The 72,089-nt window shown below is 35.2% G+C and overlaps 1 protein-coding gene across 1 annotated transcript; it reads right to left on the reverse strand.

Annotated features, from left to right (window-relative positions):
- Positions 1-9,380: 9,380 nt before the first annotated feature.
- On the reverse strand, positions 9,381-57,062 carry ANKRD50 (ankyrin repeat domain containing 50). The gene is made up of 5 exons (XM_054485666.2): positions 56,744-57,062; positions 54,282-55,556; positions 23,520-23,749; positions 13,845-17,395; positions 9,381-12,372 (listed from the first exon to the last, which is right to left on the reverse strand). The coding sequence occupies exons 2-4, from the start codon at positions 54,791-54,793 to the stop codon at positions 13,848-13,850; spliced, it is 4,290 nt and encodes a 1,429-aa protein (XP_054341641.1). The 5' UTR covers positions 54,794-55,556; positions 56,744-57,062; the 3' UTR covers positions 9,381-12,372; positions 13,845-13,847.
- Positions 57,063-72,089: the final 15,027 nt, after the last annotated feature.

Consider the following 72,089-nt stretch of genomic DNA (forward strand, 5'->3'; position numbering starts at 1 on the left):
GATTATGTCATATGTTTATTTAACACACTATTATTTAACAGATGAAAGACCAAATGCCAATTACTGTATGGAAGGTGAAGTTGAATGGATATTGCCTCCCAGATACAATATTAAAGCTAGGGTAATTTTGAAATAAAAAATGTTTACTCCATCCAAATTATCTCTAAATTAAAATATACAACACCATCTTGAAAGGCAATAGAGTATAGAATTTAAGAGCATAGGTTCTGGTGCTCCTTTTGGTAGTAGATACACTACAAGAGAGTGCAGGTTCTAGAATCAGACTGATTTAATTCAATCTCCACTTCACCATTTGCCTTTTAAAGTTGAATTAGTTCGCTCAACTCTCTATGCCCATTCAACATTCATTCAGGATGAAAAATTCTTCACAAACTAGAAATAGAAATACACTCTACATAATTAAGGGTATCTATAAAAGATCTACAACTAATGGTGAAAGACTACTTTCCCCCTAAATTTGGAAATAAGACAAAAATATCCATTCCCAAAACATATTCACCGTTATACTCAGGGATCTAGACAATGTAGTAAGGCTATGAAAAGGAGTAAAAGGCATGTAGATTGGAAAAGAAAACACACAAGTGCTTTTATTCACAGATTACATAATCACCTATGCAGACAATCTCTAAGAAATTACTGCATATCTATACACATATACACAAATTGTATTTCTGTATAATAGCAACAAAAATTGGAAAATAAAATTAAAAATACCATTTGCAAAAGCATCAGATAAAAACTTGAAATACTTAAGAATAAATTTAAAAAATATGTTCAAGAACTATACACTGACAACTATAAAACATTGCTGAGAGAAATAGAGATATATTGTTTTCATGGATCAGAAGATACAACATTCTTAAGAAGTCAAGTCTCCGCAGTTTATCTGTAGATTCAGTGAAATCTCAATCAAGATCCAAGGAGGCTATTTTTTTGTGTGGATATTAACAAAGTGCCTGACAATTTACATAGAAGTGTAATGAATAGGAAAACCAAAATTGCTTTGAAAAAAAAATGTTGAAGGCTCATCTACTTGATATAAAAACTTACTGGAAAAGTAATCAAGATAGTGTGGTATGGACATAAGGATAGACATATAGACCAATGAAACAGAATATTGTCCATAAACAGATTTACATGTATGTGTTCAACTGATTTCCAACAAAAATGCCAAAGTAATTCAATGGGAAAAGGATAGTCTTTTTATCAAATGATCATTATATCTAAAATATATAATGATATTGTCATATTTACTAATAAGAAAATAGAATTTTGACCTAATTGAAAAATGGACAAAATGTTCAAACAGACTCTTTATCAAGTGTATAGATGGCAAATAAGCATGTGAAAAGAGGCTCAGCATCATTACAAAGTAGGAAGAAAAACAATTAAAAATCACAATAAGATTCAATTACATATTCACTAGAATGGTTAAAATTAAAAAAAGACTGAGAAGGAACTTTTGAACCAAACAAAGTTGTGTAGACTCATTTCTCCAGCCTCCTCTCCACTAAGAATGACTGTAAACTATTTACATCAGGTAAGATGCAGCCAAAGCAGAACTTTGAGATATGGTGAGAGGAAGGCAAACTAGTTTAGCAGCCTATGACTACAGAAACAACACAGAAGCAGGATGTCTTATGACCCCCACCCAACTGACAGAGGTGACCCATGTCTTGCTTTTACCAACCCCAACCTAGTAAGAGACAGCAGGTGGGCACCACCAGCAAGGGAGATTCATCCCCAGCTCCACTAACAAGAAGCAATCTGAAGAAGAGCTCTCCAAAAACAAAGCAAAGCAAGCAGAAAGAAGAAAATAATGAAAATAATAAATAGTAAAGATAAAAACAGAAATCAATGAAGTTGAAAGTAACAAATGAGGAAGTCAATAAAATAATGCTGTATCAGATATTCTGAAGGTCCTATTATAATCATTAAAAATTTGAATTCATGATTAAAAGTCTCCTAAAGAAAATATTGTCAAGCCCAGATGGTTTAGCTGAAGAATGCTACCAATCATTCAAAGAGGAATTAACATCAATTTTATAAGATCTCCTGAAGAAAATATGAGAGGAGGGAACACAGCTCAACTCATTTCATAAGGACATTAGTACCTTGATACCAAAACCAAAGATAGTACAAACAAAGAAAACTACATAACAATATATCTCATGAACTTAGATGAAATTCCTCAACAAAAGATTAGCAAACCAAGTCTAACAATGTATTAAAAAATGTACATCATGACAAAGTGGGATTCATTCTAGATATACAAAGCACTGGACAAAACCCAACACCCATTCATAAAAAAACTCTTCAGTAAATTAGAAGGAGAGGGATATTACCTCAACCTGATGAAGAACATCTATAGAAAACCTACAGTCAACATCATACTTAATGGTGAAAGACTAAATATTTTTCCCTGAAAATTGGGAATTTTTAGACAAGAATGTCCATCCCCATTGCTCTTATTTAATGTGGCACTGTAACAATTAGCCACTGCAGTGAGGTAAGAAAAAAAGATGAAAGACATACAGAGAGAAAAGGAATAAATAATGTGACTCCTATTTTCAGATGGAATGATTGTCTACACAGAAAATCCCCAAAAATCTAGCAAAAAATAAAATGGAAACATTTAATGTTTAAAATCAAAACAAAAAATACTAAAAATGACTGTGAAAATTTAATTAAAACAAATTTAAAATTGCTACAACAAAAGTTAAATATTTAGATATACATATAACATTACAGGATCCATATATAAAAAATTATAAAATGGTAATAAAAGGAATCAAAGACCTAAATAAATGGAGATACATATTGTATTCCTGGGTTGAGAACATCAACAAAATCTTTACTATGCTAGTTCTCTTTAAGTTGATCTACATGTTTATGCAATTTCTATCAAAATCTCAGAAAAGTTTTGAATAAACTTAGAAAAGCCTATTTTAAAGGCACATGACCTAGAATAGCTGAAACAATCTTGGAAACAAAATGGAAAGGTTCACCCCTGCTCCATATTAAAGCTTACTGCATAGCTACTCTATCAAGACAGGGTGGTACTGATAGAGGGATAGACACACAGATCAATGGAACAAAATAGAGAACTCAGAAATAGACCCACAAAAATACGCTCAACTGATTTTTGACAAAGGTGCAAAAACAAATTAGTGAAGGATTGACTTTTCACCAAATGGTGCTAGAGCAATTGAACACCCATCATATTTCATATTTTAGCAAAAATATGAACTCAGCCTAAACCTCATACCTTATACAAAAAGTAATTCAAAATGGATCATGGACTTAAATGTAAGGTGTAAAAACTGTAAAACATTTGGAAAAAAAGGGTAAAAATCTTTGGGGTCCTGGACTAGGCAAAGAGTTCTTATATATGACACAAAAAACATAAGCCATTATAGAAAAAATGATAAATTGAACCACATCTTTTTGCTCTGCAAAAGACTAGGTGAAGTAAATAAAAAGACGAGAGACAAAATAAAAAGACAAAACAAAATATTTGCAAACTATGCATTTGATGAACTAGTATCTATAATATATAAAGAACTTTCAAAACTTAACAGTATAAACAAACCAACAAAACAACCCAATTGCAAAGTGAAAAAGATACAAACATTTCACTGAGGAGCATACATAGATGGCAAATAGACTTATGAAGAAGTGTTCAATACCATTAATCATTAGGAAAATACAAATTAAAACTATAACAAGATATCACTATACACTTATGAGAATGGCAGAAATAGAATATTATGACAGCACTAAATGCTGGCAAGGATATGAAGAAACTGGAGCACTTACAGATTGCCAGTGAAAATATAAAGTGGTACAGCCACTCGTGAAAAGTTCATTTCTTATTTTCTTTTCTTTCTCCCTTCCCTTCCCTTCTCTTCCCTTCCATTCCCTTCCCTTCCCTTTCCTTCCCTTCCCTTCCCTTTCTCCCTCCCCTCCCCTCCCCTTCCTTTCCTTTCCTTCTCTTTCTTTCTCTATTTTTTTTTTTTTCGAGATCGAGTCTTCTTCTGTCGCCCACGCTGGAGTGCAATGGTGCAATCTCGGCTTGCTGCAACCTCTGCCTCCCGGGTTCAAGTAATTGTCCTGCCTCAGCCTCCTGAGTAGCTGGGATTACAGGCATGTGCCACCAAGCCCGGCTAATTTTTGTATTTATATTTTCGCCATGTTGGCCAGGGCAGGAGGTGTCAAAATCTTGACCTCAAGTGACCCACCCTCCTTGGCCTCCCAAATTGCTGGGATTACAGGTGTGAGCCACTGTGCCCAGCCACATTTCTTGTTTTCTTAAATAGTCAGTATCCTGTTCCATTAAAGTAGCTCAATAGGCCAGGTGTAGTGGCTCATGTCTGTAATCCTAGCACTTTGGGAGGCGAGGAAGGAGGATCACTTGAGTGCAAGAGTTCAAGAGCAGCCCAGGCAACATAGCGAGCCCTATCTCTCTTAAAAAAAAAAAAAAAAAAAAAAAAGTCCAAAAAAAGAAAAACAGTAAAAGCAAAATTGAAAAGTTCATTTCTTATAAAACTAAACATGCAATTATCATGTGACCCAATATTTACACTCTTGAACGTTTGTCCCAGAAAAGTAACTTACGTTCACATAAAAACTTACATGCAAATGTTGATAGCAGCTTTATTCATAATAGCTCAAAACTGGAAACAGATCACATGTCCATCAATGGTGACAACCATTGATTTCATTTAATAGATTTATCTTTTAAGAGATGTCATATAAGTGAAATGATACAATAAATAGGCGATTGTGCCTGGCTTATTTTACTTAGCGTCATGCTTTTGGGATGCATCCATGTTGTAGCATGTATGAGTAGCATGGCTTTTCAATCCTGAGTAGTATTCTGCATTCCACTGTAAGCTTATACCACAATTTGTTCATCCATTCACAAGTTCATAGCTGTGATACATACATACTGTGGAATACTACTCAGCAACATAAAAATACACCACCATTGATACAGAAAACTTGGGTAAATCTCAAGGGAGTTCAGGGTAAAAAAGTCAATCTCAAAAGGTTACATACTCTGTTATTCCACTTATGTAACTTTTTTAAATGATAAAATTATAAAAATAGAGACTAGATTAGTGGTTGCCAGGAGAAAGGAATGAAGGGGTTGGGTAGGAAGGTGGGTGAGGTTATAAAAAGGGCAACAAGAAGGCTCCTTGTAGTTAAGGAACTGTTTTTATTTCGACTATTGTGTAGAGACAGGAACCTACATATGTGATAACATTTAATAGAACTATGTATTAGTTATACAAACACACACACACTTCACAAATGAGTACAAGTAAAACTGGGGAAATCTAAATAAGATGAGTGGATATTCTCAATGTTAACATACTGGCTATGATGTTCTATAGTTTTGCAAGTTGTCACCACGGGAGAAAACTAGATAAAGGGTATATAGGATCTATGGGATCTCTTTGTATTATTTCTTATGATTGCATGTGAATCTATGATCATCTAAATTAAAATTTCAACTAAAAAGACTGACAATATCAAGTGTGTGTGAAAATGTGGAGAAACAAAAAATCTCGGGCATTCCTGGTGAGAATGCAAAATGGTACACCCATTTTTGAAAAGGTTTTGTTAGTTTCTTATGAATTTTAACTATACACCTAGCAACTCAGGAATCCCCCTCCTAGATATTACTCAAGACAAATGAAATCACATATTGATATAAATATCTAAACGCAAATGCTTACAGAAGCTTCTTTCATACTAGCCAACAACTGGAAACAACTCAAATGCTATGAACTTGTGAATGGATAAACAAATTGTGGTATAAGCTTACAGTGGAATACAGAATACTACTCAGGATTAAAAAGCTATGCTACTCATACATACTAAAAGATGGATGCATTCCAAAAGCATTATGCTAAGTAAAATAAGCCAGGCATAATCAACTACTTATTATATCATTTCACTTATATGACATCTCTAAAAAAATAAAACTATTAAGAAATGAAACCAATGGTTGTCAGAGGCTGGGGATAAGAGGAGAAAATTGATTAGGTTGGCACAAAAAGTAACTGCGGTTTTTTTTACTTTTAATGGAAAGAACTGCAATTACTTTTGCACCAACCTAATGAGAACCATTACTTAAGGTAAAGAGGATCTAAATCAATGAAGGATTTAACAACTTCATTGATTGGAAGAGTAAAGATATTAATAGAAACAAATCAATTCACCCAACACCACATTTATCTGTAGATTCAGTGCAATCCTAATCAAAATTTCAGATTAAAAAAATAATTAAGAAGACTATTATAAAGTTTTATGGAAAGCAGAAGGCCAAAAGAAAAAAAAAAAGCCAAGGCAACCTTGAGGGAAAAAGTGGGAGAATTTATACTATCAGATATTAAACTTATTATAAAGCTACAGTGATTAAGTGGATATAATATTGGCTCAAGGAAGGACAAAAAGACTGACCTATATAAGAGTACCTGATTTATAACAAAGTTACCACTAAAATACAGTGACAGATAACTGCTCAATAAATAATGCTGGATTAACTTGATAATTAAGAAAAGTATAACTATTTGAACAGAAAAGAATATCATCATGACCTTGGGATAGGCAATTTTTATACAATAGGACACAAAAAGCATAACTACTAAAAAATACCAGATTAAATAAGAATCTTTGTTTATAAAAATGCGTCATTATGAGAGTGAAATGGCAAAGCACAGAATCTAAGAAGACATTTGCATTGCATACGCTGTAAAATGACTTAAATCCAAAATATAAAAGAATTTCCACAAGCCAAGAAACTCAAGGGGAAAAAAATGTGCAAACTTCTCGACAAGATAGGATATCCAAATGGACAAAAATCATATGTAACAGTGGCTGATTCATTAGTCATCTGGGAAATGCAAATTCAAACCTCAATGTAATGCTAGTATAGAACCAAACAGAATTAAGAGAAGAAAAAGAGGAAAATGAAATACCAAATGTTGGTAAAGATGTAGAGCAATAGAGAGTAAAAATTAATAAAACCACTTGAGAAAACTGCTGGGCACTAGCTATTAAAGCTCATCATACACATACCCTAAAATCCAGTAATTTTGTTCATATTATTAAAAAGAAATGTATGCACACGGATACCAAATATATGTACAAAACTATTAATTGCAGTATTCTTAAGACCCCCAAACTGGAAAGAATCCAAATGTCCATAGTAGTAAAATGTATTTTAAAAAGTATGGTATATCCACCCAGTGGAATACTGTGCAACAATTCAAAACGGACAAACAAAACAGTATAAATGAATTTCACAAACATAATGTTAAGGGAAAGAAACAAGCACAGAAAGGACATATTGTTTGATTCAATTTATGTAAAGTTAAAAAAAAAACAGTTAATACTAATGGTAATGAAAGTCAGAAGAGTGGTTTTATTTCTTGGGGGTAATGTCTGGAAATGGCAAGGTAGGTTTCTGAGATTATAGTTATAGCCAACATCTTGATCCAGGTGATAAATAGGTTTGTTCAATTTGTAAAAATTTATAGCATAGCAACTTAGGATTTGTGTATTTTCCTAAATATCCATGTTAGAGTTCAACGTAAGTTTACAAATGAAATGGGAGTAACAGACATACCCGTTAAAATGTAACATCAATTCTACCAGGATATACCATTATCAGTGTTCACACATATAGAACAATAATGAGTAAAAAATATAGGCACAGAGGGGTCTTCTAAACATTACAAATATATTCTTCTAATACAGCCCTCAGAACTTAGCTAAATTTTGCCAGTGTGGCAATAATGGTGTGAATTTAAGAGTAGAAATGTAAACATGCAGTAAATTTCAAATAATTTTATTTTAAAATTGGCTAATTATAATTTTACTATAACAGCAAGACTGGTAAGCAGAGGCTATATCTGGAAAATAAGATTAGCACAAATATTTGCACAATAAATGAATTTTTCCCAGAAATTCTACAACATAATCCTCAGGGTGTATCTCATCACTACTACATTCAGCTCTTCCTATCTGTGGATTCCGCATCTACAGATTCTCCCAATCACGGATGGAAAATACAATATTGGAGAGATGCAGAATCTGTAAATACAAGAGGCCAACTGTGGGACTTGAGCATACAAAGATTTTAGTACCCACCTGGGTTCCTGGAACCAATCCACCCAGGATACAGTGGGACGACTGTAGTTGTAATCCTTCCAACTGCTAGGGCAAAGGAGTGAAAACATTAATTATCACCAAGTTCTCACAGTGTATTTCCTTGGACCATTAGCTAGAAAACTCCATGTAAGTTTATTTAGCTACCGGTCTGTTTTTAAATTCTTCTATGTATACCATACATTTGTGTTTAAACACATTGTTATATTATTAATTTTTTAGAATAAGATTTATATTAATTCAACAAATTTATAAAAAATATAACTGCAGAACACTACAATTTTCATGAAATTACAGAACAGAAGATACCTTGTTGGACTTTTTAGAAACCTCTCTTTGGAGTAATAGGATAGTCATTCATTGGTAAACATAGGGAGATTGTTTCCAGGACTCCTCTTGGATACCAAAATCCTCAGACACTCCTGTCCCTTACGAAATGGCACAGCACTTATATATAACCTACGCATATGCTCTGTATACTTTAAATCATCTCTAGATTACTTACAATACCTAATACAATGCCTACACGTCACTTCATTCAGGTGGACACAGGTAGTACTTGGCACATAGCAAATTTGTTTTTCAGAACTTTAGAATTTTTTTTCCGAATATTTTATCTGAGATTGGTTGCATCCAGGGATGTGGAACCCACAGATTCAAAAAGCCATTTGTGTGTGTGTATACATACAGCATGTGTATGCTGTGTTCTGGTGGGCAAAGAGGTCATGAAGAAGTGACGCAAGTTTACTGAGTGAAGAAACACAAATTTTATTTAGAAAATGAATGACCATGTTTGCAATAAACTCCCAAAATATCCACCATAAGATGGCCATAATATTCTGATGATCAAGGAGCACACATATACAAAATTTATTGGATTACTGCAATTCTCAGAGGCACAAAACCTGACATGGTATGATATAGTATATAATCAGTCACAGGGGGGAGAAAGAACATTAAGTCCTTAAAAAGGCTTAGGAAGACATAAACACTAAATCTTTCTGTTTTTCTACCTTCCTTTGGACAGTGTTATATTTCACTTTCTTCTTTGCAAAATGTTTCCAAATTCATTCGCTCAGGATTTATTTAAGATAATAACTTAAAACAACTAACAGTTGTTTATATATATGCATATCATGCATGTTCTACTGGTTCAAGGACAAAATTAAAACAAGATCTTCTCTGTAAAGCAAATATATTTATTATGCACTTTCATATACATAGGGATTTTTTGAGTAATATCATACAAGGGATAAAATAAAACTTTTACAATGTGAAATTCAACGTACATTTTAGGCTATTTACATACCTCAAACCAAGGGAAAAATAAAAAGAAAGCATTTGCTTGCAACTACATTTGCTGAGAAGTGTAAATGGAGGACATTAAGCAAAACAAATATTTGCATAGCCAAAACAATATTGAGAAAAGTATTCCAGTGAGGGTGGGGGTGAAAACAAAGAACAAAAATTATTGGCTGTACTTTGCAGTATGCACTGATTTCAGGTCATTTTTCCTTCCAAAACCTTTCTTAGAAACATTCAGACTTTTATTTCATTACTGTATTTTTATCACTTTCCTTATTATAAACTCATGATATTTAGGGAATAGACACAGACGGAATGTTATAAAAATGTTATAAGCACATGCCATCATAGTTGTGTAGTGGCAACAGCTGATTTATAAAATTTAAAGATTTTAATTTCAAAAATATCTATTGAGTTTTATATTTGGAGGACAATTTTTACTTTTTAATGAAGCAGAAGCCATTTTCATTTATAGTATTAAATCCCCCACAGAAACAAATAAGCAAGGCAGGGCATCTCCAGCACCCATCCTATCATCCTTATCCTAACTCAAAGTCATTTATGTTCTATTCCAAAACATAATTTATATAAAAACATCCCGAGGAATACTTACTTTTGAAAATCGTATTTTTCCAATAGGTTCTCTTCCTACCAATTGCTTCAAGTGTATATAGTATGGATATGAAAACAGTTAGCTCTTTGAAAAACATAAATCCCTTATGCAATGTCATATCTTCGCCCTTAGGACACAAGGTGCAATTTTGTAAAAACAATAAAATTAAATAAATACAATTTCAATAATTCAAAGTTAATAGAAAAACTGGCAGCTTTCAGGGTTCTCTTTCTAAAGAAAAATACATGTAATAGAAATTAGAGCTTCATCCTCTACAGTAATGTAAATGTACTGTATTTGAGATATGAGTAAAGTTGGTTCTAATAATATTATGTGTTCATATTTATTAATAGACTCATTAACACTTTTAAGGCTACTTTGCAAGAGTCCTATTAAGTGTATTTAATAAATGTCCCATAGGGACAAGAATTCAATACTTGAAACATTCACATTTGAGTTATTAATATTGCCATGTCACCTTAATATCAATTGAACTTATCAACTTATCTCGTAGTCCTCACTATGACTTATAGATGACAGACAAAATGAGTTTTGCTGACTTTAAAAAATAAAAGCAAGAAAAGCCTTACAATAAGATTCAAGTGAAACATTTATCATAATTATACATTTATATTTCCACGAACAATGTATCACATGTGTCCTTCATATATGAAGATGACATTACTGACCTTTGTTATTAGGACATATTCTAAAGATTTTGTTCTAGAAGTAGCAATGGTTTTGTGCTGAATCTCCAAATTCTCTTTCCTCATTCCTCCTTATCAACAATACATGAAAAGAACAGAATTTCTGGGTTCTATAAGATTAACAGGCCCATTCTAAGATCAAATCCACAACCTTGGCTTCTAAACTGTTATGACAACTTTTCCAGACATATAAACGACCCATCTAAGCTACAGCTCCACTGATCTAAGAGTAAGGAAACTAAGACTGTGGGTCACATGCTCATTTCAACCAATTTTACCTTCCTTGTCATGAATTTCTCTCTTAACCCTGGCATCCAGCCCTCCTGCATGCAATTGTACAAAGAAGAAAACAGGAAAGAGTATGAGGATAGAAAAGTGCAAATCCATCACTATCAAGTAACAATAAAAAGTACACATGTGCTATGATTGACAGGTGAGTGGTGTCATCTGTGAAGGACAGCACATTTTATATTCATCCAGAATATTCATCCAACCAAACCATTAAAATTAATCCAATTGATTTTGAGTGGGGCTATTTTGGTCATGCAGCAATTTACAAAATAGAAACCGCTGAGAGAGAAGCCAGCAAAATTAATTTATTTAGCCAGGAGGAAGAGGTCAGTTTAGTCAATGAATTATTCAGGGATCAAAAATCTACCCTTAGATAGACAGGTGCATTTCCCTCTGCACACACATGTGACTGAGGCATGGCTTTGTCCCTGAGAATTTTCATGCCTCAGGAATGATAGTCTGTCTTCTTAGAGGTGGAATGACAAAGTGAATGGAAGGTGAAATTGTATCCCAGCGGATGAAATAGGACTTTGTTCTGCCTACAGACCGGTTGGTTGATTGTTCTGACATGTTTAGCGAGAGATGAGAAGAATCCTACTGGGAAAATCCAGATTTAAACTACTTAAAGCAGCTCCCTAAACTACTATAGAATATTTTTTTTTTAACTGCCAAGAAATCATTTTTTCATTTCAATGTGATATTTATACAGAAACTGATTTTTATCCAATGCTGAAGGTGTAGTGAACATAGAACAGTTGCAAGATTTGTTTTATTGAGCAACATCTTTAAAGATACAAGAAACAGGCCATACACTACAATGCAATGTGACTGAAACAGTATGTTTAAGTTTCTTTTGCCACAAAAAGAAAAAAAAATAAATACAAGGAACACTGCCTTTTCATATATATTTGATTATGGCACATGCACTTTTTAAAATCAAATCTTAACTTAAAATACTCAAATTTTCTTTTCAGCTTTTATCAGGGAACTGCAGTATGTATCTGCATTTTTAAAAAGTGCTTATTCCTGTGTAGTGAATACAAAGCACACAAAATGAAATTTTTTAAGCACAGAGGGTTACATTGAGAAGGCAGCCTTACTATTTAGGCACATTACAGTAATTAAGGTAACTGTACTGCAGAGATCACATTCTTCATTTTTATTGTTTTTTCAGCAAATCAACAGGCATATGCTTCCATTCAGTAGCTGAAGAACCACTCCATCACAATGTCTTCTGTTTCACAGAATACGAAACTAATGCAAAAGTTAAAAAAAATAATTAATTTCTACATTGTATTATATAGCTACATATCATTTTAAAACTTTATATAATACATTTACCTCTATATATCTTTATCTATATATTTACCATGCAAAGCACAAAGCAGACTTAACTATTATTTAACTTATAAGCCACTTTTTAAATTCCACAAAATGTTTACCTTAATTCTGGTGTTTCATTTTTAATATGTATTTATACTTTGCCTTTTAAACAGATATCATGAGAGTTGAAAGGGTGCACCATCAGAACTAATTATTCTAAAAACAAATTGCATTTGAGGACTGAATTAACTACTTTATTCAAATTATTTTTGAATGACATTTGACTGGTCACCCCTAGATTCACATTGAAGGCTGTTTATTATTAGAAGATATGAGGAATTTATCTATAATAGTGTTTCACCTATTATATCCCTAAAATATATTTACAAAGACAGAAGCAGCAAAAAGGAAAGAGTATATATAATTTTGTTAGAGGAAGAAAAATCATTAAGCAAAGTGGGATAAATATAGCTGCAGTGTAAGCTAGGAAAGACCCCTAATAAAATCTTCAGATTTATCTCCAATATAGGAAATGTGCTTCTGAAAAACTATCTAAAATATAAAACTTACATACCTATTTTCCCACTAACATCCCCTATATCATTAATGAAGTATCCTTTGTCACAGGGAGGAGAAAAAAATATTTTTATTTAACAAATATGACTATTTTATCTAGGTATAAAGTGCCCTAAATACCAATATTGCAAAAACATCTATTTACCATTTTTCATGTCTATGCCTTATGTGTGAAAACATTACTTGGAAGAGTCTCAAGAGATCTGTCATCATAAAACTACCTTCTACTAAGTTTTTGACTTCTTTCTGAGTGAAAAGGAATGAAATTAATATTTACTATCCACTATGTGCTACAGACATTATTGCACTCAAACCAAAAAGATGAGTTTGAAACAGCCTCTCCGTCTGACACCACCAAAATTCTTTTAAAAGGAGGACACAACTGAATAGGAAAGAATTCTTAATCTGGAATCCATAAGTAGTATATTCATTCATTCATTAGTACATTCACTTATTCAACAAATTTTTACTGGGAAACTACCAAAGGTCCAAGCACTATTCCAAGTACATGAAATACAGTAGTGAACAGATAGAAAACCCTACCCTCACAAAGGTTGTATTTTTACTTCAGAGGAGAAAAATAATAAAGAAAACATCTGAAGTATTTTAAATAGTAAGTGCTTTGGATAACATACTGCAGGCAACGGGGAAAGGAGTGCTAGAGGCAGGAGAATTCTGATGTAAAGGGGTGATGAGGCAGGTCTGGCCCAGATGACATCTGAGTAGAGATTAACTGAGGGAATTGGCCTTGTGATCAGGGAAAAGAGCATTCCAAGTAGAGGGAACTATACTTTTGTTTTTTACTCTTTATGTTGACAAAATATTACCTTTTATAATGGTGTTTCCTTTTTATAGTTGAAGCTAGGGTCAGAACCTTCAATCTGAAGCTTCAGAGCTTGTTTAAGGCTTAATTCTGTCTCTGAGGAAGGGTATCCCTCCAACACTTCCTGATGCCCTCTATCTTGCATTGTTCGTGGGACTGAAACCCTACCAAGAAAAACCTGGTTGCTCTGAAGATGGTAATTTGGATTTGTCATTATTCCATTTCTCTTCTTCTGTTCCCCACTTTGTTGGTGAATAAGAAACTGCTGTTGAGATCGACCAATTTCCTGCTGAGCTGAAGGTATCACAATTTTGCATTGAGATTCTGCTGGCATTTGTTTAGGTGGTGCAGCAGTCCCGGATTTGGCTATAGGTCCTCTTCTATCAAACTGAGTCATTTCATATTCTAAAACCTTTGGCTGTGAAGAATTACTTTGTTTCACTTTTTTCCCAGCTGATCCAGACTTGGCAGAATTTTCTGATTTCCCCCCTTTATTTGCTTTAGTTGACTTCAAACTGGGCTTTACTTGACTCCACTCAAATTCACTACTTGGTGAATTATGACTCTGTCCTAAGGACTGTGTTGTGGAAGATGGGGAAACAATTGACTGTCGACTTCTACTGCGTGGCAATGAATGCTGCTGAATTTGTTCTGTAAATGACAAGTTATGAAAGCTATCAATTGGCACTGTTTGAGCCGTTGCTGTAGATGAAGTAGTTCTCAAAGATGAATTTTTTGAGCTTTTCAGGGAATTATTTGACAGTGATGACTTCTGCCGGTCAACTGTAGAATCTGGAGATTCTGAAGGAGAACTAAAAGCATGAGCAGGCCCATTAGGTAAACCACGTAACGAAGGCTGCATATCCCCTCCACCAGTACTACCAGAGCTATTTGATTTAATTGTTAATGACTGCATTTTTGAAGACACTGACTGTAGAGGTTTTTGCTCCATTGTGTGAACAGGAGATGGGGAACAGCCATTCAAACTAGATGCACCATATTTTTCTAATAATTTAATTATCTGAGAATGTCCATTTTTGGCTGCAACACGCATAGCAGTGCGTCCAAATTGATCAGCATGGTTTGGATCAGCACCATGCTCTAATAAGACCTGCACAACATCAATGTGCCCTTCCTGGGCTGCAATACAGAGTGCAGTTGCACCTTGGTTACATGTATGGTCAACTACAGCACCATGCTCAATCAGAAGCTGAACCACTTTTACATGGCCCTGCCAGGCTGCAGACTGCAAAGCAGAGCGCTTTTCATTGTCTCCAGCATTGACGTCAGCATGATATGCTATCAGGACTTGCACCATTTCCATATGGCCTTGCCAACAAGACACATGAAGTGCTGTCCTTCCTTCAGCATCACTTGCTTCTACGTTTGCACCATTTTCTAAAAAATATTCGGCCATTGTAAGCTGATTTTCTAAGGCCAAGATATAAAGTGTGGGCCGACCATCAGCATCTTTGCAGTTAACATCAGCACCATGGCTAAAAAGCAATTCAACAATGTCCCTGTGCCCTTCTAATGCAGCAACCCGCAGTGCGTTTCTTCCATCATAACCTCTTTGATCAATGTTCGATTTGTTTTCCAGTAATATTTGAACACAATCATAATGACCCTCTTGTGAAGCTAATATGAAAGGGATTCGTCCATCATTGTCAATCTCATTTGTTCTAGCACCTTGTTCAATAAGTGCTTCACATATTAATCTGTGCCCTTCAAAAGCTGCCATGTGCAAAGGTGTCCATCCAGCATCATCTCTGTGATTTTCATCTAACCCTCTATCCAGTAGAGTACGTACCACCTCAACATTTCCTTGTGCTGAAGCTATACTGAGGACTGTCCTACCTTCACTATCAATACTATCCACAGCTGCACCCCAAAACAAAAGTGTATTTACAACTGATGCATGACCCATAGAAGCTGCTGCTAAGAGGGGTGTACGACCATTGTTATCTGTGTGATCTACATCTGCCCCCCCTTCTAGAAGCAAGTCAACCACATCAACATGTCCTTCATAGGCAGCTACCAGCAGTGGAGTCATGCCATCTTTATCACAATGATCTACTTCAGCACCTCGATCAATTAAAAGGCTAACAACTGATGCGTGCCCTTTACTTGCAGGCACACAAAGTGCAGCTACAGAGAGTGCAGTCCTGCCATCAACATCCTCATGATTTACTTCTGCTCCATGGTCCAGCAGGTGTTCCACAATCTCTCTATGTCCCATGTATGCTGCTGCTATCAAAGCAGTTCTACCTTCATTATCAGCTTTGTTCACCTCAGCGCCATGTTGTAGCAAATTCAGTACAATATCCTCGTGTCCTCCCCATGCTGCTGCTCTCAAAGCTGTTCGGCTATCAGCATCTGCACAATCCACTTTTACGCCAGCATAAAGTAGTGCAGAAACTACCTCAGTATGGCCACCCCAAGCAGCAGATCTTAATGCTGTCCAACCATCTTGATCAGTATGATTAATATTTGCTCCACACCCAATCAAACAATTAACCACCTTGGTATGTCCTTGTCTAGCCGCTAGGGTAAGTGGTGTATGTCCATGAGCATCTTCTATCTCTAAATCTGCTCCCCTAGAGACAAGTAAATTGACTACATCAAGACTGCCACTATATGCGGCATTAGCCAATAATGTTCTCCCATTTGAATCACACTGATTTACTGAGGCTCCATTATCTAATAATGTCCGAATGGAATCCTCTCTTTCTAAGGCCTGTCGAACTATGCATGATGTGCGATCGTCTTCACTGTTGACATGAGCCCCAGCTTTAACCAATAACTGTAGCACTTCTTGTTCCTTTGGTATTAAAGTAGAAAGGGAATCTCTGACAGGTGTACCATTCCATATCATCCACAGAGCTAACTCCGCTGTCTCTAACTGTAAGTTTGAGTTAATTAAGTGCAATGCAAATTCTTGTGCTTCCAATGGTGTTAAATTCTTGGCTTGACAGGTATAACTCATAGCCAACATTCTGTGTCCTTCTGCTGCATTACATAAATACTTCTGAGTACAGTGTTTCACATCCAGAAGCCACTCTGCAAAACTATAATGAAACAGTATTTTTGTATTTCCTAGTCCATCAACAAGAAGTTTGGAGAGGACATCTAACTTGCGTTGAAAATCTTCCAAAGTTAACGACATGTTTTTGGTCCATACTGCATGGTATAATTCCGTTATGGTCAAAGGTCGGCAGGCTGCAAGAATCACATTCAAAATAGGCTGAACCTTTGCAAACTGTTTTCTTACAAAAAGTCTTTGGCACAGCCAGAGATATAAACCATTTAGAGTTCCTGGGATGTCACGAATTTCTCTTAACATAATAAAATTTTCTACAACTCCATCTAAAACTCGTTCTAGGTAAAGAAAGCATCCACTGCTTTTAATGTGCAGTTGATTTAACATCTCTGCAGTTTCTTTTGTGAGGTGTTGTCGCAAAGCTTCTTCTTGATCTAAACGATGAAGAATGTACTGCTGAACATCCTTGACAATATATGCCTTCCGAAGGTCATCTAAACTTATTTTTCGAAAACCTAAAGAAGAGATAAAAAAGTAGATGTCATCAGTTGAAAAGGATTATAGAAGTTACCATATCTTCAAAGAGAATGTCTTCAACATATAATAAACAAATCAATTAATAAATTAATACTAATAAGCAGATCAATTAATACCTATTAGTATGTAAATCAGTTTTCTTTTCTTTCTGCAAAAACACACTGATGGCAGAAAAATTTCATTTTCCTACCTACAAATTGAACTACTTATTCCTTTAGTAGCTTGGTGCCTCTCTCAACTCCACTGTAATAGATACTAATTAAGAAGCAGACAGTCTTACATAACCATAAAAGTACCCAGTTAACATCATCTGAACTCCCAAGTGATCAGGAAAAAAAAGTTGCAGGAGACATAACAAGTAAGGTTTCTTTTTACAAAATCTTTTCCATATAAATAATTTATATATTTTCACCTATACACTTGAATATACTCTAGCCTTAATTATGTGACTGAATATTTACATCCAATTAGAATATCCAGTCATTGTCTTTAAACTACATTACTGTACATTTTATCAAATTAAAATAACTAAATCTCAGACCATCAATAAATAGCTTGAACCAATTAAGATCCAACTTTTTGGCTAAATTATGGTCAAAAAACTTCAGCACTGTAAAATAAATAATAAGATTTAAACCAACCTAAAAATATACTAGCTATAGCTATTTTAAACACATTTTAAGTTCTTTAAAGGAAGGCATAATTTCACTATCTAAAGGCAGATGACATCATGATATACAGATACGAACTTATTAGACAACTGTGTATTCATCTTACAGAACAAAAAACTGCTAAGTGAATGAACTTACCAAGTCTCTAACATGACCAGATTTGCATTTTGAAGGAATATTCTAACATCTAAAGAAGAACTGGAGCAAGTCAAGACTAAAGGAAAAACGATTTTTAAAGAGGCTGTGATACACTCTAGATGAAAATCACTATGAGCCTGAACAGCCATGGTGGTGGCAGCAGTTGCAGCAGCAGCAAAAATAATGTGATGGACTTGGGAATTTTTAATAAGAGCTAGATTATATAGTGTTTGGTGAATGTGGAGGAGTAAAGAGAGAAGGACGAGTCAAAGCTGACATTAACTTGTGGCTCTGCCAACAGGACTGAAAAAGAGACCACTGAAGGACAAATAATAGGTTTGGAGAAAAAGCTGATGAACTCAATTTTGTAATACTAAGCTTTAAGTATGTAGACAAAATGGACAGTTATTGAAAAATTAAAAACAACCTACCAAGAATAAAATATGAATAACAGTTGTCCTAATATAGCCCTTTGTATATAGATTTATATAGCCCTAAATCTATATAAAAATAGAATCTAATTTTACATATATATGTATACACATACAATTGATTATTAAATCCTCAACAGAAATAATTTCAAAAGATAAATTTCAATTGTGAAAAAGTCACTGCTCATCTAAGAAGGGTTTAAAACATACCTAGAAATTTACAGCAATCTATATTTACCAGTGATGTGAGATGATTTGCCTCCAAATCTTTTTCTGTGTGTCCATTTGCTTTTGGCTTTATCAATTCACTTTAAAATTAAAGTTAGATAAGGGAAATACCTAGTACATTGCTAATAAAATAAGTTACTTAAGAAATAATACTATTTTACATTATATAGGGTTTTAAAGTTTCTGAAGCAATGTAATACTTTACATTACTTTAATGTAATACTTTATATTACATTACTTGATTTACATGAAAGATCATATAATACATTATGAATAAATATCTAAAATTTAAACCTAATTAACTAAGATGTCATGATTGGAACTTGAGATTATTAAGACAGAAACTCCACAGTAACAGGTAGGGTTCTACAGAAAGGAATAAAGGAGAGCAACATTTATTGAGAGTCAACTAAGGCAGCAGTTTAAGTACTCATTATATATAAAACTTTCTTGTCTGTTAAGCCTGGGAGATAAATATTTCTATTTTAAAAAATGAGGAACCTAAAGCTCAGAAAGGTTAAATAAATTGCTCACAGTAACACAGCTAGAAAGTGATAAATTTTGATTGTTTTGTTTGACTTTGAAGTTTGCTCTTTTCATTAAGATAGGAACAGGAATAGAAAGCTGTGAAAGAAAACTCAAGTGTTTGACAGGGGAATAAAGAGGAGGGAGTAGGGACATAGGATTAATTCTATAAGAAAGTATAGAATTTCATAAAGAAAACTTACAGAGAATTTATAATTTAAAGAATAAATCTCCCCCCAATCTAAATATTTAATAATATGGATTTTAGATAGAAGAAATTATGTTTATTACCAATGATAGTTATAATAGTTATCTGTTCATTAAAACAGAACTAAGAATATCTATTAATCAACAACTTAAATATCTTGAGTTACGGTACTGAAAATAATTACTTTTAAAAATTATAACTTCTGACTAATACACATGTAATCCTCTTATTATGAACACACACAATATATAGCTATCAAAGCACTTTTAAACATAAGATAGGGCTGAAAAATAATCAAAACTTCTAGGGGAATAAAAACATGACTTACTGAAATGATGGACCACCTACCTCCCTATTTCTTTTCTATTCTTACTTGAATAGAAGTATTTTTCTATTCTTTTCTATTCTTACTTGAACTTTTCTATTCTTACTTGAAACATTTCTATTATTTTCTATTCTTGCTTCAATTATTTCTCAGGGTACCGCATTACGCAGTACTGGTGAAAACAGAGTGAAAGAGAAGACCTGTGCCAATATTTATAAATTGATGCTTACTGAAATTACTTATTATCATGAAGGACATATGAGGATAAGCAATACGAAAATAAAACCTAAAAATATAACAAGAAGTTTAAGCAAATGCCAGCATATTAATATACAAATAAAATATGTAGGCATTAAAATAGTCATTAAAAAGACAATATGGTGACACTGAAAGGTTTGTCAATGTTAAATTTAAAAAGCAGAAAATCAAATTGATATATAGCATGATCTCAACTAGGAAGGGAAACATATACAGAATTTAACACAACGTGTTAATAATAATTAAGCACTCTTATTATTATCTGGTATAATATTTGTGTATGTTGTCATTTAAAATATGTTCTAAATGGAGCCTGTATTACTTTCATAATCAGATAAAATAAACACATAAATAATCTTTTAAAAATCTGGGAGGGTTAATTTTTTGTGCACAAAATGTTTTGAAATAGGCTGCTATTTCTTTCAGTCCCATAACAAGGCCTAACAACGATCAGCCTATGAGAATACCCTAGTTGTAGTCAAAATTCTGCTTAGTGCCAAAGTCATTTTCATTAGATTAATCTGAAGCCCTTAATGAAAATGCTACTGGTCAGTATAGTGAATACATCAGAAAAGTTATAAAAACTGTCTTTCCAAAGGCTTAATCCTCAGATATGAGTAGGTGAAGCCAATTTAGACATAGTAAAGATCTTAATGTTACTGGCTATGATGATACACTTCCAACTTTAATTTCAAATGCATACAACTCAAAACACATACATTTCAACTTAAAACATAAGCAAAGACCAGAAAGATATGTGTAGGACATATAGAAGGAAAACTGGAAAATCTAAGGAGAAACTTGAATAAATGCACAGATATGCTATGTTTATGAGTAGAAAGAAAACATATTTTAAACAGCAAATTCTTTCTTATTTAAATTGCAATTTTATCAAAATCTTAATAATTTTTTGGTTTATATCACTGACAGTTATAATTTAAAATATGCTATTACAACCTAGAGGAACACAGGTAAAAATATATAATTTAAAATAATAATAATGATGGCAGAGAGCTGGGAAGTAATTGTGCAAGAAAATTACAAAAATTAAGCCGACATTTTATCTGCATAATAATGCTGACAGATAGTTTAGAAGAGCAGATGAATAGTTTAGAAATAGAGTAATAGTACACAGACATATCTATATGTACACACACCCAAACTTAATGTATGATGAAAAAAAATCACCAAGTAATTGTAAAGGAAGTCAATAAATTGCTGAGAAAATTTATAGTTTTACTTATTCAAGTTAGAGCTTTATTTCATACCTTTCAATAAAAAATAGTGTATATGGGCAAAATCATTAAAGGTAAAACTAAGAATACAGAATAGTAAAGGACAATATATTAGAGGTTACATATAATATACTTCAAAATAATTATTACAATTTTAAAAAGCTGAAGAAAATAGTTGCAAAGAATTAAAAAAATATCAAATAAAAGCCCTGAAAATCAGTAAGAAAATAACTTTGACTTCCCAATAAAAACATAAAGGTCAGATAGCAGAATTTCATGGAAAAAAGGCAAATTGATGAAATAGGCATAATTTCTTGTTTACAACAGTAAACAAGAAGTACAAATAAACATAATAGAGTATTTTTCACATACCACATTGACAAATTAAAGAAAGACATAATTCAATACTGGTACAAGTAAAAAGAAACCACCCAACACTTTCAGGTAGGAATATAATGATATATATCCTTTTGGAAAGCAATTTGACAATATGTATTAATAACTAGCAATATCCTTAAATTTTTACCTCAAAATTCCACATCCACCATGAACAGAGAGGTGGTCACATGTTTATATACAGCCCAACAATTTAAATAATTAATATCCCAAAAAAAGAAGTAAAATTAACTGGAGTTCAAAATGTACATACTCTATAATCCAGCAATTACAAGTCTAGATTTATAACGTAAACCTTCAGCACATGTGCACAAGAATACGTGAACAAATATGTTCATGAAGCATTTTTTGTAACAGCAAAAAACTGAAAATGATCTAAATGTCCATGAACAGGATAATGGAAAAATAAAAAGAGATTTATTGATGGGAAGGAGTACTATCTACCAATTAAAACCAATGAAATGGATTTATAATGAATATGGCTCAAAAATATTGTTGGCTAAAAAAAGAGAATCAAATAATAAGAATAATAGCAATTATATATTTCTGAAGCACTTACTATGTATTAGGCATTGTCCTAAGTGCTTCATATGTAATTTGTCATTTAACCTTACAAAAATCCTATAAGAAAAGTAATATTATAATCCCCATTTCATAGATAAGGAAACAGAGGCACAGAGAATATAAATTGTGTAAAGTCACATGGCTAGTGAGTGGTAAAAGCTCAGATGGCGTACGGAGTGTTTCATTTCTGTAAACTATAAACATACATAATATAAAATATGAGCTGAAAGCATATAAAGTAAGTCAATAATACTGGTTTTCTCTAATGAGGAAAAGAAAGCAACGGTGACACAGACCAAAAGGGGCTTCTACTGTATCTATGCCTGTCATACTAAATGCTATGTTAAGTGTTAGCTACTGTCATTTAAATTACTAAACTTTTACCAACTATATTTTTATCAATAACAACAAGAAAGAATGCCATATGTGGAAACCAAAAGTGCTGCCTTTAGTAACAAGGGAATTGAAGAGAGACAACCTGATAGAAGGAATAAAGCCGCTTACAGAAAATTATTTTAACAAACTAACAAGAGTTCAACATACTGTAAAATGTACAGAAGTACTCAAAAGTTATATGGCTAATTAACCATTAATTTAATTAATATCTCTCCAATTACACTATATATCCTGTGATAGGTAATTGTTTTACACTTCTTTTATTTCCCACAAGACAAAGAGGAGTGTGTTAATCTAATAGGAGTAACCACAACTTTATTATGGTAGTAAATAAAGAAAAGTAAAAAAAGTAAGAGAAAGAAAAAAAAAAACTCTGACAGTGTGCTTTTATATATTATATAGACTGTAATCTCAAACATCAGAAAAAAGTTTAAATTGATCATGATACAACAACATAATAAATGCAGCTCCAAGATGTATAGCAGCAAATATGGCAGAGATACTCCTGTTACTAAAGCACTTAGGAAAAGAATCTTGAAAAAAAGGTAATGTTTAAATGATCTTAAAAACATGCTAAGGCTTTTTTATATAAATTTCAAAAGGCACAGTTGAGAATAGCTGATGGAGCAAATGCAACATGCAGATCTTCAACTGCATACTTTTTCCTCTAAGAAACTAGTTCATTAATGAAAAGCATTTGAGGATGGCAATAAGTAATTATGCTTACCAGTAAACATTTTAGTAACAGCCTTACTCTGCTTTCGGGCAGAACAGAGAAGCAATAGCCATGGTGGAAAGAACTCATGGTGACCAGCTAAAAGTGCTGCAACAGTCCCAGATAAGCTGGTAGACGTTTGTTCACCTTCAGTAATGTTACACCCTTCATCAACAGAATCAACAAGCAGGTATAGGCTTTGCTGGGGAGGCTTCATTCCCAGAAGAGGGAGTAGAACACACCTGTAAAACACATACACATGAGCATTTTGAATGTTAAGTGGCTATGATGTTAAGATTTATTATTCAAACATTAGAGTATTAATTATAAATTAATAATAAAATAAGGTATTAGAACAAAAAATATTATACAAGTTTCAATTCCTTACTTTAAGTACAACACTGGTCCCAAATAGTTTGTATTTCCAATTACAGCATGTTGAACAATCAAGAGTATGTGGGTGTGTGGGTGTGTATAATTCAGCATAATTAACAAAGGCATTCAGAACTGAAGAAAACTATATTTCAATATTCCCTTTCTGATTGTTTTGAGTCAGTGATAAAAAGTGTGATTTCCTTATGACAAAGCTAAAATGTGTTGCAGAGTGGAAAACAAAACAAACTCTGGGGATCACCTTAATAAAAAGCAAAATATCAAGAATTCTGTAGCAGAAGTATTTTATCACCATTTTTCCCACAAAATTACTGCAGTTTATACAAGCTTGTCTTCCACAAATTTTATTTTAAAAGACTGTACAAAGATGAACTATATTCTAGGTCCCATTTGACATATTTTCAAACTTCAAAGTAAAGAATGAAGTATTAGGCTTTACTCCATTAATTAATGTATTTCCTATGCATGTAACTTATATTGCAGTTGAATATAACTTTTTCATAAATACAACAATGCTCATTCATTTTCAACAAATATTTACTTGATGTGTGCTGTGGGGTCAATAAGGTGCTGAGCAGATACAACAGTGAAGAGGACATAATCCATCCAGTTATGCACACCAGAAACTTACAAATAATGTGTTCTAAAAGTGTGTTTTCTTAGTCTTTCAATATAATAGCTACCAAGATCTAATTTATCACCATGCAAGAATCAATATTTCTTTTTAAAAAATCTCAAATATCCTGTAACATCATCACTGTAGGCCAACCTACCTCAATTATTCATCTCTTTTACCTGGGCTACCCTAACAATCTACATGCCTCCAACAGCTTGCCTCCTGTGAGTTTCTACGGCAGCCAGGGTCACTTCAAATGTTATTCCAGCCAGACTAGCCTTCTTTCAATGACTTCATGAGACACAATTACACATGGGCCTTTTCATTTGCAGTTTCCTCTGCCTGGCATGCACTTCCCATCTCTCTTCATGTAGTTTATCTTCAATTTTAAGTTGAGAGTAACCTTCTTAAGGTCAAATCCCTATTACATGCTTCCATAACGTCAAATACAGTAGTTCTTTTCCACTCCACTAACAAATTTGCAATTTTATATTTAATTATGTAGTGTCTTTTTAAAATTTCTCTTTAGCTGTAAGCATCAAGAGAAGAGAGACTAAATTGGTTTTACTCATCAGTATACCCCTAGAACCTAGCATAGTGCCCACAGTAGAACCTGAAGACGACATTGTTGCAAGCTAGAATGGAAAATGAATTAACTTCAATGTACTGTTCTCAGTGCTGTAAGAAAAAGCAGTAAAATTACTAACAAGATAAGAAGAAATGACCAACTCAAGTGCAGTAGGTAGGGAAGGAAGAGAATGTCAGAATAATATTCATGTATTAGGTGCTCAAGATGAACTAAGTTTTGAGGAACCAATCATACTGCTACAGGAGGGTAGAGGGAAGGTGGAGTAATCCTGGCAAGGAACATGCTGAGTTTGGGAAAACCTACTCTATTGTATCTTACACATATATTTTGTCCATTATGAACACAAAGATGGCTGATGAAAAATCAGTAACGTAGTCATATAGTACAATATATAGAGAACACGATATACTAGAATAATGTACATAATAAGTACCACTTCAGATATAGCACACAGGAAGCCATCTTAAGTTACTTTTGACAGGGAAAGTGTGGGGGCGACGTCAGGGAAATCGGGAATTGAGGTTGGTAAGGTAATGAGCCAGGAGAAGGAGTTTAGTCAGGAGAAATAGCTGGGGATAGGGGAGGACACACAGGAAAGAAAATCTAGTTGAGGCAACAGCACATGCAAAAGCTTAAAGAAGAGAAAAACCAGTGAAGTATGGAAGAAAGAATTATGAGAAGCATGAAAATGAGTAAATGCTGGGTATTATAAATTGTGGGCTTTGCTCTAAGGGTATTAAGGAGCCACTGAAATATTTTAAGCAGGAAATTGATATGTTTATATTGGAGTTTAGAAAGGTAACTCTGGTATATGTGAAGGAAAATCTGATGTAGGGTAAGTCTAGAAGGAAAGAGTGAGATATGAGGCCAATGCTTAGAACTTAGAAAAAAAATATCCATCCAGAACTACCACTATGACCAAGGCCATCACTGCCAACTTTAATTCAGTACTCTATATGCTTTAAGTACTTCACACATATATTAACTCATCTGATTCTCACCTTAATTCTTTAAGGTGGGTACTATTATAATACTAATTTCCAGGAAAGGTAATCAAGGCACAAGAGGATCAGTCACTTGTTACTTTATAAGTGGTAAGAAAGGGATTCAAGTCCAAGGTCTGGTTCCAGAACCTACACAAGGGGGACCATCCATCCTGGTTTGCCTGGGACATTCCCAATTTCAAGTACTGTGTCTCAGGACCCAGCCCCACCTCTTCCCAATCTCCTTCTCCCCTAGTCCTGGGCACATCATAGTGGGGGTCACCCTAGTCTCCACTCTTACCCACTATGGTCCACTGACTAGCCATAACCAATACGAGAAAGTAAATTATAAATTAGTAGCAGTGAGGATAGCAAAAAGTAGACAGATGTGAAAGAAATTTGGTGAGTAATATTAATAGGATTTAGTGATTATCTCCTTTCTTTTGCCTATTCCAGGATATTTGCTCTTCTTTACCTAGTTTCTTATAGTGGAAATTGAAGTCATTTTTCATACTTTCCTTCTCTTCTAATATAATCCTTTAATGCTGTTAATTTCCCTCTAAGCATTTTCAGTATCATCCACTTAAAAATAATTTCCTTTTGATTTCTTCTTTAAAACATCCGTTATTTAGAAGTGAGTTATATAGCTTTCAAATAATTGAGAATGTCCCAGTTATCTTTATCTGTATTATCACAGTTTAATACAACTGTATCAGATAACATGTTTTGTGTAACTTCCATAACTTCAAATTGATTGTGACTTATTTTATGGCCCAGAGTATATCTATCCTAGCAAATGCTGTGTATGCACTTAAAAAGAATGCATATACTGTTGTTGCTGGGCAGACTGTTCTGTAATTGGCAATTAGGTTCATTCGGTAACAGTATTGTCCAAGGGTCCTATGTACTTACTGATTTTTGGTTTATTTACTCTATCAGTTGTTAAAAAGGGAGTGTTAAAATATTTGAATATAAGTGTCTACTTCTTAAAATAGTGTTAATTTTGCTTCCTATATTTTGAAGTTCTGTTTTAAAGGCTACAAATGTTATGACTATTATATCTTCTTAAGTAACTGGCCCCTGTATCATTAGAAAAGGACTCTATATCTAGTAATAGTCTTTTCTCCAAAATCTACTTTGTCTGATATTAACGTAGGCACACCACCTTTCTTTTAATTAGGGTTAGCATGGCATATACTTTTTTATTTTTTTATATTTAAGCTATTTGCCTCTTTATATGTGAAGTGAAATTTTTATAGGCAACATAAAATTAAATCTTGTATTTTTACCCAGTCAAATTCTATCCTTTAATTAAGATATTTATCACTTACACTTAATGTAGTTGTTACTAGGGTACAGTTTAAATCTATCATGTTTTTGTCCACATAATTTTGTAGCACACATGTATGTCAGTAGGATATATTACTAGGAATAGAATTGTTAGATTAAAGGACACCTTTATGTATATTTTGATAGATATTGCCAAAGTGATGCTGTCCTTATAAATTTTATATATATATACACACATATATACATATATACACACACACATAACGTACATATATACTCATATATGTAATGTGTGTGTACATATTTATCACACACATATATATGTATATATTTATACACACACAGGCAACAGTTGTGTAACAGTAGGTGTTTTCCTAGCCCCTCCATAATAGTGATTAATGTTATTTACTTTTTCTACAGCTAGGTGAAAAATGGCATCCTCATTATAGTTAAAAAAACTATATAATACATATATTAATATTAAATACTATACAATATATAATAGTTGTACATATTTTGGGGGTACAAAATATGTGATATTTTGATACCTACATGCAATGTGTAATGATCAAATCAGGGTAATCGTGGTACCTATCACCTCAAACATTTATATCTTCTGTGTATTAAGAATATTACCATTCTTCTTTTCTAGCTATTTTGAAATGTAATAAATTATTGTTAACTAGTATTATTGAATACTAGAACATATCCCTTCGATTTATGTACCCCATTCATGCTTTTAATTTATATTCCTTACCATAAGGGCAATTATATTCACATGTGCCTAGGAATCATATTTCTTTTTCTTTAAATTGTGTTTTCATACACTTTACCCATTTCCCTAAACACTGCTAATTTTTCTCTTATTGGCACTCTTTAAGTGTTAAGAAATTGAGATAGTGCCACTCCACTCCAGCCTGGGTGACAGGGTGAGACTCTGTCTCAAAAAAAGAAAAAAAAAAAAAAGAAATTGTTGTATGTAATACAATTTTTTTCCACCATTTGTCATTTTTCTTTTGACTTTTTGAAAGGTTTTTTTTTGGACATGTACAATTTCTTTTTTTTTTTTTTTTTTTTTTTTACTTTTATATAGATAACACATCAGTCTTTTTTTTTTTTCCGTTTATAGCTTCTAAGTTTTTCTAAGTTTTATGTCACATTTCTGAGGGGATTCCCCAGTTCAGTGATAAGAAAAGATTTTTGCTATGTTCCATCTCATTCTGTTGTTTCACCAACTGTTTTCCAAGCACTTATATCTCTGCTTCATGCAACTGTTTAACTCGGGCAATCACTCATTAATTGTTTTCATTTAAGGCAATATATTTGGTCAAAGATTCCTTTTGTTCCATGAAAACATTTTTTATGGTGTTTCTTATGCCCTGTTTTTCACATTCCTTCCCCATTTGTTCTTGAGATATATTTTATGTATCCTGTGATAGCTCTTTTTGAGTAAATTCTTTCTGGATCAGCAATTAAAAGTTAAGTGTATGCAGTGTCTAGGCTGGCAAGAAGTCTCCTTATGCATCAGAGTTATAGGTATAAACAATTTCTTTGACCTTTGACTTCTCCCCAGCAAATTAAGATCAAAAACTATGGGGATGTACACAACCCGTAGAGTTTACTACACCCAATACCTTTTACTACACCCAATACTACACTCAATACCTTCCTCCTGCACATACATGGCTCATCTGTGTGACTCATTTTGCCCTCCCCTCTTCATTCTTTCTATATGCTTATCTGGGTCCAGGAAACTTCTAGCATAAGTCTATAACTTATCTCCCTGGGATCAAATTAGAGCTTTTGTCCTCTTGATATTCATCAGAATATGCACTTATTTCAACGAATAATGGTCTGCCAGCTTTGCATCTCAATTTGATATTAACTTTCACATTAGATTGAGGTTTGGGATTATAGCTCTCTCATAGTTTCAAAATACATAGAGCTTTTCATTCACTTTCTTGCCTTGAAGTTATTTCCCAGTACAATGTAAAATGGTCTTAGTCATGTTAAAAGTAGATAGGATTCATTCCTAAGTCCTCCTTTTCGTTTTAGCACATTGTCTTCCTTTCTGTTTTAACACTAAGCTTTTTTTTTGTTTTGTTTTTTCCCATTCAGGACCTATTTCTAACACTGAGCTTTTTTCTCTGCCAAGAAAGCTCCCTTCCCCAGGCAGTACTTCTTATCCTTCAGGTTTCAACACAAGTTTTACTCCTGAAAGAAGCCTTCTCTGACCACCATATCTAAAGCAGCCCTCATCATCATTACTGTTCCTGCAATTGTTTTTTTGTAGCATTTATCACATTCTTAGATTAACTTGTTGTGTTACTTCGGTACTGCTTTTGTTACAAGGCTGAGAGTGAAGCTCCTGCACACCTCCACATCTCCTCGCCCACAGTGTAGGCTCCAGGAGGGCAGGAAATATGCCTATCTTGAGCACTGTTAAGTTTCCCAGCACTCAAAACCACTCTTAGCACATCATAAACACTCAATAAATTTGCTCCATGAATGAATGATACTTGATGGAAAAAGTTTTGTTACTTTAAAACAAAGGATTAAAAATTTACTAAACTCAGAATTCCCATATTAAGTTCCCTTTCAATTATTTCAAAAGCACCTATTTGGGGATATCTACATCAAGTGACACACAGATTCACATTTTTCTGTTAGGTTACATTTTATCATTTGTAAAATGAAAATCCCACCAAAGTATGTGTACACAACACATAAATAATTTAGACAATCTAAAACAGATTTTTCTGTATTTGTGAATATTTATATACATGTATATTATTATTATTCCAAATGAGATAATGTAATGAGTTATCACAATCATACAAAGATAACACCGTATTTAAAAGCAACGGTATTATACAGGGTTTGACTTTGTATGTGTATCTTAACTAAATGTCTTACATTTCTTACCTTCATTAATATTGAGCCAATATTTATTACATTCTTAATTTTTTATTAATTCAATTTAAAATCGAGTTAGTTTTTCCCCCATTTTCAATTGTCTTGAAAATGAGGAATGCCAAGATCATCCTTCTGTAGCTAGCCTTTTATTGATTAATTTTTTTAAAAAAAGTGACAGATAAAATTATATGTATTTACCATGTATAACATGATGTTTTGAAGTAGATATACATTGAGGAAGGCCTAATTCTAACTAATTAACATATGTATTACTTCACATAGTTATCATTTTTGTGGTGACACTCTTGATTTCCTGGCAGAAAGGCAGCTGAAACTCTGAAATGAAAGACATCCATTGTTCTTTTTCTTTGATACAATGAATTTACTTACTGCCTTTTTCTTAGGAGATTAATAAGCTTTTAAAGCTACTATAAATAAATTATAAGGAATATACTATTAGATAATAGATGGATAAACAAATTGAACATGTAAAAAGTGTCTTTAGAGTTAAAATTGTTTCTATGAAACATCAGGTTTCAGCTCGCTTTCTTCCTCACTTGTTCAGACACAGAGTATTAGGAAGAGTGTCCCTCCTAGCCTTTTAACAAAACACCTCAGACAAGCTGGAGGGAGAAAAATTGTGAATTACAGACAGAATGTGGAGCCCCTGGGGCCACTGATAAAGAGCGTTCACACTCTCTTGCTGCCTTTTCTCTACTGACCCCTTAGGGGTTTAAAAAATACAGCAACCACCCTGGCTGGGAAAGGTATGGAATGAAGCTCCGCCCCCAGACTAGGCTCTTCTCCCATATGACCCCTATGGAAAATCCTTAATAAGGAGTGGGTGGGGAGGAATAGAATAAGCATTACTTGTCCTTGAGGCACAAGTGGAACCCACTGCAGCCTACAGCAATGGGATGGGCAGGATCAGAAGACCTCACCCCAGACTGAGGGGTATAATATAATCTTAATCAGAAAAACAGAAAATGTCCCCATTCTCTGCCCTCACTGCTGAGAGAGTTGCAGAAGAGAAGAATTTGAGAGCTGAAGGTAGAGAAGATATTGAGAAAATCCACCTGGAAAATCAGCCCCTGCCCTAAATACAACATATTATTAGAAGATTTGAGGTCAGAGGTGCACTGAGGGTACCCACAGCAACAACAAATATCAAACTTTGTGACTCCTAACTAGTTTAACTCACCTCTCCTCCACATTAAAGCATCCTGCAGAAAACAAAAACTAGGCCCATTTCCAGGTAAAGACTATTTACAATTATTTTCCAGTTGTTTGACATACGGTATGTGGCTTCAAAAAATAATTATAAAATACTAAAATAACGGAAATAATTCTGAAAGAGAAAAATAAAGTTGAAGGACTCAAACTACCCAATTTTAAGATTTACTATTAAAGCTAGTGCAATCAAGACAGTATGCTATGTATTTGTTAAAGACAGATACATAAAAATTCTGGAAACAGAGCAGCATAAATGTAGGAACATGATTTTTCACAAAGTTGTAGAGGTAATTCAATTGAGAAAGGCAGGGTTTTTTTTGTTTTTGTTTTTGTTTTTTTCCAACAAATGATGCTGAACAAACAATGATAGCTGGATGCCCAAATGCAAAAAAGATGAACTTCAATACATATCTCTCACCCCGTCACACAAAAATTTACTCAACACAGATCATAAACTAAGTGTAAAACATAAAACTATAAAACTTTTAGGAGAAAATCTTTGTAATACTGAGTTAGGTAAAGAGTTTTTAGACACTTCACCAAAAGCGGGATCCATAGAAGGAAAAAAAAAAATTGAAAACTTGACTTTATCAAAATTAGCTATAGCTATTAGATACTGTTAAGATAATGAAAAGAAAAGCTGAAGACTGGGAGAAAATATTTGTAAAGCAAATTTCTGACTAAGGCTCATATTAAGAATACATATATTACTCTCGAAACACTAAGAAAACAAAAATTGTTTTTAAATGGGCAGAAGATTGAAATAGACACTCTAAAGAGGAAGAGAGAAGGGCGTCAAATAAACATAAAAACATGCTCAACATCATCAGTCATTAGAGAAGTTCAAATTAAAACCACAGTGTGATACCACTAGATACCTATTAGAATTGTGCAAATAAGTAAAAACCCTGACAACACCAAGTGCTGGTGCAGAGCAATGGCATAGCCATTTCCAATGGTACAACCACTTCGGAAAAGTCTGACAGGTTTCTAAAAAAGTTAGATACACCTACTGCATGTCCTAGCAATCCCACTTCTAAGTATTTACCAAAATGAACTGAAAATGTATGGCCACATGAAAATCTGTAAATAAATGACATAAATGTTTACAGCAGCTTTATTTATAATCCCCCAAATTAGAAACAGTGTACAGGATCTTCTACTGGTGAAGGGATAAACTAACTGTGGCATATCCATACAACAGAGTATCACTCAGTCATAAGAGAAAAAACAAAAAAGAAAAAAAAACTACTATTGATCCACACAACAGCATGGGTGAATCCTAAATGAATTTTCTAAGTTAAAGAGCCCAGTTCCAAAAGGCTGCACATACTATTGCATTTATGTGACACATGGAAAAAGTAAAACTATTGTAGGAATAAAATTTACATCAGTGGTTGCCATAGGTTGGAGTGGGGGAAGGAGTTTACTAAAAAGGACAGCAAGTAGGAATTGTTGGGGTGATGGAACTGCTCTATATCACAACTAGGTGGATCCATGACTCCATGCATCTATCAAAATTATAAAACTGTACTCTACAAACAGTAAATTTTACTGTATGAAAAATGAAAATAACGCAAAATTATTACTTGTTAACGTTTCTTTGAAATTCAAAAGACATAGCTTGGTACTACCAGGGAGTCAGAATATTCAGAACTCAGAAGACTAACTATGTCCTCCATATGGGTAATATTGAGCAAGTCATTGTTAATGAGTTGTCCTCTTTCCAGTTGGTACTCTGAGGTTCTTCTGAACAGACCAATGCTCTCAGATCAGATCATTAACACTGAAGTCAGCGAAGCCCATCTAGACCTACCAGAATGCTGAATCAAACCATAGGATTCTGTTTTCCAGGATCTGACCAACAATTGGTGCCTTATCAATTTCTCTAACCTCATAAGCCCTGCACTTGGTTCTTTAAACAGATCCTCCCTTTGGCCTTAGAACTTTCATATATGCTGGAATTTCCACCACTCCTCACTTCAAGGTTTTTATTATCCTTTAGAGATCAGCTCAAATATCACTAATTCAGAGAGGTCTTCCCTGACTACATTTCTCACCCGACAACCCAAAGTAGGTAAAGTTCTCCATGTATACACTCCTACAACATCCATGAAAGCCCTTATAACAAGTGTAATTCATCAAGTAACTAACGAATTGGCAGTTTAGCATCCACTTTCAAAAACTTTGGGAGAGAAGGAACCACCTACATATTATTCACCACTGCATTTCCAGCAGCTAGCACAGAACTTCACACAAAGTGGATGATTTATAAATATTTATGGAATGAATGAATGAATGGGTTTACTTCATTATTGATATACAGAACAGTGCTTATTCATTCCAGTGTCACGTCTTTAAGATGAAACAAAAACAACAGTTCACTGTTGGCTTGCACTCAGCTCCTAGGTGCTTGTGATGGTTCATTTTATGTGCCAACTTGACTGGGCCACAGGGTGCCCAGACATTTGGTCAAATATTAATGCAGGTATGTCTGTGAGGGTGTTTCTGGATGAAATTGACATCTGAATGGGTAGACCGAGTAAAGCAGATTGTCCTTCCCGATGTGGGTGGTGGCCTTCATCCAATCAAAGATTGAATACAACAAAAGGCTAACCCTTCCACCTGACTGCACGAGGTGCAGCAGTCCTTTTCTGCCTTTGGACCTGAAAAATCAGCTCTTCTTGGGTCTTCAGACTGCTGGCTTTCATACTGGAATTTACACCATTAGCTCTCCTGATTCTCAGGCCTCCAGGCTCCACTGAAATGAAACTAGTGGCTCTCCTGGCTTTGCAGCTTGTTGACTACAGGTCTTAGGATTTCTTAGCCCCAAAATTGTGTGAGCCAATTCCTTACAATAAATCTCTTTTAATACATATATGGCTCTGTTTGTCTGGAGAATCATAATACAGGGCTTACTACGAAAATTTCCCTTCATATAGGTTACTTTATTGAATTTATTCTTACATAATTTGTGTTTTTTAAAATGTGTATTCTATATCTTATACTTGTACCTACAAAACATTTATATCTTCCCATCCACTTTTGCAGTATTAGTCTATTCTTACCATACTCCAAAGTACTAGATTAAAGGCTGTATGATTTTTTTGGTTTGGGCTCTAGAAAGAAGCAAATTAAGCTGCTACCAAAGGAAATGATAAAGTTACACAAAAACAAACAAAAAATTCGTGTGTCATTAAGAAAGGAGTATCTCTCAAATGCAGGGACATTTGGAATATGCCAAAATGTGGCAAAAACTGTTACTGTCACTCAGGAGTAACAATGAGTACTCAACATCTTTGACTTCTGCAAGACTAGAGAAATATCCATATGTCATCTCTGAGATCCCAGCTTCCAGAAAAATGGCAACACACAATTACCTCATTTCCTATACTCTTGATAACTGATCTTTTCTTAAGATTAAGCTGCATTATATAAATTACCAGCTAACCTTTGAGGAGAGGGAGCAAATCTTCTGAGAAAAGTCTTTTTTAATATTTGTAACAGATTTATTTTCATGTAAAAGCATTTCCCCAAAAATGTACGTTTCCAGCTAATAAGCTAGAAAAAATAGATATTGGTAATTAAAAATAGGAAAATACAATAAACAGTACAATAAAATAATCAGTCATTTAAAATAAATAGCATTACCTTTACAAATTAAAGTGTTACCTTAAAAAATTTTAAAAAGACCATGCATGGTTTACTACAATTAACTGCTGTAGGCTTTAACATCTCCCCACTCTTGGGATGCTGTTAAATAATTCTTACAATTTTTGATAAAAATTATACTACTAGAACACTCTATTGTAAGTTTGGGGTGAACAGTACAGTTATATTTCTTTAAGTCCACTGACGTGTGTGAGAGATGGCAAGACCAAGTATAGAAAGAAGGAAGAAAGAATCAATTGGGGCTCATGTACCCCAAACAAATTTGTGAGTATTTTTCAGAGATACATTGTCTGACTCACTTATACTTTCTATTAAATAGTATAGGCATACATTAACTCAATAAATATAATGTATTCTCTTTGGTATGGCCTTAACAGTAAATGGTAGAGGAGTATCAGGAGGAACAATCAAATAGGACTGAGAGAGAAAGGAAGAAAGGACTAGGATAGAAAGAAATAGAGGAAGAGGCTCTATGGTTTGAATTGTAAATGGAGTGGCAATTCCCCACTTTCACTTATGATTCAAAATATTATGTTATTCTGCACTTCTTTTGTTATCCATTGGTTTTAAAAAGGAGAATAGTACTTACATTTTTAACTCTCTGAAGATACTAAAGTTCAATAAATTATTTTTTGGGGGTTATGATCAGTGTAACATTAGTAAAACAAAGTTTGTAGCAAGGATTTCCCTTTTCTGCTCTAAACAGTACACTTAAAACATTCTGATGTCTCATGTAATTCTCTCCCCCTGGCCCTTTTTGAGTCTCCTACAAACAGTACAATATGAATGAAAAATACACTTTTCTCTAGGAAAAACTGTGTGCCTCTAGTGAAAGGTCCTAAAATTAGGGCAGAAGAGATGCAACAGCATCTCTTGTTGGATCCAACAGCAATCCAAAATTACTGATCACTGATTTCTACTTGAAAGCAGTACACAAGTTGAGCATTCCTATTCCAAAAATCTGAAATACAAATCCAAAATGCTCCAAAGTCTGAAACTTTTTGAGCACTGACATGATAACACAAGTGGAAAATTCCACACCTGACGTCATGGGACAAGCCGAAGTCAAAATGCAGGCACACCACACACAGTTTATTTGTGTTCCCAAGGGAAAAATAAAAAATTACCTTCAGGCTATATGTATAAAGTACAGATGACACATAAATGAATTTCATGTTTAGACTTAGGTCGCATCCCCAAGATTTCTCATTACGTATATGAGAATATTTCAAAATCAAACAAAATATATATCCAAAATCTGAAACATTCTGATCCCATATATTTTGGATAAGGTATACTCAACTTGTATTAATTCAGGCTGCTCTGCTTTCGGAAGTGGATAATGAACTAAAACTCTCAAGTACTAAACACTCAATATATAGACACTGAAATATATGGTTGGAAAGTGACTTAACTGGTAAATATATCAAAGCAATTTGGCTTTCTGGAGGGAGGTAACGGTTAGGGGGATATAATGCATTTGTCTTTTAAATTAAATACATATGTAATGTATGTTGATTAATTTTCTTCTTCAGGAAGTCAAGCTAAACATAAAAAAACCATCCTGCTAGGTTTAAATGTTTGAGTCCCTCCCAAAATTCACATTAAAATCCTAACCCCCTAACCCTCTTACACCTAACCCCCAGGTGTAAGAGGCAGGGCCTGTAAGGAGGCAATTAAGTCATGAGGGCAGAAACTTCATGAATGGTATTAATGTTCTATAAGAGACCCCAGAGAGCTAGTTCATCCCTTTTATACCATGTGATGACACAATACAGCAAGAAGGTGCCATCTATGAACAAAGAAACAGGACTTGACCAGACTTCAAATCTGCCCATATCTTGGGCTTGGACTTTCCAGCATCCAGAACCAAAGAAGCAAAAGAAATAAATGCTGTTACTTATAAGCTACCTAGTCTATTGCATTTTGTTTTAGTAGCCTGCATGGACTAAGACACAAACCGACATTTATGCCTAGAGTACGTAGAAGCACGATCTCTATGGATTTACCCATTTATCCCTCACCCAAATCTTGTAAATTAGATACTATTATCACTTCCATTTCACAGATGAAGAAACAAAGGTTTTGAGGGTAAGTAGCTTGCTAAGTGAGACAAGTAGTAAACGGCAGAAGAAGAAATAGAATTCTCTTCATTTCAAAGTTCCTCTTCTTAATTATTGTGTTAAATTGCTCCTGAAAATATCAAAGAGTATAAGATAAGAGCGTGAGGTCCAATATTAAACAAGGAAGTTCTTAAAACCTGGCTAAACCAGGCAAGTGATGTTAACTTTTTAGCAATTAAATTAGCTGAAAATATTTTTGTGGAAGAAATAATATTGTAACTTTTAAGGTCTTCTAACTGGATATGCTACTTTTCAAATTTCACTTTCCTGAGGGTATTAAACATTCCTGTTTGTTTGCTACAAATTCTTTACTAAAAATCACTTATCTCAATACTGAAATTCCAGAAAAATCAATAGATGGCAGGTGTTTGAAATAATTTTTCTGAAATTATTATATAATTAATATCAAGGGTCTAATTACCTACAGCTCCTGAATTCACTAAATCTGGATCTGTAGTTAATTACCTATGATGTATCAGAATACTTTTTATGTATATCTGAAGCCTGCTCTCACAAGTTTCATTTTATTCAGTTACCCCTTATACTACGCGAAATGCAGAATTATGATTTTTAAACAAAAATATCGTCCAATTTAATGGTTTTCAATTGTAAGTATCCGTATATTTTTTCTACATTTATTACCAGTTACCTTGATATTTATGGGATTTAAAAAATTAAATTATATATAACATTAGCAGTTTATCCATTCTGAATTCTGAAGCCTGAAATCTCATTACTACCTAGAAGGTAAACTCTAAATGTATGTTTTGATGATAAATTTCAATAAATAGTAATGAGATTTGTTTTGATGCTAAATTTCACCTAGAAACTAAACTTTCTAAAATAGTTGGGGAGTATATGCTGACACATCTGCCTATCACTTTATTAACCAAATGATTAAAGTCTTGCAAAAAGCCAGGTATTAAAAATATGTTTTTATATAGGATGAGAAGTAGAAAAAATAATGCACTAACAATTCTTACCCAATATATCTCGTCTTATTTTGGGAAAACAAACCTAGACCTTCTTTTCTTAGGAGCAAAATTACCCATCCAATAAAGTAAAGCAAGTGGAACAGGAAACAACAACAACAACAAAAAAACAGGCAATACAATTAATACTTCCAATCGGGGAACAAATATTATCTATGCATTTACTAGGATAAAAAACTAGTAAGTAAAATTGATAATTAAAATTAGTCCAGGAGTTTGGCCCAAATGTAGAATACAATTTGTCTCTGAATTTTGGACTAAGGTGTAGTGATTTCACGCTTTTATAAACTGTCTCCCCTTTGTTAAAACATAGCAGGGAAATATGGAATTGAAAATAAAAAGAAAAATATAGCCAGTCAAGAATAAGGTAAACATTTCAAAGTATCAGAAATGAAAAAGAAGCATAACAAGATAAAATCTCTAGCTTGCCAAGAAAGTATGCAAGGCCACCTAGAGATTTGCTGATGGAAGTAAAGGGAATACAAGTTCTCCCACTTCTAGCAACAGGACTCAGGCTCACTGTTTGGAACTAGGAGCTGGGGCTAGGGCATGCCTTATTAATAATGAAAGAAAGATGAAACAAAAAGCACTGCTGACTACCACCCAAGGCTATGGCTTTTAAGAAGCAGCAGGGAGCACATAAAGTTAGTCTCAATGGAGACAGGAACTGAATCTAAAAAGATCATGGGTCAGTGACTGAATTTACAAAATCGTTAGTATCAGCTTGGAGTAGGAACTTCATATCTCAATTTTTAGCCCTCATTCAAGATCATACTGGGGATGGGGAATGGTGGAGGCAATCAATAACAATTAGAGCAGGAAGAACAAAGAGGTAGAAATGGTAATAGAGAAGAAATCCAAAAAACAGAGTGAAAAAAATTACAAAACTTACAATGCCCAGAAAGAGAGCAACAAAATCAATGATCAGAATATGAATTCATACCCAAATTAATTTATAAAACTGTCAAAAAATTAAAAGAAAATGTATAGGTATAAAGTCAATTTTTTAAAAAAGAAATTATTTAACAAAGGTACATATCCAATAAAATTGGAAAGAGCCAGAGAAATCTTGTTTATAGAAACTTCTACTGCCAGATAAAATGTAGTAGGTGGCAGCAGCCCAAAACTTCCATTGCAAGAACTAGAAAAAAAAATGAATAAATTACAAAATTTATATTTTTCAAGATATGAGAGGGCTTGTTGAAGCAAGAAGATAAGAGGAATTAGAATTTCAGAGGATAGGAGCTCTTCTAAAGTGAGCAAAAGAATGACCTGCTAATTTCTTCTCAGGGGTTATTTGCTAATTTGGGAGGCCTATAATGATTTTAGTTACAGACTAAGAATCAGGTTCGGCTCACCCTCAGGGACTCTATCAGGAGAACCAAACCAGCAAAGCTTTCAAGGGGTCAGTTATATTCCTCTAAGCAAAGTGCAAACATGTGGTGTCCTGAACACGAGGCTGAATTTCCTCAATGCACGTTTACTTAAATTCCGGGCCATGCTTAAAAAGCTGGGCAACTTGGCCAACTGCAACTAAAAGCCAACATGAAATCTCTTGTCGTATCTTGGAAACAAAATTCTGCTAAAGGGAAGGTGCTTACTTTAAGCATGTAAATCAGGAGATTTGCAAGAATTTGAAGGTATAAGGGGCAGGAAGCTAAAGAGCTAAACATAATTTCTTATGTTGGGGGAAAGAACTGAATTACCAAGGGTCTTTCAGAGCTGAAAAGACTCTTCTGACTCTCCAACCAAAAGCTTAAGAGACCCACATAAAAATAATAGAAATAAACCAAGGGTCTTAGTAATATTATAAAAAAGTACCAGCCCCACTTAATGCCTGACTGCATCAGCCCCTCACCCTATCTGTCCAAGGTTTTCTTGTTGTTGTTATTTTGTTTTAATTAGCCTTTTCTGATAAAAGATATCACCTGGAAATCTATAATCATTTAACACACTATCAGACATAAAATAAAAAATTATTAAACAGAAAAAAGGATTATAGATTGATAATCTGGAGAAAAAAGAGATAATAGATGCAGACGAATAATGCAAATATTTTTGCTAGCATAAACTAAAATAACCATGACTAATATGTTAAAGAAAGTAGATGGATAAAAATAAAGAATTATAATTTTAAAATGTAACCTATAAAAATAATGAAATAAAATTCCATTCTAGAACTAAAAAAAATATATTTGACATTAGGAACCCTGAATGTATTCAACACGACCCTCATTAGAACAGAAGACAGGATTAGAAATTCAAAACAAGTTGATAGAAAATACCCAAAATGAAGGACAGAGAAAAGAAAGAGAAAACAGAAAAAATGAAAAAGATGTGTGGAACACAGTTAAAAGGTACAACATACATACAATTGTGGTCCCCAAAGGAAAAGAATGAAGAGGCACTATACTATCTGAAGAAGTAATAGATTAAGGCTTTTCCAAACTTATGAAAAGCATCAATCCACAGATTTAAGAAACTCAATAAATATAAAATAGAAAAAATACCAAGAAACCACATTTTGGCATGTCATGCCAGAAATCCAAAGACAGAAACCCTTAAAAGGAGCCAGAGAAGAAAGGCATTATCTCCAAAGCAGCAAAAATAACGCTTCAAGAAGCTTTTCAACAAAAACTAAAAAGGTTTGAACAAAATGAAAAACAATGCCATTGTTTTAAGTTTTTTTGTCCTGGAGAATATAGTTACTGTTTTATCAAAATGTTATTTATATTAACACGTAGTGAATTATTAAACATATGAATATATATATTTAAAATGTATCAGTTTAAATTTCAAATATAGCAAACACATTGATAGATATAACTGACATAAAAATTATTTGAGGATCTCAATAATTTTTCACACCCCACATCCAATATGTCATATCAATCTTGAAACATAAATTAGGGTACACTTTTCACTTGCACTGATACTTCACCAAATCAAATTCAAGCACCACTGTCTCTCACTTCAATTACTGCACTGGTACTTACGGGTTTCCTTAGAAGGATAAAGCTGCTATTTATTAAAAAGGAGAAGACTAAGGGAGCAGCAAGATGTGGGATGGAAGTGAGAAGTCTAATTTTGAACATGTTCAACATTAGAATTCTAAGCAAAGAAGTTGAGTAAGCAGTTAGACTTATAGGTCTAGATTCAGAGAAGAGATCATGGCTGCATAAATAATATTGGGTCCACTGAGATATAGTTTATAATTAAGGCCATTAATGAGCTTTATGTAAGAAGCAAATACAAACAAAGAAAAGCCAAGATTTTAACCCTGATGTATTTCAAAATCAAAGGTTGGTGCTATGGTTGAGTGTTCCTGCCAAAACTCATGTTGGAAGCTTAATTCTCAGTATAGCAATGTTGGGAGGTGGTCAGTTTAAGAGGTGAATAGGTTATTAAGGTAGATTAATATGTTTCTCTTTAGATTAGATCTCCAGGGAATTGATTAGTTCCCAAGAAAGCAGGTAAGTTATAAAGTGAGGTTGCCTGTAGTGTGAGGTCTCTTTGCATGTGCCCGCTTCCCCTTCCACTTCTCTGCCATGCTGTCACATAGCACAAGGCCCTCATCAGAAGCCAAGCAGATACCAGCACCATGCTCTTGGATTTTCCAGCAACCAGAATTATGAGCCAAACAAACCTCTTTTCTTTAAAAATTATCCAGCCTCAGGTATTCTGTTATAGGAACAATAAATAGACTAATATGGGTGGTGAGATACGAAGAAAAAGTTGCTGGTATAAGAGGAGAGAAGCAAGCGAGAAAGTGAAGAAAGTGTTGCTAGAAGTGGGGTGGGGTGGAGGATGGGCAGCAGGAGATAAGTTATGTCAGGTATTTCTGCTGCGTTGAAGATTGAGAATTGGATTTAGCAACATGGAGGTCTTGGAATACTTGTAGAGTGGAAAATACAGCTTGATTACACTCTAATAGGATCATAAATGCATGAAAGAAACAATAGTAAATATAGATAGAATTTTTTGAAGCATTTGCTGTAAAAGGGAACAGTGAAGTTGAGTAGTAGTTGAAGAATGATATAGGCTGGGGGAGCGTTTTAAAAAGGGTACTAGTACAGGATATTTGAATAATGATGGGAAAGGGTAAAGTGCTTAAATATGTCATTGAGTAGGTGAGATGGGGTGGGATCTGGTAAATAAGTGAATGGAAAAGGAGCACAGATGGTTTAACCATAATTAGAGTATAGATCCATACTCTACAACCATAGTTAATGTAAGGCAGACTATGTAGATATAAATGCAGGAGGGTTAGTACAGATCTTCTAGTAAATGTGTAGATGTTCTCTTCTAAATATATATACGTGTATGTGTATATATATGCTATTTATTTTTATTTACTTTATTACATATATATGCTATTTTATTTTATTTACTTTTTATTATACAGGAAGCCAAGTTAACAGCTAAGAGTAAGGGTTGGGAGGTGGGCAGGGAGATATTAGAGGTTGAGAAGAGAGAAGTGTGAAATGGTCAAGTAGGTGAGCAAGGGAATGGATAGTTAGTGTTTCTCAGAGTGTGGTATGGGGACCCTGGAAGACTCTGAGAACTTTCTAAGGGGTCTGTGAGGTCAAAATTATTTTGAAAGAAATATTAATACAATATTTGCTTATTTCACTCTCATTTTCTTCTGAAGATATGGTGGAACTTCCAGGGGCTACACGATGTGAGGTATTGTAAGAGACTGAATGCACAAACAGTCCAATTGGGATTTTTGTTAGGATTGTATTGAATCTATAGGTTATTTTGTGGGAATGGCCTGTTTACAATATTGAATCCTCTAATCCATAAAAATGATATACTCCTCCATTTACTTAATTTTTTTCAGTTTTTCTTAATGTTTTGGTTTCCAGTGTACAGATTGAACACATCTGTGATTAGATTTATCACCAAGTATTCAGCTTGTTTTGTGTTATTGTAAAAGACAGTTGTCTGTAAATGAATTAAAAGAAGTTTGAAAACTGTTGCTATAGAATAAAAAATGTACAAAACTAGAGGTCGTAACAATTACGTGTGTATACCTATATATCTCCCCTTATGGTCAAACTACATAGGTTTTATAAAAAGTAAATTCACAAGAAGGGTCATCTATGGGGTGTGTGTGAGTAGAGTAGATCTGAATTAGAAAGGATACCCAGGGCTTTAAGTGTGGATTATTTGTTCGTTAAAACAAGACAGAAAAATCAGATTCAGAAGCAGATATGACCAAAAAAAAAAAAAATGGGTAGGTAAATGTATGTTTGCTTTCCTGTTTACTTTCCCGTATCACTGAAATGCTTCCGGGGACGAAAACAATCTATTATTTCCCCAACAAATTGCTTTCTTATAAGGATTTCTTATCCTCTGGGGCCATTAATTTTTCCCTTTGAATTCCTGTGACTTTGTGACCTGTGTCACTTTAAGCAGCAATTTAACCAACATATCCATTGAGATTGAATTCAAGTTTTTTCTCCTTTCCAAATAAATATTAATTTTAAGTCACAGTCTCAGAAAGAATGACAGCTATTCCACAGATCAAACTATGGATTTATGGAAAAGAGGAAAAAGGTGACCTCATATGACTCTCATCAAATAACATAAATCTAATGCTATTCAAAAGATTTTCTATTTGATAAAAATTAATTTCAACATAAATTTCAAAAGATACAAATACAATAACCAAAATAGGGTTTAAAAGAAATCTTTTTCATCTATAACTATATAATCTACATATATAAATTGTTCTACAAAAAAAAACACCATGGACTACTTAAAAACTGAACATGGCTAAAGCAATAAAAATTACCAGTGTGAACAAAATTATAATGTTTTAAATTAAAATATAAATAGTTATTCATTAATTCAAGAAATAATTACTAAGTTCCTACTGTATTATAAGCCCTGGATACAAAGAGGACAAGAAAAGCAAATACTCTGTTATGCCAATAGATGGGCAGACAGTCAAAAGAAACAAATGCACAAAATAGTTCCAGATCATTACAGATACTGAAAATTAAGAATAAAGACAGCTAAATGGGGTGATGTGATTTAAGACAATGATTGGCTAGGGGACTTCTAAAGATTCAGTGAATAAGGAAAGCTCTCTGAGAAGGCAGTGTTAAAGATGGTACCTAAATGAAAATAGGGCAAATAGCCATACAAGAATCTGCTGGCTGGAACATGGCTTATTTCAGAAGATAATAAGGGCAATGTCGATGAAGAGCAATGTGCAAGAATAAAGTAGTACAGGATAAGGTCAAAGTCTAGGCAAGGGTAGACCATGTAGAGCTTAGGTTTTATTCTAAACATAGTAAGAAGCCACTGGAAGGTTTTAAGCAGGAAAGTAACATGATCTGATAATTTGGCTTTCTGAAAATATGAGAAACAACAATAACAACAAGAAGAGCAGTTAGGAATCTAGTGCAGTAATAGTCCAGGCAACAGAAAATGGGAGTAGTAGTGATCGAGATAGAGAGAAGCGGAGGTATTTGTTTTATTTTGGAGACAGAACCAAAATATCTGGTGGATTGAATGTAGATGACAAATGAAACTGAGGAATCAATGGTGACTCCTATATTTCTGATAAAAATTAATGACTTCCCATTTTAAATATTTAACTTTTGTATCGTTAGCTATTTTCACAATAGTGGTATATCATAAATACTCCAAAACTCTGTGGCTTAAAGTAACAATCACTTTAGCTTTCTTCTGCATCTCTGCTCTTGGTGATTTACTCTAGGGTTGGAGACAAGTTGCAGGTTGGGTCCCATCTGCTCCACAGCCCTCTCATGTTCCTTGGATCAGCAGGCTAGCAAGATCTTGTCCTTCTGATTGTGGTGGCAGAAGCACAAGAAGACAAGCTCAACTTTAAGCTTCTGTCTGGGTCATGTGTGTTAATCCACTGGCCAAGGCAAACCTTAATGGCTGAGCCAGAATTAAAAGATAGAGAAATACACTTTTTTGTGTGTGTTTCGAGATGGAGTTTTGCTCTTGTTGCCCAGGCTGGAGTGCAATGGCGTGATCTCAGCTCACTGCAACCCACGCTTCCCGGTTCAAGCAATTCTCCTGCCTCAGCCTCCCAAGTAGGTGGGATTACAAGCATGCACCACCATGCTCGGCTAATTTTATATTGTTAGTAGAGACGGGGTTTCTCCATGTTGGTCAGGCTGGTCTTGAACTCCTGACCTCAGGTGATCTGCCCGCCTCGGCCTCCCAAATGCTGGGATTACAGGCGTGAGCCACCACGCCCCACCAAGAAGTGCACTTTTCCTCTAGTGAAAGGACCTGCAATCTTCTATGACAAAGACCACTAGTAGATGGAGGTACAAAGAACAGAGACAAAAATAGAGACAAATGAGAGAACCATAAAAGGCTACCAGTTTCTGGAAAGCTCCAAATCATTCTTCAAGATAACCACGAGGAATATGTAATTCTTAATACTTAGCTTTATTAAGCAATTACATAAACATTTTCAAATTATATTTTATCATTAAAGACTATACTTAGCTAAACATGTGTATAGTAGAAAGAAAATGGCATTAGAAATATTTCTGAGATTAGGTTAGCATAATAAATACAGGTTTGAAATTTAAAACAACGAAAATTATACGGTCAAAGACACTAGTAAAACAACTAGAGGGTAAAGACAGGCAACTAACTGGAACACACTTCAAAGTGATTTGTTCATTTGTTTGTTTGTTTATAGAGATGGGGTCTCACTGTGTTGCCAGGCTGGTCTCGAACTCCTAGGTTCAAGTGATCCTTCCACCTCAGCCTCCCACATGTGTGAGCAACCACACCCAGCCAAAGAGATTTTTAAAAACAAAAAAAAAGTATCTAATTACCTTATTTCATAAAAATCAAACCATTTTACTTCACAAAATTAAAATTAAAAAAGGCAAAATTGCTAAAAACAAGACCTAAAAGCAAACTGCAAAAAAATCAAATCCTCAACATATATCAAACAAAAGCTTCATATGTCTACTGTTCATATAAAGGTTTTACTAAATGCTAAGAAAAAGAATGTTCTCACTTGTCCATATTCCCTAGAAGCTTTAATATGTCTCACAGACTTAAAAATAATTCTTGAAAGAATGAATGAGCATAATGCGCTCTGTGAGGTTATAGAGATACATGTTAGATGAGGCATAACCAAATTATTAAAAGTTTCCAAAGCTAAGCAGAGAAATTTGAATTTGTTATGTGGGTTATCACAGGCTCAGAGGAATGTCCTAAAGAAAACACTGTTTTACTATGGTTAATTAGGCAACTGTGAGAAAAATGAATGAAGTAAGTAGATCAACTGGAATGGGTGAATAAAAATTGTAGATTAGGGTAATGAATTCAAGGACTATCCCAAGAAAAAGGTTAAATATTTTAGACTAGAATATTATAACAGAAGACAGTCAAAGAAAACTCTAGAATCCAGCCTAGGACAGTGCTTCTCAAAGTACTCTAATGCACACAGGATTCACTTAGGGATCTCATTAAAAGGCAAATTCTGATTCCCTAGACCCAAGAGTCTGCATTTCTAACAAGCTCCCAGGTGATGCTAATATTGATGATCCTAAGATCACATTGTTTAGTAGAAAATGGCCTATGAACTAAGAATAATTATAGAACCTAGATAAGGAGTCAGTTTTCCCAGATTTGTAGATAATAATCAAGCTTCCTATTATATGCTTTATCATCCTGTTTCTTCCTTCTTAGCACTTATCAAAGGTGTGTTCTTAACATGTATTCTTGTGACTGTTTGTTCAATGTATTTTACCTCACTTAACTTAGTGTTCTGCTTGGCTCAACACTTTAGCCCTAATACTTAGTACATATCTAACACATAGTTGACACTGAATACTTGATTAAGAAATAAATGAATCATCAATGAATAGAAATGCTTCAAGAGAAGCTAGTTTAAACATAGGTTAGTGACGGACTACCAAGTGAAAGGATACATATTGATCAGAATGATAAGGCTGTTGACGCAGATTTGATTGCTAATAAGATAGCAATCAAATCTGCGTCAACAGCTTTATCTATGCATTGGTAGCCGTGTAAGTAAATAAAATAATTGAAGGCATATGTGTAAAGAGAGAAGATCTAAGCTTGTGGGGCAAACACCCAGAGAGGACCCAGAGGAAGGTCCACCAAAGAATGGAGTAAGTGCCAGATTCTGAAAGAAAAAAGTGCAAATACTGAAAAAAAATACCTAAAATACATAATTTAAAGGCTAAAGGCAAATTGAGCAGTAAGTTCACAGGCAATCATGCATAAATATCTTTCTGTAAATGTGTAGAAATGAACGTTAGATTTCAGCAAGCTAGGAAGAAACTGATAGGGAAGAGGAAGGGAAACTGATAGGGAAGAGGAAGCAGCGCTTGCACATACAAACTCTAGACAGTATGAGAGCAAATTCTGGGAGTGATAAAAAAATACAGCATTTTTTTCAGGGAATAGAAAACATATTTGTCCTTGAAAATGACTATAGGAGCCAGGCTGGCACATGTAAATACATGAACTGATCCTGGTATAGAATAATAGAGCATGGTGAAGACTGAACCAAATTAGAGCATGCAGGGCTCATATAAAGACAGCAGCTGACTCAAGTCTGTAAGATTACTGCCTCAAAGGAATGAGAACCAAGTACTGTCAACATTTCCAGGTTTTTTTTTTTTTTTTTCAAGAAAAAGCAAAAATCTGGATATGTATATGAAATTTGCTGCATTGGGGTAAAAAAAAACCATACTCAACTTGTAGAGCACCACTTCACTCTCTCTGGTCTAAAAGGAATCTGAGTTATCAAACAATAAAATAGATTGCAGAACAGAACTAAGAATGTGGCTGACTTCAAAGTTCTAAGTATGCAAACAGGAGCAATATGTTATGTCATTAGAGCAGAAGTGATTAGAGGTTGAGGACTGGTTCAGCAAATGATAAAGAGTACCAGGAACCAAAGGAAGCAGTACTTAGACAGAAATATAAAAGGAACAGACAAGCTAGGGTAAAAAGAAAAGATTTTCAGAAGGGAAAGTGGGAATATTTGAATAAACAGAAGTTTGTATCTTAAAGTAGAAAGGACATAGTTAAAAGTTGGAAACAATAGATCATTCAGTGAAAGGTGATGATCTTTAGACTAAAAGACAAACATGTAAAGTTTTGATTATGAAATTATATTGATTCACTTATTTTATTTAAAATTTGAATAGTAATGGCACTTTAGAATAATCTTTTAATTTGACAATACTTAAGAATAGATAATGACAGTTATTTTAAACAGCACTAGTTATACAAGATTGATTATGAATGTAATATATTTTGCCTTGAAAACATACAAGTGAGGGTAAGAAGGAGGCACACATTCCAGCCCCCTTCTGTTCTTGGCCTCTTTGTTGAGTGCCAAGAATACTTGGAGCCAGTTGAGACAGGAGATAGATATCTGGCCACTTAAAACTATCTGGACTAATGCCATATTAACACATGCTAAAGAACAGACAGCAGGTTAATAAATTAATAATCACTATACCAGTCTGGTCTGCATTTAAAACTGACCTAAATCACGTAACATTTCAATTTCCTTTCTTATTCAAGACCTTCAGGCTTCTTTCAATTAGGTTCACGCATATTCTAGATAGGCAAGTAGCATTATGCACTCATTCAAAAGACAGTCATTTAACAATTATTATATGCAAAGGGCTATATACAAAGCGCTATATACAAAGCACCATGGCAAATATAAAAAATTCATCAGTCATGAATAACGTTATGAAGAAGCATATGCCTAATAGGGAAGATAACAAAAGACATATGCATAAATAACTACAACACGGCTGGGCACAGTGGCTCATGCCTGTAATCCCAGCACTCTGGGAGGCCGAGGTGGGCGGATCACGAGGTCAGGAGATCAAGACCATCTTGGCTAACAAGGTGAAACCCTGCCTCTACTAAAAATACAAAACACTGGCCGGGCGTGGTGGTGGGCGCTGATAGTTCCAGCTACTTGGGAGGCTGAGGAAGGAGAATGGCGTGAACCCGAGAGGCGGAGCTTGCAGTGAGCCAAGATCCCGCCACTGCACTCCAGCCTGGGTGACAGAGCGAGACTCCATCTCAAAAAAAACAAAAACAAAAACAAAAACAAAAAAAAACTGCAACGCAAGCTACAAACCTAAACATATATAAGTGAAGATCCATAAATGCTCCTGGAGGAGGTAAGATTAGAAGGATTATTCAGACATTCAAAGATTCCCATTTGACACACAAAACAAAGGTCAGTATTTGGTCTCCCAGTTTGCACTCTTTTTCTAACAAGGCATACTGCCTTTCACCATTAGCACAAATTTTCTATTAAACTCTCAAAACTTAGAGTTATTCATCTTTAATTCTTTATTGCAATTTTACTCCATTTACACTTAACCTGTGGTACCCCTGAAGATGTTTAATTTTTCCTGTTAACATTACACAGAACAAAATATTTTTACCCAACATAGGAAAACTAACATCACATATCTGGTCCTGCAGACTGTTAACAAGAAATAAAAGTGAGGTAATGACATACACTAACAACAAAAATTTGTATTTCCCAACACCATATCCTTTTAAATCTCCAAAACGATTACTGTTCAAAGTCCAGAAAGGTGTTTCTGGTTGAATGAAATAGCTATCTTCTAAACCAGCCACAAAACCTAATGCTACTACCCTCCACCCCTCACTAACTTAGATGCTTGAGTTTTTTGTCAAAAATAATTGGAATTTGTTTTACAATTATAGCTAGGGGTCCACCTCTAACACTAACTCTAGAAAAGACACAGTCAATGTAAAATATACAAAGTTTTGCACTAAAGGCCTAAAGTGGGAGGCAGAATTAAAGAAATCAGCCTTTGGCTCTCAAAGTAAGTAAAAATATAAACATCAACTTAGTTTCAGAAATGAGGAAATAAAATATTGTAAAGAAATTAATAATAGCATTGTACTTTAACCAGATACGAAAAATAAAAATGAAAAAGAGATAGCAATGTGTCTTCATATCATTCCCTTTAGCAGATCACAAAATTCTATTAATGTTTAAATGTTCATGTGTTTCATGAACACTATAACAAGTATTTACTCTGATGGTTATTTCTCTCTATATGAATAAGATAAATATTAATGTTAGAATTTAAGTTCCATGAAGGCAGAATTCTGTCTGTTCTATTCCCTGATTTATCTCCAGCTGAACTCTACCTAACACACAGAAGGTTCTTAATAAATAACGCAAATGAACTATGCTTAAAACACAGAACATTCTCATTATTTGTCGTACAAATGAATGAACGTCAGAAGAAATTTCGTGACAACTAAATCTAGAAACTATAGAATATACTATACCATGTCAGAAGGGAAGAAAGTGGCAATGTTTCACTAGATTAAGATGAAGTTCCTTTCACTCTTCCTTAATTATTATGAACTAGTAATTAACAAATTATGATTTAGCCATACAATTTCATGTATTACATATTCTATCTACTATCATTAGGCACAAAAAGAAATTAAAGAAAGCTAGGAAGTAAACTGAAGAAAAGATAAGTGGATTTAAAAAGCATCAAGTAAATCACTTCTCTGCAATTTCCCCAGCTCTGTGAATCTGTGAATAACTGAGATTTTTTCATTATCAACTTTCTATAACTATTAAAATTGTTTCACACATGAATACAGATGCTCCTTAACCTATGATAGGATTACACCCTGATAAATCCATTATATGTTGAAAATATCTTAAGTCAAAAATGCATCTAATAACTCTCAACCTACCAAACATCATTGCTTAGCCTACCCTAAGCATGCTCAGAATACTTAAATTAGTCTACACTTGAGCAAAATCATCTAACACAAAGTTTGTTTATTTTATTATGAAGTGTTGAATGTATCATGTAATTTATTGAATACTATATTGAAAGTAAAAAACAGAACAGTTGTATGGGTACTCAAAGTAAGGTTTCTACTAAATACATACTGCTTTCTCACCATCCTAAAGTCAAAGAATCTTAAGTTGAACTATCATAAATTGGAAAAAGTCTGTATATGAAACCATCAATATTAGGAGAAATTTAAAGGTTAAAAAGTAATAATGCAAAAACTGGTTTTGGATTTGGTTTTTGTCAAAAGCGAAAAATAAATATTTTCCTGCTGTTTGCTTGCTTACATTTACATTTAATCTCCTGTCATGTTATAATTAGCTACTTCCATTTCCATTTCCCTCAAAATATTGTAACTCTTTGGAAACAATGGTCTTCAGCCCCATTTTCTACCTGTTCAATTATATCTATCCATGCCTAAATAAAATACGTTCCTATTAAAATTCTCTAAAGGACTTATTTAAGAAATCTGTCAATCACTAATAGAACCTACAATAAAATCTTGAATTATTCGTCCAAAAGTAGAAGCTTAGATCATGTAATATCACATACCAAACAAAATATCTTTTTAACTTGAATTGTGCTCTCAGGCTTGCAAGTGAATATAGCTGTATTATAGCTTCACAGTTTTAATGGAAATGTGTCTCTATGAATGATCAAAAAGAGTGTTTCAATACCATAGTTCCCTAATTAATATCATGATCAATTACTTTAATGATGAAGAAAGAAAGTGACTCAGGTTTTTGAAAAGTCCGGTAAGAAATCAGTGAAGAGCACCAAAATGGTCCAAGTAGAAAGACTAAAGCCTTCTCTTTTATTAAAGTGTAAACTGGGAATGCAAAGTGATTGGCTCCTTCTGTCAATCAGAAAAGCAGGGCTGGTGTGGTTTTTACACACTGCTCTAATTGCTTCTTCTTCCTCTTCAATTAGTTAATAACAGAATCACACAGGAAAAAGAAAAAATAAAAGAAACAATTGAATAAAAGAATTGTTTTTCAGGAAAATCTATGATACCATAGAGATAGCTATACTTAGGATCAGAATATATCAAAAATGTAGTAATCAGATGTGATTTTTAAACATTAAACATTCAGGTATTAGAAATTTACATGTGAATTTCAATAAATTATAAATTACATACCTTGGTTACATCAGATTAAGTTCACCTCAGACTAAGCTCTTTGAAAGTCATTGGTAGGTGTCAATAAATCTAAATAGCTTATGAAATTACTTATCACAAAGAAATGAAAATTCTGCTCTGCCACTAGTATCTTCAGAAAAAGCAGTAAGAGGAAAAGAGTTGCTTATGTACAGTTTTAATTCTATTAAAAGGTATAGTTTTATATTAAAGACTACATTATTTATTCCATACAGTGATTCCATATTGAACACTCTCCATCAAACCTTGCATCTCACATGCCACAGGCATCAACTAACAGATTTCCTCATTAATTTAAGAATGATACAACAGTTTTAACGCTGACTTTGGTGGCTAACAACAAAAGATAACAGATTTGCCTTGAGTTTTATTGGACTAAATTTACACATTAAAGAGTCTACAACAATATCACACCTCTCAAAGATACATCCCTTTGGCTGACTTTAATAAATCCCTCCCATATTTGAATTCTGGACCATCCCTAACTCTCATTCTAGAATACCACTCCCTCTATCACTATATGGGCAATCTGAAAACCCACACTCAAACCACACTGTGACACAACTCCTGTTCTCCAGCTTTGCCACACATAACCTTCTAAACCCCTCCTCTTCCCATCATGTCCTCCGAAGAATTTCTAAGATTACTAACACATACACACACACACATTTAAAATCTCAGCCCTGCCATTTACTAGTCTGTAACCTTGAACAATTTATTTAGCCTCTCTGTACCTCAGTTTTCTCATCTATAAAATGGGAGTAGTAACTACCTCACAGGATTATTATGAGGATTAAATGATCTAATATTTGTAAAGCACTTAGAATAATGACTGACACATACTGTTTACTGTAATTACTATTAAATATTTTCAATATTACTTTCAAAATGTATAGATTTCATCCCAGTAGATTTGAGGATATCATAAAAACAAACATCACTCTTTTTAGAGTGATTCAAATCTCTCCTAGAAACACACTCAAGCAGAAGAGAGCCACACACACACACACACACAAACCTCCAGTGCACAGTATACCAGAATCTTTGGAGAACAAACTTTTGCCCGCTAAGAATGTTATTGTAGAGAAAAAGCTTATGGCAAAATGGGTAATTCAAGCAGAAGTGAGGCACAAATTGTTATTTGCCTGCTACTTTTACAATGAGCAGAGGCATGATATGCAAAAAAAAATGTTTTCAAGGAATTATGTTTTCTTGAACAGATTTGAATCTGAAACCACTCTGGAAAGCAACTTGCTCACTTCCTGGACCAATCCATTTACCGTGGAAAAAAAGCTTTGTTGAAGTTAGGAAAAAACACTTTCTTTGTACCACTCACAAAAAGTAAAAGCAGTAAGATGATCCCAGATTTTCACTATTTTATAAATTCACATACTTCAAAATATCAGTTTTTCAATTAGTTAATAGGAGAATAAATCCCAAAACTCATCAGCAAATTTTCTTCAGATTCTAAGTGGCCAATAATCTCCTTTAAAGAAAACCTTTCTTATTTAAAGAAATACTACTACTATAAGGAAAAAAAGAAAAAAAGATACTGGATGCCATACTGATAATTACTCTAAGTTCAGTTCACCCTCTGAAAATGTAACCTATTTCCAGACAGCTAAATGTGCTTCTCTACCATAAGAACAAATTTCTCTTACCATTTATAGGCAATGTAAGTAACATTCTGTTATTAAGTAAAATTAAGATACACTTTTAATCCATTTTAATCCATATGCTGTACAATACCAAAACCTAAATTTTACTTCCTTTGATATTCAAAGTAAACAGGTATATTCATAACTTCAGATTAAGGCCAAATGTACAGCACTAGTAAAAGTAACCCACAAAGTTAAAACAAAAAACTACAACTAAAAATTAATTTAATTTCAGCATAGAAATCTGAACACCATGACATTTTTATTGTTACCTTTTAAATGCTTCGGCTGGGTTTCTCTCGCACTCCCCAGGCTGTAAGAGGCTTTGGACTGCTGGATCCCTCAGCTTGTCCTCATATCCTTGGAGTAGTCCACTGCGGCAGATCTGGGCTACTAGACTTCTAATAAACCCTCCAACACACAAAGTATCAGAGTCCTGGGCTTTGCAGAAATGAAAGGCCAAAGCTTGGCGATGTAAACCTCTCTGCAAACTTGTAGGTGAACTTGGCCATAAGAGTTCAGTACATAGGGCTGTCTTGCCACTGCCAGGCCCTCCTACCAACAATACACCCCAGGCAGCTCCCTTTCCAGAGACACCACTAGCATTATTCCCAGAATTCATTACAAGTGATGGTGCATTGACAGCACTATTGCAGCAGTTACTTTTCTCCTGGAGGCAATGCTGAAGCTTGTGGAAAACCCACTCCCTACAGTAAAACTGCTTCCCTTGCAGTAAACTGGTTTGAGCCATTTTGCAGACTTTCTCTTCCCAAGGATTAGTCATAATAGGTTTTTTATCTTCATTTGCTAGAGTCTGGATACATCAACACAGGTCTTTCCATCCATTATGACATAACTTGTATATTAAGTTGACTCTGAAGACAGAGTAACTAGTTACAGTAAAATTCAACAGCCACAGAGTTCATCTGTCAAAAGAACGTGCATGACTTTATTTGGTTCCTTAATCTTGATCAGCAGTCTATGCATTAGTTGTTGAACTGAGGGAGAAACGCCTGATTCCACAGCTCAGCAACACTTTTCCTATATTTTAATGAGTCACGTAACTCCATGGTTATAACTGGAGTTTATGTGATTGTGGATGTTTCAAGAACAGAGATGAGACAATACATCTGGAAAACTAAAGAAAAAACCCAATCTTTCAATTTGTACAAAATGCTTCCCCAGATTCCAAGTGTTAATTCTGCATCTGACAATTAGATTCAGAAAAGAGGTCCACTGCATTAAATGGCATCAGAGAGATGACATTTATACGGTATGAGGTACAGTATGTAAGTAGCTCTGTATTTCTCGTTGAAGGATGATCACTCAGAGTACTAGATCTTGCCAGTTTCAGGCATCTGGGCAACTGCCAGGGAACTGTTTCAGATCATAGTCTCTTATGTGGCAGAAATAACAACCACTGTTAACACCTTCTTAATTCAAAGCATTCATAAAATGCATTTTTCAAGACAGCAGATTCTTAATGAACCTGTTCACAGGTTTCTTGGTTTTAAGACGTCCGGGTAATCAACAATTTCCACAAGTAACTAAAATAAAACAAACAAAAATACCTCAGTGCAAAATATCATATGTTAAAAACTTATTAAGGACAACAAAGGTTGCAGTGTACCAGTTAACGTAATCTCAAAAATCCACGTACTTCACCTTTGGCACTTTCAAAAAGCTGGACAAAAACCACTGAAATAATCACATTCTCCCTTCTGCATTTTTCTTCCTCGTTGTTATGCTTCCCAAACAGCCACATTTTAATCAAGTTACCCAAGATTTTTGCAACTTCACCATAGCAAGGGAGGGGGGAGATACTTTATGCACATACAGTAACACCCTTAACTCCAGGCAAAACGCTCATTCACAGTAGACTGGTAGAACAGCGCCAGCTAAGGAAGCTCTATTAACTTACACAGTCCAGTCAGTCAAGGACTGTCTACTCCTCCAGCCACACTTCTTTGTTGATAGTTTGCAAAAATCTAGGGGAAGATTACCAGGGTTGCAGCTGGATGGGAAACGGTTTAAAAAAAAAAACCGATGGGGGATGACTGTTCTTATACGAATGATAAAGCAAACACAAGTAAAATGTGAATCCTTCCTTCCTCTGAGCCAAGGATGGAGGTCAGGAATAAAATCTACCACTCTGGCCGGAGAAAAGGCTGCTAGGGAGAAATCCCTTCCAAGACAGGAAAGGGATAAAGAGTAGAGTGCTTCGGTGCTGGTGGGTGTCTGCCGACAGGTCCGGCCTCCAGTTTCAGCTGACAGACAAAAGGAACTCCGGGATTCCCAGCGCCGGGCACCACCCTGGGTTTGAACCGCCCAGAGGAGCCACAGGGGAGCCACCGGGGAGCCACCTCGGAGAGGCCACGAGCGAAGGTGCAGCCTCCACACCGAGGTCTGCCCTTCCAGAGGCTGGGAGCGCCTCTGCACCCCGCCCCGCACCGAGGTTGGGGTGTGTCTTTTGAAGGGGGAGGGGGTGACTGAGGTCCTTGCCAATCCCAGACGAGGGGTCGTCTCCCGGTCGGCTTCCGCCTCTGCACTCCCGCCCCATGCCCCGCTCCCGCTCCCACCCGGCCGACGGCGGTGCGAGGGAAGAGGGCAAATCTGGGGCTTGAGGCCGGAGAGGGTGGGTGGTTGGGTCAGGTCCAAGCCCCGGCCTCGGCCTCCCAGCTTCCAACCCGAGGGAGGGGCCTCGCTTCCACCGCCGCCGCCGCCCCCCGGTTACCTCGGCCCCAGCCGCCGCCGTGGCCGCCGCTGCCGCTGCTGCGGACTCTCAGTCTCAGACACTTGCTTCGCTGAGAAGTCGCTGCCAGCAGCGCTCCCGAGACTCCACTCCAACTGCAGCCGCCTCCTCCGCCGGGCCCGGGGCACGCTCCCAGCTCCGGATCCTCCTCTTGGCCCCCGGGGGCTGCCAGTTCCAGCTTTCCCAGCAGAATCGGTCGTGCTCGCCCCAGCCCCCACCGGCCAACCGCCGCTGCCGCCGCCGTCAGGGCAGTGACTGTCTCAGGCAGCCCCCGGCCAGCCGGCTCCGCCCCGCCCCGCTCCGCTCCGCGGCCCCGCCCGCTCTGCCCAGACCCCGCCCCCGCCCCCGCCCCGCCCCGCCGCTCGGCCTTTCTTTGCCCGCCGGCTCCGCCCCCGCGTCCTTCCCCTCCCCCACCGCGCCCTCCCGCAGCAGCCCGTGCCTGGGCGTGTGCGGCCGCCGGGGACCCGCTGCCGGCGCGGCGGGGAGATCTGTTTCGGGGCGGCGTGGGGGCCCCGCCTTTCTCAGGGGAGGCGGAGAACGGGGCGGGAGCTGCGTTCTCACGTCCCCGAGCTCACGCGAGTCGTTGCCCCCACCCTTCCCGTTACCACTGGGCCCTGATCCTTCCTTTGTCTTCCAGGCCGGAGGGAGTCGCACGCTGTTGGGGCCGTATCTGCTCCTGGGAGGGGCAGTTGTGTAGGGGGAGATTGCCTCTTGCCTCTCTCTGCACAACCGTTTTGCCTTTCCCTTAACCCCCTTGCTTCCAAAGCCACTTCAGGCCCCGTTCTACCCCTTAGTCGTCTGGTCTCCTTTCAGTCCATTAAATTCCAGGGATGCTTTTACTTTGGCTGGGACGAAAAGAAGGAAGGAAAGGACTGGGAAGAATGTTGCAAAAATAGAAATAGTGGGGGTATAGGGCGACATTCCTACCAGCCTCATGAAAAGGACGTGGCCTCCATCAGATGGAGGTTGACAGCAGGCTTGACTGAGTCTCAGGCCCCTGCTCCTCAGGGCCACCTGATCACCCGCAGCGTCCACTAAGGGGAGAAAGGTCCTTGGTCGTGTGGCGTCAGGAAATGTCCTAGAGGGCCTGCTCACAGGAGCCTGTTGAACTAAGCATGTCAGTTGTTTGCACTCACTGGACCTGAGTTGCTTAGATTCCAAATTTCTCCCAGGAAAATAAATATACCGTCAACTGATGGAATAGGAAATGTAGGATCTTTTTATTTTAATTGTTTATGCTAAAATTCAGAGTGCTCTATTTCCCATTCCTCATTAACTTGCATGTGTTTATTTGCCAAAATATTAAGCCAGTCTCCCATCTAGTTTTAGAAATTTCATAGTATAGCTATCACAATAAGAAAAATGGGTGAACAAATAGATCGTGTTTGTGCTTACTCTTTCATATTGTTTATTCATGCCAATTGAGGTTTACTGATCTTAATATTTAATTTTAATTCATGTACCCTGAATTTTGGGCTTCTTTCCTAAAACACAAGCAAAAGAGGCAAAGTATAAATTCTCCAGAATTAGGGGGATGAAAATTGATTTTTAAAAAGCTACAATTTTGATTTATTTTTGCCTAAGCTGTTTTAATTACCACTTAGCTTGTTTGCCACGCAGCTTTATAGTCATTGAATAGGTTGACTCCTTCAGTTTCATGGTTGTAAAATTTTATGTTTAGAGGAAAACTTAAATGAGAAATATGTATATCACATTATCATTTCTATTAAGCCGTTTGCTAACACGATAATTAAAATAATTTCTGCCCAGTAGAGAAGTTACGGAAACTTTTTGTTTAGTGGGCCTCATTTATGATAACTAAGCACTATCATGGAATGCTGTTTTAAATAACATCAGCTGTAACTAAGCTGTAATAATCTTCAGACCTATTTAGAATTTTATATTTTTTGCTTTAAAATTTATTTCACATTTTATTTTTGTTGCTTTTTGCTTTTTTTAATAGAAAACCCTTAATAGTGACGTATTATATATACACACATATATAATTTTATGAAACTTCTTTTTATCAATTACCTAAATGTTAAACGTGGCATAAGCAGAATACTTACTCTTGGTACATATTCACATACTTTAATCAGTTTCTTAGTTGTATTTTCTCCAATACCAGATACTCGCATTTTTCCAAAGAATGCAATTTTTTTCAATGTGGCCTTTCTTATTTTTAATTTGTTCATAAAATTTCCTGAAGTCATCACAGTTTCACATAAATTTGAAATTACTGACAGCTTTAATGAATGCTTCTCTGAAGACTATAATGTTTTAAATGGAAAATTAAGAGGTGAGATACGTATTAAGCTCAAAACACACTCTGCTAAATAAAATATATTCTCCATTCTAATTTCTCTATACTGAAATGTACAAATTTTTCAGTTCAAATATTTTCCTAGCTGTTGTCTTTTTTTAAACCTCACTCAGTTATATTGTGCAACAAGTATTTTTACAAAACAAAGCTCATTATATAAGTCTTGAAAATGTACGTTTATTTTGATGGTTTCAATCAAGTTTAAATACTACAAATTATGTCATCTCAATTTTAATCCATTTAGATACAAAATATAGTTTCATCCAATTAAAAGCAACAGCTCCATCAAAAGATTCCACAAGTTGAGATATTCCAAAGCACAATTATAAATTTCAAAAATTAAGTCTTTTATAATGTCTGTGTTCTCATCATAGAGTACATTCAGTTCCTTGTTTGGTAGAGGTTAAATTTCAATTTCTCTATATTTGCAAGTTCTGTAATAATTATAGCAATACCTAAAAGCTACAAAAGTTGAAATCTATGATTTTAGAGTTCCAATGATTTTACATGAAAGGCTGTGAAAATTTAGAGGACTCATTTTAGTCCTCTAAATTAACTTGTGTAAGTCACTCAGGTTTATTTACAAAGTGATGTTTTATGCTTGGCAGTCTTTCAGGTTATGCCACAAATTTAAAGAACTCTGCATTGTACAAAAAGAGTTCAGCCTACTTGCTATATACTCTACTACAGGATAAGTCGGTCTCTATTTCACATATTTCAGATATACCTCACATATAATTTTCTTCATTTACTACTGATTCTCAGAAGTGGCTTCTTGCACGTGGAAGGCAGCTGCAGCAAGCCAGGGCACACTGAACTGCTATACCACATGTCTAGCAGGATCAGCAGCCTTGAGAGTTTCTCCGATTACTACCAAGCCCAGGATGTGGTATATATTATACGTATATGTATATGTATATGTATATGTATATGTGTATGTGTATGTATGTGTATATGTGTGTGTATATGTATATGTTTATGTGTCAACCACCCATATCAAGCTATATTTTATTTTTTCAACTAGTAGTCTGCACACTGTCCTTCAAAGGATAGTTACTTTGAATCTGGAAAAGAGTTATTACTGGCAGCCTTTCAGATTTCCCCACAAATTTAAAGAACTCTGTTTATTTCATCTCATATACTATTTATGGAGACCATGGCAGAAGCTGGAAATAACGAAGGTCTATCACACCATCCTAGATTATTGTAAAGTTACTATTAATAACATTGTTATATTTACATAAATACACATTTTGTTAGTTATGTTCATTGGACTTGATGTACACCTAGACTATAGAAAAACTTTGATTGACATGGGAGGCATAATAATAGGAACATCCAGCTGTGGCTACCCTCTTAAATACCCTTTTAAAAGAATGCTTATTTAAGCCTTACATTTTAAAAGTAATTGTTGCCAGCTGTATTCATTGCTGTCCTTGAAAACAAGCCTAAGAATAGCTGTTGCTTATAAAATGTGTAAGATATAGGCCTTTCCTTCAAAGAATTAAACAAATCCCCAAATAAGATTTATTTTGCACAATTACCCGTGAAGGGAAATAAAGACTCATTGGCTGTGGTTATTAGGTGGCTAGTTACAACGCTTCACCTTTACCCTTCACTTTTTCCCATGCTCCTAGATAGAGCAAAAACTCTTAGTAGACCCCAAAATTACACCAACAGTACACATGACAGCATGGATCTGAAATTCATATTCTCTTTCACCCCAAATATGCAGCAAGAAATTTAAAGAAGCACATTAGGATTACCTAACATGCCCCTCTATTGGATTCCCAGAACTGCTTTTTCCTACCTTTTCTTCTATGAGTCTATATGTAGTTTAAATGACCTCCCTACACCAACCACAAAGTCACCTTTTCATCAAATCTCACCCTTTCATCAAATCTCAGATGCCAATAAATACCCTCCATGAAGTATTCTTTGAACTATATTTTAAGTATCCAAGAACTGCTGAAACTGGCTTAGTAATAACTTATATCCCCGAGTCCTGTGTCAGTCATATGATCACATGCAATAATAGCAATAATTACATGTAATTATATTAATTTGAAAATAACTCAATGTCATATGTGAAGGTAAACTTTCTCAGTTATGTCCCCTATGCATCCTTTGACTGGATTCTGGCGAATCATTAGATAAATTAATCACTTGCTTTGCTGCAAATAATTTATTCATTTGACAGATTCCCAAGTAAATGAGAGATACTGTTTCACTTATTGTCCTCAGACTCTCTGTTTTGTAGAACCACATAGTATTTTTTCTTTGTCCAAGTCTCTGTTACTTGCTAAACTAGGATGCCTTGACATTGGTAACGTTGGGAAGGTAGATTGTATTAGTTTGGAAGTTTAATATTACCTACTAGAAAGCATAAAAATAAATTAAACAAAGAGTCTGTGGGAGTGACACATCTTACAACATCCTAAGGCCACAGAGGCTCTTGTAAATACCACACTTCCTGTCCTACATACATTTCCAGGGAACTGTACTGATGATGTGGGCAGAGACAGCTGTGTACCATAGCGGAGCCAAGAAGCCTATGGCTTGGTGGTTACCACTCAGAAAGTTTTTTGTTTTTTCTAAGTTAGGTGGTAAAAGGCCACCAAGAGGTAATTCAAAATATCCTGACTAGTCAGTCTATCTTACCTAGGTGCGTGTATTTCTTATTAGTGCTCTCCAGTCAGCTTAATATATGATCATTCCTTTGGAATGTTAATACATATTTCTATTTTCATTTAATACTGATTAAATCTCTTCTGTTTTTGAAAAGTATTTTGTCAGAAAGATGTAACTGGAATCACAAGTCTAAATTGGTTGAGGAACACTGTATGCCAAGTGGTTTTTGTTTTGTTTTGAGACAGGGTCTTGCTCTGTCACCCAGGCTGAAGTCTAGTGGCACAATCTCGGTTTACTGCTACCTCCCACCTCAGCCTCCAGAGTAGCTGGGACCACAGGCATGTGCCACTAAGCCTGGCTAATCTTCGTATTTTTAGTAGAGACTGGGTTTTGCCATGTTGCCCAGGCTGGTCTTGAACTCCTGGACTCAAGGGATCCACTGCCTCAGTCTCCCAAAGTGCTGAGATTACAGGCATAAGCCAGTGCACCAAGCCCCAAGTGTTTTAACTGTGAAGCACAACGCCCTGTCAGAGATTATTGCTGTTCTACAAACATACTGAAAATACCAACCTACAGTTATTTTCTATGTACATGTGCAGATTTCCACACTCTTGAAAAAGGAAGCCATGATTTTATGCCTTTTTTCCAACTCGCTGTGTGTGGTAGCTAGACTCCAAAGATCCCCCCAGTGAGCCGTGCCTCCTGGAGTTCATGTCCTTAAGACGTCACTTGATATTGTATCTGGTCTTGCATTAACCATTGGAATGTGGCAGAAGTAACAGTGTGCCAGTTCCAGGTCTAATTTTGAAGAGGACTAGTAGCTTCTGCATCCTACTTTGGAATGCTCACTTGTAGGAATCACCATTAAAGAAATGTGGCTACCCTGCTGAAGAGGCCATGCAGAGGGACCACACAAGGAATCCACGGGGAGAGGCCCTGAGATCACATGGAGAGATGGAGAGGCCCAGCCCAGCATCCCAGTGGGCAGGGTGATGGGGGGGACTCTTCTAATGACTCTAGCCCCAGGCAACATCTAGCCAACTTCGGCAAACGATATAGCTCTGGAGAAATGAACCAATATGCCCTTGTTTATACCATCCTGGTTTTATTTGATACACAGATTATCCATTTGCAAAATAATTAGAGAAACAAGATAAAGGTTAAATAAATTTTTAAAGTCTTACAGACTGAATGAGAATGCATGCTTATTTCCAAATGTCTTTTCTCTCTATTACATACTCATCTCATTAGAAACCTTTCATCAACAAGGAAGCCTCCGATTCTAGCCTACTAGACAGCCATTTATTATTTCCAAACATACAAAAAGCATCTGGTTCCAGCATAATGCTTCATAATACATGAGAGTCAGAAGCTTCCCTCTTAATTCACCTGCAAAGTTTTATATAAAAATGGAAAGATGGCCAGGCACAGTGGCTCACGTCTGTAATCCCAGCACTTTGGGAGGCCGAGGCGGGTGGATCACGAGGTCAGGATGTCGAGACCATCCTGGCTAACACGGTGAAACCCCATCACTACTAAAAATACAAAAAAAATTAGCCGGGCGTGGTGGCAGGCGCCTGTAGTCCCAATTACAGGCGCTGGGCAGCTGAGGCAGGAGAATGGCATGAACCTGGGAGGTGGAGCTTGCAGTGAGCGGAGATTGCGCCACTGCACTCCAGCCTGGGCAACAGAGCAAGACTCTGTCTCAAAAAAAAAAAAAAAAAAAAAAGGAATGGTATGCTGGGGAGGGGAGGGGAGGATAACGCAATCTAAATCAGAAGCACATTATCTCAGTAATGCTATGTAAGTTCTGAATGCCTAGAGTTTGTAACTGATTCAAAATTTAAAAAGGAGGAAAAACATTGTTTCTCTTGTTTCTCCAGCATTTACCTTAAGGAAAAGCTTTTGTTTAATTTCTTTTTTTTTCATGGAGAATTGTATATTTCCTCATTATTGTCTATATATTTATATTCTCTATTTGGATATTATTAAGAAAATTGTACCCAGCTAAAATGTAAATAATTCAGGTGAACAAATGCATTAATATTTTACTCAAGAGTCCATGTTTAGTGCTACAGTATTTAAACATGGAGATAAACTGGTTTAATAGAACTCAGGGATCATCATTTTATGTGAGAGTCCCACCAAATTTATTGTTACAATCTCAAAAAGCTAATAAGAAAAGTAAATTATTTGCAGCCAAATCAGGTGGATTAAGACCCCAAGGAGGTGGGAAGCAAAGAAATCAACCTCACACTTAGAGACATACACTTTAAAAGAGAGAGGAAATCTTTTTTTCTAAGAGACCTCATGGAAGAAAGAAAAGGGTATATGGTCTGGAGATGTTTGAGAGAGAGAATACATCTGAGAAACAGCTTGTCTGTAAGGTGGAACCATCATTTGAGCATTAAAGGTTTTATGGTTTAAGACAGTGTAGTCTTGGTCAGGGACACCACGTACAGCTAGCTGCACAGGCTGTGCGCTGCACAACTTCAGGTGACACCATTCAAATGGACTATGATGTGGTTCACATGGACTAGAGTACATCCAGGTTGTGAATGCAGTTAAAGAGCATGTTTGAGTATTTGTAACAAAAGCCAAATTTAATGAGTTGATACGTAAAAGTTTATTTCTCTTGTCTAATAAAAAGCCCATAATTTATATGGTAGCTCTAAGATGCCATCAGGAACTGCCCTTCTTTCTCTTCTGCCATCTTGAGTAACTTTCATCTTCATTTTCACTTCGGTCTTTGGTAAGATAACCAACTTCTTCCATGTTGCCTGGGGCTTTCTCTGTTTTAAAATGAAAAGTCACATGTCTAGGAAAACTCCGCAGTCCCTGGTTTTACCAGGAGGGTTGGTCACCCCACAAGGTCTCAAAATGGCATTCTACCACCAGCTCCTCTTATCCATTAGAAACAGAAGATGAGGGAAGAAGTAGTGAATAAGTGGTAACTGGCACCTATATCAGGAAAATAAAACTTTTTCAATAATTGTCAGCACATTTGTACTTACATCTAATTTACCAGAACTACACATGGTAGGTAGGGAAGTAGATTATATTAGCTAGACACATTGCTGCTCTAAAAAAAAAAAATCAGAGTTCTATTAATATTGGAAAGAATTAGATAAATTATATTAGGAAGAAATTAGAAGTGTCTGCATAACTTTTGAGGCTTTCTATAATATTTTCAGTATCTCTGGAACACAGTGCAAACAATAAAGGCAAACTGGGGCTGGGGACTGTCAAAAAAAGAATACCAGAAGGCCAAGGAAACATTATTTAGGGATATGCATATCATTATTGAAATGATTCATTATGCAATACATACTGGGGAGAAATCAGATAAAACTAGGAATAGTGTTACCTATTGAGAAAATGATAGAAGGGTTAAGAATTTAGAATAAAATATCAAGATTTCTTTTAGATCCTGGGGAAAATACCTATATGAGATTTCTTTCACTTCATTGGAAATAGATTGTTTGCCTTCAGCTTAGTATTTATCAAGTAGTTCTCCTTTGTTCATCTTAACATCCGAAACTTTAAGGAGGAAACTTTAAAACTTGTATTAAAATGATATTTCTGTTACACTGATAACAAATCAACAAAGAAATTAACAATGAAAAGGAAAATCAAATAGAAAAAGAGGTAGTGATTTGATAACTGAAGGATTTTTAAAAATTTATTTCAATGAATATGTGTGTGGAAAGTTTAGCTAAGCATCTTAATGTCCCATGACAGTTTGAATAGATTATGAATCAAAAAGGAAAGCCCTTCATCTGCAAGTCATAAGTGACAACCGAATTGAAAACATCACCTTATACTTAAATTAGACCACATTTGAATTAGTATTATATGCATTTATTCTGACTGGGAATAAATAGTGCAGTAAGAATCCCTATGAAAGACATAATGTTTATATGTGAATGTTCCAATTTCTCCTAGTTATAGTTAATGGGATTAAAATACAATGTAATCCAATCCAGTGATATTTAAATAAATATACTTTAGAGAATTAGTGAAATATAATAGGTCTGGAATTATTCAAATTTTTCTTTGTGTCTACAAATAAATGAGAATGAAGTGACAGATTTAATAGACTAAGATTGTGAACATGCTGATAGTAGGAATTTTCAAATGTCATGGTGAAACATAAAACAACCTTTTGGAAAGAAATAACATAAATTTGATTTTAAGGTGTGAACCTCATTTTGATTAAATACTATTAAATATTAATTATTATTGTTATTATTAGTTGAGATGGAGTCTCGCTCTGTCACCCAGGCTGGAGTGCAGTAGTGTGATCTTGGCTCACTGCAGCTTCCACCTCCTGGGTTCAAGAAATTCTCCCGCCTCAGCCTCCTGAGTAGCTGGGATTACAGGCGCACACCATCATGCCTGGCTAATTTTTTCTGTATTTTTAATAGAGATGGGGTTTCACTATGTTGGCCAGGCTGCCCTCAAACTCCTAACCTCAGGTGATCTGCCCACCTCAGCCTCCCAAAGTGCTGGGATTACAGGCGTGAGCCACCACACTCAGCCTAAATATTAATTATTTCTTTCAACACTATTATACTAAGGATCTGATACAGGGTGAAAAAAAAAGATATAGAGTAGATGATATAGATATATCGTAATTATTTTTGAGTCAGGACATGGTGGACATAAAATGATTAATTTCTCAGAGAAAGAATCCTCCCTTATAACATTTAAAAGTGCAGATTGGAGATTCTATATATTTATATAAAGATGGTTGATATGTTTTGGATATTTGTCCCACCCAAATCTCATGCAATACCCAGTATTGGAGGTGGGGCCTAGTGGGAGGTGTCTGGGTCATGGGGCTGAATTCCTCATGACTTATTTGGGCCCCATGGCTTGCTTGTGCTATTTTTGCTACAGTGAGTGAGTTCTGACGAGATCCGGTTGTTTAAAAGTATATGGCACCTCCCCCAACCCTCAGTCTTCCTCTCGCTCTCACCATGTGCACTTTCTACCCATGGCTTCTTCTCAATATGGTGCTTTCAGAGTTCCCTGAGAGTTTAGGAAGGATGCATTAATCCTCTTGAGAACTAGATTCTGGAACTCAGTGTTACTTCTGCCAGAGAAATTCACAAGCACAGCCTAGATTTAAGAGGTGGGGGAATAGATTTCACCTCTTTATGGGATAAGGTACAAAACATTATGATCATACTTGTAAAGTAACACAAATGGAAACCCTTAATAATCTGATAAACAATATAAAAGCTTCACCAGAAAAAGCAAAAAGCACACATATGTTAATTTTAAAGGAATGATGCTCTTCTATGTCATAGGACCCCAAATCTTAAAACTTTGATTTAACCAGCTGAAATAACTCAGAAACAGAAAATCGAGCATGGCATGTTCTTACTTATAAGTGGGAGCTAAACAATGGGTATGCATGAACATACAGAGGGAAATAATAGACTCTGGAGATTCCAAAACGGAAAAGCATCGGAGACGGATGAGGTCTGAAAAATGACCTACTAAGTATAGTGTTCATTATTCCAGTGGTGCGTACACTAGAAGCCCAGTGCCACCACTACACAATGTATGCATGTAACAAAAACTGCACGTGTAAACCCTTGAATCTATAAAAATTAAAAAAAAAAATCCTGCTGGTCAGTGCTCAGAAGGAAGTGAGGAATATATTATTGGAAACTGGAGGAAGGGAGATCCTTGCTATATAGTAGCAGAAAGCTTAGAAAAAATTGCTAAATGTAGAAAGCAGACCTTATAAATGATGAACTTGGATACTGGGTTGAGGAGATTTCTAAGCAAAGTGTTGAAGGTGAAGCCTGGTTTCTTCTTTCTGCTTATAGTAAAATGTGAGAAGGCAGATAAACTGAGGAAAGTACTGTTCAGTTAAAAGGAACCATACTTGATGATTTGGGAAATTCTCAGCCTATATGGATGGCAAAAGATGCAAAAATTAAGAGATTGCTTCTGAAAGTGTGCCACAGAGAGAAACTCAGGATGTGACTGTACAACTTTTTGCCGCAACCTCAGAAAAATCAAAAGAGCAGAGTGTTAAATACAAGAGACTAAAGGTATTTATCATAGCTCTTCTCAATCAAACCAGAGAGCCTCTAGGAAGCTTATTGGCATCGTCCCTCAGCCATGTCAGCAGAAGCCAAAAATAGAGAAGGAATTATCTCAGAAAAATCTGTGGATGACTTTTTGTCTAATGGAATGAACTGTGAAATCTACAAAAAGCCCACAAGGTAATTGGGAATATTTTATGAGAAGAACTCACAGCTGAGACTGAAACGGACAGAGACAATATGAAGAAGAAGGAGACTCTCTTAACCCTGAATTTATCCAGGCTGGAAGCAGGGACTATTAAAACTACTCATCAACAAACACATGCTAACTTTTATGAAAAAGAAAGGATGACTCAAAGCCAAGATCCAGAGGACACAGTGGAGAGCTATAGAAGATGTTCCCAGGCCTTGAAACCTAATGGAGTTTTCCCAGCTGGATTTAAAACTGCTTCCATTTTCCTCATTTTGGGACCAGAATGTTTTTAACTGTGTTTTCTATTGCCATGTAACACATGATCAAAAATGCAGTGGCTGAGCAGAGGTACCTGAGACAGGCTCCAGTGTTCTCTTGTATCCAGTGTGGTATGAGTGAAAATCAAGTGTTTGTGATATGCTTTGGAAGGTCTCACATATACATGAGATCTAGTCATCTAGATTATGGTTTAAGTAGGATTAAGGAAGGAAAAGCAGCAACTTACATGGACCAACAACCAGAGAACCAATGAGAATATGGACATTTTTAGCAGAAACCATTGTGACTATATTATAACAACCATTAATCAGACCATCCTCTTTCCATTTCCTGCTGTTTCTTACTCTACTATATTTGGGCACAGAGGAATCCCTTGGAACATAGATCTAATTTCAAGGATCAGTGGGAAGATAGACTCTGAATTGAGGAAACCCGGCACTGACTGAGGAAACCCAAAATTTTTTCTGAGGTTATCCTAAATTGACTGAGATTCTGAGATTAAGTTTCTAATATTCAGCAAAAGGGGAGCCAAAATAAAAAAAAGTTTGAATTACAGAAAAAGTAAAATCACATTTCATGCACATTGAGTTGAAGACTAAATTTTTTTTACGTGTTGAACTTCCAATGTGGGTCCTATAACACTTTATTTACTTTATTTGTTGGCAGTTCTGTCTTCTTCAAGTAGATTGTAAACATTTGAAAGGTGGTAAATTGGTCTTACTCGTTTTGGTATTACCAATGACTGCATGCTACTTGCTCACAAAGGTGCCCAAGTACATGTTGAATAATAAATACTTACCATCTTTGATACAACATCCTTGTGATTCTTTTATGAATAAAAAAGGTATTTCTGAGTGGTCACTATAATGGTTTAAAAATATAAACTTTTTCTCATTTAAAATTCATTTATTTCTTCTTTTTTGATTGTATTGGTAATACGAAGAAAAGGAAAGTAAAAGAATAAGTAGGAAAAAGTAATTATGTGTTTTACTGACACGGAAATTGGATTCTAATCTTCAGTATCCATATATACACATTTAAAGTAAACAGTGAGTCACGCTCTTTTTGTGAGTGCACTATTAGCCTTTGAGAGTTAATTAATAGAGATGTAAGCTAACATTAGCTAAATGAAAAAGAAAAAAGATAATGATAAACATATTTAGATCATTTCATGCAATAAGAATGAGTTAACAGAAAGGTCCAAGGGATCTTGTTCTAATTCCATTATGTATACCTTAATATTTCTATAGGGTATATTTAAAAATTCAAATGCCAAACAGTATAAGATAAGAAAGACCAATTATATATAGGTGCTTGATTATGAAATTGCCCTAAAAAAATTCCTTTATCATTTATGTAGATTTGGGGGCAAGAGATATTAGTTATAATAGAAAGTTATTTAATAATATGTGTGCTTGCATGTGTGTTCATGCTTGCACCCATATATATCCACATATATATTAAATCTCTTAAACTTTAAATTGAGAAATTTGAATTTATAAAACCTGAAATCAACCAGCATCCAACAACATACCTGTAATTGTCTACCTCAATATTATTACACTTTGTGAGAGAATACAATATTAATAAAAAACACACTCCCAGACTTGAAGTATATATACTGGAATTGGAAAAAGAAAACAATACTGATAAAATAACTGAAGAATATTTATAGAATATGCCACAAAGTGAAGTCAGCCTCTACATTTTAGACCCTGTTCTGTGATTTGCAAGTTGACATCAAGCCAAATATGTTACCACCTGTTGCATTCAATTTAACTTTATAAGTTCAACATGATCATAGACGATATTATACTAACAAGAAACAGCTGACTATATATTTTTTAAATATTTAAAATGCAATAATCAGGAACTATTTTACTTTAACACTGGGTGGTATATTTTCTATTATAAGACCTCCTGCTTAGATGGCTTCTTTTGACTGGACAAAGGGTGGGCAGCTGACTCAAGTCAGAGGATTTATTGATTGATCAGGCAGCCTATAGGGTGAAGAGTTCTGCAAAACTGGGATGAATTGGACAAATAACATTGTACACTATGGAGCAGATATTAGTATCCACAGAGAAAATTAGGCAGGTAACAGCAGGAGCTAGAAATGAAAGGTTGCAGATACCATAAATACCAGGATCATAATGGGTCATGCTAAAGCAGAAGTTATGAGAACACGGAAATTATCAATAAGCAGGATAGCTAAGGTAATAAAAAATAAGAAAATTATAAAATCAGTTTGTAAGAGAAACCAAAAAATAAAGACTCCAAAAAGGAGGCACAGGAATGAAACTAGTGGGACCGTGTTCATTGAAGAATCATGAATTTTTGCTTCTGATGTCCCTAGTGCTGCCTTAAATCTAGTTCCAACCCCACACGTCCTGATTCTACTCTGGATCTTACTCAGCTATTTCTGTATGTCTCATCTGTCTCACTGAGCCTTATGTTAAATCTCTGTTACTTGAGCTTGTTTAAATAACTTTGTTCCTTGCAGCCAAAAGAGCCTGATCAAACATTATGTTTTAGGTGCTTGGGATACAAAGAATCTCTGTACCTACAGAGTTTAGTCACCTGAAATAGGGAAAACATTATAAATAGATGATTCAGAATATATATCATAAAGACTGAATCATTATTCCCACAATGGGTATCATATTTTTTTCTGATTTTCATAATCCCACAAACATATAAATTCAGGCCTAAACTCTTCTTTGACTTTTGTTTCTTGTTTGCAAAAGGTTGTTGGACAACACCATTTGAATGACCAGTGAAATTCATCCATGGCTTATCTCATTATTTTCAACAAAAAAACTTTCTGTCCTTCTAATTTTAGTTAATGTCACTAGGATACATCCAGTAATATTGCTTTGACACCGTCATGCCTTTTTTTATTTTATTTCTGTCAATTCTAACAATCTAACAAGACCCATAGATTGGTCTTCCTCTTTTCTCTTTTCTATACTAGCTAGAGTCCCTTAAGTGGTTTCTTTGTAAACCAGCTTCAAAATTAGTGTTAGTAAGAACAGCTCTGATAGGTCATTCATCCCCCTTCTCAGAAACTCTCAGTAGATTCTTATTGCTACTAAGTCAAATCCTGATTCTCTGACCTCTTTCAAGATCAAGTTTGGTTTCCAGTATTAATACTCATCATTACTCTAAATATAATTTCCACTTTGGTCAAACAGGGTAACCACGAGATGTTTCTATGTGGTTCGCCTTCCCTGCATGTGCCCATTCTCTTCCCTCTATTAGCATGTCCTTCCCACATTTTTTTTTTTTAACCTATCAAAATTCTGTTTCTTCTTTCTATCTTTCAGGTATAATTTAAATCCCATTTTTAAAAAAGTGTATTTCCTTAAACTTGCCACCAAATAAATTCTTTCTTACCTGAATTCTCATAGCAATTGGTTTGGACATCTCTAATGATAAATGATGATTATTTGTGTAACTTATTTCCATTCTCATACTCAATAAACTTTTTAAAAGCAGGGACCATACATATTCATTATTGTATTATCCACCCCTATCCATTACTCTGCTTCGGCATTGCTATTACTCAGGGACTCTTGTTGAATAAATAAATGTGCTATGACTAACGCAGGGAACCACAGAACTACTTTTATAAAAAGCAACCTCATTTAATATAGCCACAACATGATATTTTCATTTTAATTCAAATGAACATATCTTTCCATCCCACACAAATCTGTTCCTCCTCCTGGTTCCCTCTTACTGTTTGGCTACATTATCTACTTGGTTGCCCAAGTCAAAAACCTAGGATTCACTATACACATTTTTTTTCTCTTCGTAATAAACTATGTTTTTTTC

This window comes from Pongo pygmaeus, chromosome 3, assembly GCF_028885625.2.
Source record: "Pongo pygmaeus isolate AG05252 chromosome 3, NHGRI_mPonPyg2-v2.0_pri, whole genome shotgun sequence".
Classification (NCBI taxonomy): domain Eukaryota; kingdom Metazoa; phylum Chordata; class Mammalia; order Primates; family Hominidae; genus Pongo; species Pongo pygmaeus.

Excerpts from the sequence above, each read along its gene's own strand:
- ANKRD50 (XM_054485666.2), bottom strand. The coding sequence starts at position 54,793 with ATGACTAATCCTTGGGAAGAGAAAGTCTGCAAAATGGCTCAAACCAGT. Across the intron at positions 23,750-54,281 it reads CCAGCCGAAGCATTTAAAAG|GTGTGTTCTACTCCCTCTTC; the intron begins GTAACAATAAAA and ends TGTGTTTTACAG. Across the intron at positions 17,396-23,519 it reads TGTTACTAAAATGTTTACTG|GTTTTCGAAAAATAAGTTTA; the intron begins GTAAGCATAATT and ends TCTCTTCTTTAG.